This window comes from Cinclus cinclus, chromosome 10 (assembly GCF_963662255.1).
Source record: "Cinclus cinclus chromosome 10, bCinCin1.1, whole genome shotgun sequence".
In the NCBI taxonomy this organism is placed as follows: Eukaryota; Metazoa; Chordata; class Aves; order Passeriformes; family Cinclidae; genus Cinclus; species Cinclus cinclus.
In genome coordinates this window covers 1,090,913-1,160,645 of record NC_085055.1, presented here as the reverse complement: position 1 = coordinate 1,160,645, position 69,733 = coordinate 1,090,913, and the positions used below count along the sequence as shown (strand labels likewise).

Below are 69,733 nucleotides of genomic sequence, written 5' to 3'. Positions count from 1 at the left end.
GAAAAGGAAAACTATTAAACATCCCTTGGAAAGGTGCACGGTGTTCTCTGCCATGTTTCTTGTCAATATTTGAAGGATTGGGCTGGGAGGGAGTTTGGGATCTGCTGCTGCTGTGTGTTTTGGTGGAAAAGTGACCCAATACCACCTCTGGAGTGCCTGGGGGGCTCTCCTTGGCATCAGGAGGAAGAGGACACTATGACCTGTGCTTCTCTGGACACTGCCTCCTGTCCTCTGTCCCCTCCCTCTCCCTTGAGGGACACACCTCCCACTTCCCTTCAAGCACAGCAAAACCCCTGGTAAGTGAAATCACATGGGCTGCACTGCCCAAGCTGAAGTCTTCCGATTTCCCCTCTGCATAAGAACAAAATCGACGCAAAAATATGTCAGATTTAAGGCTGCACCTTTCAGTCCCTGTCCCACCATCTCCACTGAATTAGCTCTGTGAGGCACTTCAGTTCTGTGTCCTCTCTGGAGCCATGGGCTGCTTCTTTTATTGCATCTTGTGCATCCCGGAGGGCTTGCTTTAACTTTTCTGATTATGAGGAAAAATTTCAAGTGCAGAAGCTGAGAAATTAAATTTGCTGTGTATTAGATTTGGGTTTTATTTTTCAATTTTTATTCACTATTTCTAAAGGTGACAGTGAAACTTCTGACTAACAAAGATGGGTTAAGGATTGTTTATCAATAATTAGATTATCTCAACAACATCAAAATTGCACATAAACTCCAAATTGGTAGGAATAGTTCTGTTACCTGAAAAAAGTAACTTGTGTCCTTTTTCAAACTGGTGGAACATGTTATGGATTAGTGCTTTTAATTTAAGTAACTATTTTTTAAGTTGGATTTGTTGCTGCTGTGCCAGCCCCTTAGCAGGCTGCTGAAGAGCGAGCACCCATAAAATTTTGATCTTGCTACTTTTTTTCCTACCAGCTCTGTTTGAAAGCGATTTTGCTTTTTAACATTAGAATTACTGCAGACTTAAACATCTTTAACACAAAAAAAGAAAACAAAAACAAACCCAAAACAACAAGAATAACAAACCAAATTTAAAATGTCAAGAAGAAAGGAGCCTCTTAAGGATCAGAGGACGTGGTGTATAGGTTTGAGGAGCTCAAGGCAGAGTTGAGCCTGGGGAGGAGAAGGCTCCAGGGAGAGCTCAGAGCCCCTTCCAGAGCCTGGAGAGAGGCTGGGGACAAGGCATGGAGGGACAGGACACGGAGTGGCTTCCCACTGCCAGAGGGGAGGGAGGGATGGGATTTTGGGCAGGAATTGGTCCGTGGGAGGGCGGGCAAAGGGCAGGGATGGAATTCCCAGAGGCGCAGCGGCTGTCCGTGTCCCGGGCGGGGTGCTCGGGCCGGTGTCGCTCCGTGGCAGGGCGGTCCCGGGCCGCGTTCCCCGTCGCTCCCCGGGCCCCGCGGGGGCGCTCGGGACGCGGCGATGCCGGAGCAGGGCGGCAGCAGCGGCTCGGATCGCGCTGCGCTGGCCCTGGCCCGGCTCTCCGAGTGGGCGGACGCGCACCTGGGGCTGCTGCGGGTAGCGGGGCTGGACGGGCACCGGGGCTGGGCGGGTACCGGGCCGGGGGTGGCCTCGCTGGGCCCGGCTGAACCCCGTTCTCCTCTGCAGGGCCTGATCGCCGGCGCGGCCGTGGCCGGGGTGCTGCTGCTGGCGCGGAGCCTCCGTGTGGTGAGTGCGGGGCCGGGCCCGGGGGGAGCCTGGCGGGGCTGGTCGGAAGCGGGGAGAGCCCGGTACGGGCCCTCAGAACCGGGGAGAGCTCGGAACGGCCGCTCGGAACCGGGGAATGCAGGGGGAAGCCCGGTGCGGGCCGGGGGGATTTGGGGAGAACCCGGCACGGCCGTTCAGGGCCGGGGAGAGCCCGCTACGGCTGCTCAGGACCGGGGAATACAGGGGCAACCCGGCCCGGCCCCTCGGGACCGCGGCGGAGGCCCGGGCCTGCCGTGCCGTCCCTCGCAGTCCCTCACAGCCCCGCAGTCCCTCACAGCCCCGCAGTCCCTCTCAGTCTCGCAGTCCCTCACAGCCCCGCAGTCCCTCTCAGTCTCGCAGTCCCTCACAGCCCCGCAGTCCCTCTCAGTCTCTCAGTCCCTCTCAGTCCCTCACAGCCCCGCAGTCCCTCTCAGTCCCTCTCAGTCCCTGGCTGTCCCGCCCGTGGCTGCTCCCGGCGGCGCCGCCAAAGCATTCCCGTGTTTTGTCATACTTTGTCCAAAGCAGGAGCTGGTGCTTCCCGTGAAAGGCTCCCCACTCCCCAGTACTTGACAGTATTTATGTATTTTAACATCAGCATTCAGTGCTTGTGAACTCCATGACTTTTCTATCAGTTCTCACTCAGCCCCTCTGTGTTAGCCGCTTTGTGGTTTCTCGTGCTGATCAGTGTGCAGGCCCAGCCCTCCCCTGTCTGAGACCCAAAGGGGTCCGTGGCCTGGCTGGTCAGTGCTCAGCGGTCCCACTGCTGGAATTGCCTTTCCCCAGGGGCTCAGGCCCACTGCCTCATTGCTGGTGGCTCCAGACAGCCCATTCATCTTGGCATTGTCTTCCCTTTGCCTTAAAGCTAAAGATTAGCCAAGCCTTCGAGGTTCACAATGCAATTGCTTAATCATAACGGTCCTGCTGAAGCTACTGATTAACAAGTGAAAAAAACAGCTAAGTTTGATCTAGGTCTTGAGGGGCTGGATATCACTGTCCTGTGACATCTCCACGGGTTCCTGTTGTAACCTGTTCCTGTTCCCCTGGGAGGGGAATGGTCCCACTGTGCAGCACAACCACCCTCCCTTGTCCAAACACAGCTGAAACTGCTGCATGCCTTGAGTAGTCTTTGTCCTTCCACACAAAGAACTGCTTCTGAACGCATTTAACATCCCCCAAATCTTCCCTCACTCCCAGGATGGCCAGGTCACACTGGACTAACACCACGGCTCACTCCTAGAGAAGCTGAACCTCCACGGGCAGGAGCCACTGTGCTCCCACAGCGTTCCAGCTGCTTAAAAAAAATCACAGTTACCTTAATCCTCCCCCTGCACAGTTCCAAACGATGCGAGAGAACATTTGTGTGGAGTTTTTACTTTAAAATCCTACCAGAAAACCAGAACTGCAAATTCTTCTTCTCTGCTTTTTGTGTGGTAGGTTTTGACCCTAGGGCCTGTGAATGCATTAACCTGGCTGGTGGAGCTTCCAGAGCAAATGAGATCAGCTTTGAGCTACTTTTATTCCTTAAAACCTGCAGGCTTCCTTCCCCAAATTCCTGTGTTCTCAGTGGGAGGCCACATTGACCGAGGGGGAGGTTTGCTGAATAAATAACACACAGGAGACACATCTCTAGTTGTGGTGTTTTGGGGGGTTTATTTCCCAGCGCTTGTACATCAGTGCTCAGTGGGTTTCACAGCTCTGTAGAAGTAGGTCAGTGCTCTGCTATGGCCTCTTATAGTGAGAATTTTAGGGGGGATCTTACTATTTTCGGGGTGTCACGTGTCCTTCTCCCTCACCACAAACCTGTGGCTGCTCCATTCCTGTGCCACGGCCCAAGTCTTTGCTGCTGCCCAGCTTGGTTTTGCTGTGTGATCACATAACCAACCCCTTTGGATCCTCCCAGGCTGTAGTATCAAATTTAATCTTGTGATCTTCTCAAAGCCGTTCACCTGCCTTTGTCCCTCTCCTGGTTGCCTCTGGCATCAAAGGCGGGGTCGTTTCTGCCCTCTATGCTCTGCCTTTGTTTTCAGCGTGTCTGTCCTCTGGCTTCCTTTCACCCCTGTCCCAGCCCCATTCAGGCCGCTTCTAAAACATTCTTTTCTCGGGGAATCAAGTGAACTTCAGTAGGCATTGCTGGAAAAATGGCAGTTAATGTTATGCTCTAAACCTGGTTTTTATATCCACTCCGAGGTTGCAAGTCCTGTAAAACAGGGAAGATGGCATAGCTTCTGCAGCTGATCATTACTAAATGTATGTCCCTATTTACTTGTCCATGGTGTCTAATAATAGAGGTCTAATTTCCCCAAACTATTTTAAGAAGTTGGATTTAGTGCAGCTGTAACTGCTCTATATTTTTTCTTAAATTTTGTCTTTCTCTTCCTTCCATCAATAGGCAACAAAGTTCATAAGTCCTTTGGACATACCTGTGGAGTTCGTAGAAAAGAATGTGAAACTGAGAGGGAAATTACATCATGTCACAGAGAAGGGCCTGGAAGTTGAACACATTCCCATCAGCATTCCTTTTATCACAGCCATCCAGAAAAAATGTGAGTTAATGAGGAAAAGAGTGTGAAGACCAAGGACAGAAAATAAATGTGCTGCTCTTAGAGTGGCTGCAAGCTTGAGAGGAAGGGCTGAGGCACATTTCCAGCTCTGCCTTTTGGTCTTTCTTGTGCTTTGCAGGTGGGAAACTGGGGAATAAAAGACGTGAGGAGACCTGTACAGAGTTTGTCACTGCAGTGCTCGTGTTCATCCTTACAGTTACTGTGATGTTTTCCAGCAGCAGAAGTGAGCACTCAGGCAGTGCTTTTGCTTGCACAGCTCATCTCATTCCTGGCAAAAAGCCTCTGTTGGGATTGTGCTTTTATTTGCAGACAACCATTTTTGAGGACAGTTTTGCTGTCAGAAACAAACTGTGCATCAGGTGTGTGACTCTGACACTGGCTGTGCAGATAGCAGCAGGTGCTGATGCTCCTGCCCCTTTGCATGGAGGATAGGGACTGAGAGTGGGAGCAGATCTTTTTCTTTGCATGCAAAATAAACCAAAACTCATTTTGAATTAGGCAGTCTTGATTTTATTTTTTTTTTCTGAAGAAGAGATGAGACCAAATTCCTGTTTGCTTTGAGGAACTAAAAGGAATTATTTTAGTCCAGAGTAACCAATTCATTACCAACAGCTGAGGGTCTGTGCAAGCCTGAGCTTTCCCTCAGCACCAGATTTGTCCCTTTCCATTGCAGGGCAGCCAGAGGGGCTCCTGCTGATCCGCCTGGCCGGGGTGGAGCTGGCTCCTGGTGGCACAGCCTGGCTGCAGAGGGAGCTGCTCCCCAAACAGCCCCTGTGGTTCCAGCTCCTGGGGAGGGACAGCTCAGCCCTGGAATGCCTCGTTCTAGTCCATAAGGTAGAGACACAAAACCTGGCTCTTGTCTGCAGTGTAGATGTGACTGTACAGTTATCTCAGTACATTTAACAAATGTTATTGTTTATGATTTATCCTCCTTGGTGTGAATTTTAAATGTTGCATTTGCAAGTCAGACTGCACGAGCAGTTTTTCAGACTGATTCATGGTAGGAATGTGTTTCTCTGCCAGTGCCAAAAAGGCATCCTGTAGTTCTGATTAGCTTGATGTTTATCCAGTGTTCCCTCACAAATGCCTTGTTTGTAGAATCACAGCATGGTTTGGGTTGGAAGGGACTTAGAGAGCATCCAGTCCCTGCCATGGCAGGGGCACCTCCCACTGTCCCAGGCTGCTCCCAGCCCCGATGTCCAGTGTGGCCTGGGACACTGCCAGGGATCCAGGGCAGCCACAGCTGTGCCAGGGCCTGCCCACCCTCTCACTGGCACTGGGTTTTAAATCACCTGGATTCCTCTTCTGACTTCTGCCAAAGTGTAGACACGGCCACGAGTAAAGCTTGTACCTCTGAGGGAGTTCACACCAAACCCCAAAGAACCCTGTTTCAATGGTGAATGTCTATCTGTTGTGGTTTTTATAGGGTGGATTTCTCAGCACGTGCTTGAATGAAGAGCTCTTGAGCCAAGGGCTGGCCAGAGCAGCCCGGATTGAGGGGTTGCCCCACCACTCCCACCTTTACTGGAAACTGCACAAAAGGCTCCTCCGGGCTGAGTTAAAGGCTGTGAAGAAAAATAAAGGCATATGGAAAGACCAGAGCTACTCTGAAACACTCCAGGAGCGCATAAGCAGCAATAAATTCCTGCAGAGGCTGAGGCAGTTTGTGAGCTGGGTTAGAAGCTCTACTGAGAGGTGAAGAGGTGGGGAGTGCAGTTCCCCAAGTTTTGTTGTGATCACAAACAGTGCTGTGATGTCGAGGGTCCCTGTCTTGAACACAAACCCCACAGTTCATGGGTTACACAGAATATAAACCACCAGTTCATGGTTATTTAGAATATATCCCATATCACAACCCACGTGGGATTGGAGTTCAGTAGCAGCACCACTGAAAATGTTCTGGTGCCAAACTTCTCCACAGTGATGTCCCAGATTAGTTGTGCAGTTTCCCACCTGCTAAACTCCTCCAAGCTGTGCTGGCCTGTGCAGGTTTGAGGGGTAGGGTCCCTTCACACCTCTGTGATGTGCCACTGCTGCTGAGCCCACACTGGACAGAAACCCCATGGCAGGCCTTTACAAAGCTCGTGGGATGGGATTAAACACGCCCTTTGTGTTTGAATCCTGTTCTTATGCTACTTCTTGGTGTAATTTGTGGTTCAAAACTCATTCATCTTGAATAATGGGTTGCATTGTTAGTGATATAAAAGGTGATTTGTTATGGCTGATCTTAAAAAGCTGATAAGGTTGTAATAACTAAAGTTCCTCAGGGGAAAAAAACATCATTTGGTGTATCAAAGAATATAATGTCAGAAATCCAAATTTTTCAAAGACAACTTCCATTTGAAGAGGAAAAACCTGTGTTGCTTCTTTAAGATGGCTCTGTAAGTACCTAAAATTAGATTAATATAAAACTTCAACATGAAATTTGACAAGGAGGCTCAGACTGTGCTAAGAATTTAAATTCTTGCTTTATTTTTTGATACACATGTGAAGTATGAGTGTATTACTATTTATGTTGTAAATATTCTCAGAATAAAGATCAATTTCTTAAGTTTGTTGTTACATCTTTTATATACCAAGCCCTTGACCCTTGTTTAACCTCCCACAATATTTATTTAAAATGCAGTGTTTTACAGATTTTCTTTTTTTCTGTGTGATTGCTTTCCAGTGAAAAACTGGGGAGAAGAGTGTGCTACAAAAAAAAAACCTTAATTGAGCACTGCTTGTCTGGCAGTTAGTAGCTACATCAGCATTTCCTCTGCTGACTTCAGGGCAAAGTTGTGCCTCTTGAGATCCTTAAAAAACCGAGTTTCCTTGGGTAAGAATAGATGTTAGTGGTTCTTTATTCCTTTTGTTCCTGTCCTCCCAGGGTGAGGCTGGCGCTGGGGAGCAGCCAGCCATGAAATACCTGCAGAGGAGGCAGTTCTGGGGCAGCAAACCAGGGATCTGTGCCTGTTTGAAAATGGAAAATGAGGAAGGAGATTCTGGGTTCATGCCTAGGACAGCGAAGACTGAGCCAGCACCGTGGTTCTTGGACAGTCAGGGGTTGGTGTTGGCTGTGGCACCTCCAGAGCAAAACTCAAAACTGAGTTTTAGCCCCAAAGTTATATTCAGGCTCAGCAATAATCCACTTCTGTGGGTTTATAGGTGTTCCTGTTCCTACGTCTGGGGAGTAGGAGGAGCTTTTCCAAGCTGGGCATCATTGTACACTTCTCATTTATTTTCTGTAATAAATATAATTCTGGACTTTGCACTTCTGTTCTGTAGATGAGTCACAATAGGATTTATCACAAAAATCCACGGTAAAGCTGAGAGAAAAGTCTCAGGAAGCCACATGCTGCATTTCTAGCAGAGGTGAGGTGTGGGCGAATGTGAGCTGAGCATGTCGTTCCCTCACATGGATTTGGGGTTGCAGTGACAAATGATTTCTTGAGGGTCAGGTCCTGTAATTGTTTGTTAAAGCTGTTTTCCTTATCACGCAAGGCTTATCTTAGGAAAAAACCAAAAAACAACAACCCACCAGCACACCCTCCCCCTTCGGAAGGAGCCCAGTTCAGTTCAAAGCTGTGCTTTCCATCTGTGCGGGGCTTGAGAGGTTGCAGATCCCGTCTCAGTGGGAGGCCTGCATGTTGGAAAAGCAGGAACAAGGCAGAGACAAATCTCTCTGCAGCACCGGGGTGAGCTGCCTGCGGGACAAGCAGCATTTCCCCCATTCCATAAAACCCCCAGGGCAGCAGAGGATTTCCAACAGCGAAGGCAGTTCTGTGACTGGGAATAAGGAATTAAACTGTTCAGCACTTGTGCCGTCGCCCCTGCAACTCTGAATGTGCCGCGAGCGACGCAACATCTTCAAAGGACCACAGGGAGTGAAAGGAGCCTCCGAACGGCCCAAGAAAATACCTCAGACCCTGCACAGACTTTTTACTGCCGGTGTGGCATGTCAGGCAAAGGGCAATAAACACCCCGGGCCCCTCGGAGCCCACCGGCAGCGCGGGCACGGGGCTGCTGTGTCGGATCTTTGGGAGCAAACTGCGGAGCAGGGCACGGGAGAGAGCGGGGAGAGCCTTCACCGGGAGGGAGACCAGACTGGATTTACAGAAGCACTGTTTTACTCGCAGGGTGCCCAGGGAAGCAGCGGCTGCCCCATCCCTGGGATTGAGCCAGGCCAGGCTGGACACCGGGGTCTGGAGCAGCCGGGGGCAGCGGGAGCTGTCCCTGTGCCCTGGGCAGGGGCCGCTCCCGGCTCTGCTCCCATCGCCTCCGCCCGGCCCGGGCGGCTCGGGAGGGAAAGGACCCTGCGGGCGGGGAGGCCACGTGACTGGAGAGGTGCCATGTGGCCCGGGAGGCGAGGCCACGTGCCCCAGGGAGGAGCGATCACGTGACCAGGGAGGTACCACGTGGCCTGGCAAAAGCACATTCACATGACCGGGGGCGCATCACGGGCCCCCGGGAGGCGAGGCCACATGACCCGGGAAATTAGGCGTCATACATGTGCCACGTGGTCCGGCAGGAGCAGTCACATGACCGAGGGAGGTGTCATGTGCCCCGGGAGGCGAAGCCACGTGATCGGGGCGATATCACGTGATAAGGTATGCGCTCTCACATGACCGGAAAAAAAAGAGGTGTCGCGTGATCCCGAAGGCGTGCAGCCACGTGACAGAGGTGTCGTGTGGTTCAAGAGGCACCGGCACGTGATAGGAAACCTGTCACGTGCCCCCCAGGAGGTGAGGCCACGTGACCGAGGAGGTGTCTCGTCGCCCGGGGGCGAGGCCACGTGACCGGGGAGGGGGGGGGTCCCGGTTTGACGGTGCTGAAGGGGAGCGGGCCGGGGGTGCTCAGCGCTGAAGCGGAGCGGGACAGGGGGCTCAGCGCTGATGGGGGAGCGGGCCGGGGGGCGCTCAGCGCTGAGGGGGAGCGGGCCGGGGGGCGCTCAGCGCTGAGGGGGAGCGGGCCGGGGGGCGCTCAGCGCTGAGGGGGAGCGGGCCGGGGGGCGCTCAGCGCTGAGGGGGAGCGGGCCGGGGGGCGCTCAGCGCTGAGGGGGAGCGGGCCGGGGGGCGCTCAGCGCTGAGGGGGAGCGGGCCGGGGGGCGCTCAGCGCTGAGGGGGAGCGGGCCGGGGGGCGCTCAGCGCTGAGGGGGAGCGGGCCGGGGGGGCTCAGCGCTGAGGGTGAGAGGGCCGGGGGGGCTCAGCGCTGAAAGGGAGCCGGCCGGGGGGCTCAGCGCTGAGGGGAGCGAGTGGCGCTGCCCGCCGCTCACAGCGCACACAATGGAGCAATGGAGCAGGTTGAACGGGCGCGGGGCCGCGGCAACACCGGGGCTGGATCTCGGCTCTGGCCGCCCCAGCCGCTCCCGGGCGGACGGGACGCTGCGCTCCGCTCCGCAGGATCCGCTCCGTGTTTGGGCAGGGCCCGCGGCGGGGGCGGGCCGCGCCGGGCGGCAGCGCTGCCGTTTGAACGGAGCAGGTTGTGCGGCCGCACCGCGCTGGGCTGGGCTGGGCTGGGCTGAGCTGAGCTGAGCTGGGCTGAGCTGAGCGTGCGGCCGTGCCGGCGAGGGACGGCGCTGCGCCGAACCAAACCGGACCGAACCCAGCCCGGCGGCCGCGGTGAGTGGGAGGGGACGGGGGAGCCCCGAGCCCCGTCGCTGTGCGCGGCTCCCGCGGCGGGACGGAGCCGTGTCCCTGCCGGCTTTCCCATGCGGTTGATGCTGATTTCTCCCCGGGTTCGCGGCCCGAAGTCGAGGTGGAGGTTTTCCGAGGTGTAGCTTGTTTTGAGCCAGTTCCGCAAAGGGAGACCCGCTCCGGAGCTGTCCCGGTGCCGCCGCAGCCGCCGGGCACGGAGCGGATCGCCGGGACGAGCTGCAGCCGCTGTGCCCCGTTCGCCGTGTGCCGGGGCAGCACCTGGGCCGCGGGCACCGAAACCGGAGCCAGCTGCAGCCCCAGCCCAGCCCGTGTTCAGTGAGGCTTGGTGGAAAATCCCGACCCCCTGAGGAGCGCAGGACAGCAGCCAGCGGTGAGTGAGAACGTGCCCGTCCCCACCTGGACGGTGCTGAGGAGAGAACAACCTCTAACCTCCTCCCCCAAAATATCTTATTTCTGATTGCCTACTCCATAAACTGTTTTTTAAAAGGAAGTACAACGAGGTAGGAATTAAACTCCGTGCACATTTTGTTGTAATTAATCTACTCTGTGCAATTCTGGGAACTTCAACTCCACCTGGCTGAGAAGTGTTTTAGAAGAAGTGTTATTAAATTCCAGGGAGAAAGATATAAGCCTTATCTGATGGACCAGTCATAGGCTCTTTGTTTAAAGTGTGCTTTAACTCCTGAGTTATAAAACACAATGTTTGCCTGTTTTCAGGGGGCCCTTCTGATTCACTTGTCCTTGAGACTTCTGGCCCACATATTGCAAAACTTAGGAAACAAAAGAAAAGTTAAGGTGTTTGTTCTAAAATGCGAAAGAATAGTTGCAGGTAACAGTGCTGAACAGAGAGGCAGGGCTCAACCCTACAGTGAGGCACCTGAGTTAATGTGGGATATAGAAAGATAATCCATTTTTTCTGGGAGGTGGGAGGCAGCAGAGTGCATGCATGCTGTTAAAAAAGTCTTCCCGGTTCTTTGAGCATCAGCTCCCTGGAATAAGTTTGAGAGTGTTGCTTTTATAAAATTTGGTTTTAACTCTGAAGGATGCTCTTTTCCTACATTTAAAAATGCCCGAGGGCTGTTACAGAAAGAAATGTTAAGTTTTATCAGCCGAGTGAGAAATGATCAGTTCGCGGGTGCTTTCTGGTTCTGTGCTACCTATTGTCTATAAAAATGGGGATCAGCTGGTGGGTTGGGATCAAGTGGTGCACAACTCATTATTTGAACAATAGAGGCTCGGCTTGGGAGGTTGCCTAGGGAATTGATTTAATGCTGCTGTCCTTTCAGCCGTTGAGGCGGGTGTCCCGCCATGACTTTGATCAAAATCACGGGCATTTGAGAAGGAGAATAAAATTTTTCCCTCCATAAAAGCAAAGGAAAGGCCATCCGCTCTTAACAGCTCCCAGTTTTGCATGAGCTGATCTGTAATTTAAAACACTGACAAGAAATTCCCGTGGCAGTAAAACAGTTTCATGAGCATCAAAATACAGAGTGAAAATTAGTCCTCTGTTCAAGATTTGGCTTCCCCTTATTTCTGGGAAAGACTTTAAGCTCTGTGTTTCTGTTGGCTCGACAAAGTAACCTTTCTATAAATGGAGCCGTTTTCCTTTAATGGAATCTGAACGAGCTGAGTTTTTTTTCTAAGGTGTCACCCAAGATCCCATTCAATTAAAATTGATAACGTTGATGGCACAGCCACGTGGGGTACTCTGTGGTGTGAGATTTGCTTTGTTTGCTCTGGGCTTTTTAATAAGTTTAAAAAATCCTAAATGTTAAAAAAACCGAGAACTCTCCAAATTAGGAAGGCAAGTGTCTGTTTCCAGGTTTGCTGGAGACCTGCTGTACTGTCTGCAGCAGGACAGCGTTTTCTGCCTGTGCCTGCAGAGGAGGTGAGAAACTCATGCCTAATTGCCTTGGAGGCTCTTAGAGAAACTCCTCGATGAGAGCTTCAAATGTGCTCGGCTGTGTGGAAGTGAGGGTGCTGTACAAGCAGTTTTGTGGCACGGTGGGATGCACAGCATGCTCTGAGCAGTCCTGGCTCTTGTCCTGGGAGGGTGCTGGAGGCACTGGCCAGCAAAGCGTGGTTCCCTGAGCAGTGATTCATTGGTTTGAAGCTGTGGGTCTGGGCTGTGCCAGGGGCAAGTCTGGCTTTGCTGCCCAGCCTACGAGCAGAAGGTGTTTCTGGTGGTGCCAGACTGATTTAACGGGCAGGAGTGAGCTGTGTGTTCTTGTGTATTCCTTTGGGTTTGTTTTCCTCCTTTCTTGTTTATTTTAGGAAACTGGAATTGTTTCTTAGCAGAGGTGTCTTTCTTGTTTCAGTCTCCATGGTCACGGAGGGCTCTGTTGTTATTCCAGAGATCTGAGCTCACCCTCTGCTCTCCTGACTTCGAAGCCTTTTGCTGCTTTGACACTACAGGACTATCTAGGTGTACCTGGCTGGCTGAGAGTGATGTGGAGCACGGATCTGAGGGATGGGAAGGCAGGCTGGGGATCCACAATGAGAGACACTGCAGATAAAGGTTCCCCCGGGGCAGGGAGAGGTGGGCAGAGTCTGGAGCAGACGCCTCTTGCAGGGCTAGCAGAGGCCAGGCACAGGGTGTTGAGGATGCCACGTGCCCTGGTGGAGGCTCAGTCAAGCACTAAAGGATGTAAAACCACTCCGAGGGCCTTTGGCTGTGTGTGTTACAAGTCTTGGCATGAGGTGCCCATGTGAGTCTCTTCAGGCTGAAGTAACTCCAGGTAATTTCAGGTGGAGGCAGGCTGTGGTGCAGAGTGGTGTGTGCTCTGTTCCAGACAGGATTATTGGAACTGACCTGGAATTCCTGTTCCTCTGCACACTGAGCGTGACCCAGCCTGTGGCTGGAATGGTGTGGGTCACACCAGGCTGTGCTGAGCCTCAACGAGCTTCTCCTTTGTTCGGCTGTTGTTCCACCCACAGGTGGAAAAAAAAGGAAGAATGTTAGCAATTACCAGCTGTGTTAATTGATGTCCAGCACAGAGGATCTTATGGTGTGAAATGCCCGCTCCCTGGGGGAACCACACACACACTGAGCAGTGGCCAAGTACACAAGGTGCAGGTGCCTTGGACATGGCTGCATGGGCACAAGTCCTTTCCAGGTGTCCCGTTTTTATCTCCACAGTTTATCATATTGTGAGTTGTCTCTGTACGTTTTAGATTCTTCTTTACAGAAGGACTCCTGCACTGATTTGCAGTTTGAAACCCTCTGTGCAGCGAACCCAGACCTGACGTGGGTTGGTGAGTGTGTGTACAGAGCTGGCAGAGGCAGCAGAAAGGTGTGCAGAGCACTGGAGATCTGTGTCAGGAAAACATTCATGGAGTCTGTCATATTTACCCATCCCATGTGTGGTGGGATGAGAGTTACTCTAACAGGGTGTGCAAGGAGGTGCCAGCTGAAGCTGTGCCTGCTGAACCTCAGAGGCAGCAGCACGCTGCCCTCCTGCAAATAATTTCTTAAGGAGGAGAAAAATTCCATTTAGGCTTCTCGAGGAATGGGGAGCAAATGCTAATTCCCTTTCAGGGTCCGTTGCCATGGGGAGTCAGTTCAAATCCTTTCTAATGCCTTCCTCGGCAGCAAGTTGTGCTGACACATGCTTTTCATGGCTTCCAGAAGGAGTGGAGAAACATGGGAACAAAAGCTGCATGGGAATGCACAGCCCCGGGAGGAGCAGGGGATGCTGAGGACTGGCTGGGCTGGCACAGGTACAGGTGTGCTTTGCACAGAGAGCTCTGCCCCGGGTCCTGCCTGCCTGCAGCTTGTGTGCCAGACCCTGGTGTGGTGCTGTGCAGGGAGCCCAGCCTGCTCCTCTTGCTCCTGAAGAGCAAATCCTGGGAATTTGTCCTCTAACAGGACCCAAACTGGATGCAGTCAGGGTTGGGCTGAGCCTCTGTCTTCATCTGGTGAGTGATGCAAGGTGTGTTTAGTGTTCTACTGGGGGAAGAGCCAAAATACCAGGTTAAACCCAGTAAAAAAATTTAAAAATCTGCATTTTCAATAAGTCTAATAAATCTATCTAAGATCATGTAAGCGCAGTATCTCCATCCCCAACTGTGTTGTGACCTTCCCCCTTTGATTAGACACCTCCAAATTCTGAGTTTCCAGTGGCTCCCAGGGGAACCCACAGCATTCTTTGCTCCCGTTCTGGCTTGTCCCTTCTGACACCTTTGCTGCCAGCACAGCTGTTCTGGCCCCATGGTTTGACTGGGGAACTCATCTGTCAGGAAAATAAACCAAGCCAAAATCTCTGCTTTTATTCTTCCAGACCAGTTCCTAGAGAAATAAGAAAAGGAACCCCTACTGGATAATTTTGTTTTCTGTTGCCAAGCACTGTTGATGTTTTTTCCATGCTGCTAATATTTATGGTTAAATATTTGCTGTTCAAAAGGGAGTGTAACTTTGAGGGTATTTTTTTAGTGTTTTGTTTTATTTTATGCAATATGTTTTAACTCTGCAAAGTAGCCATACATAAATGATATAGTTAATACCTTAGGTAGGCAAAACTTTGGTTTTTTAAGTATGAAAATGGTATCAGTTTGTTGGAAAAAATGTCTTTTTGTGTCAGCAGTATGGAACTTCCATCTTGTGTGCCTTGCCTATTCTGCCTGGCTCCCATAGGTGTAACTTCAGCAATGTTTATACAAGTTATTTTGAGTGAATGTTGATATTTGATTATTTGATGCTGATTAAAGTGGAGATTTGCACAGATGATGTGTGGAACCCATAGAGCCTGGCTTGTGTGACAATTAAATCTAAATCTGCATGAATTTAGACCAGCTTAAATGCTTAGCAATATTTGGGTGACTGTTAGTGGCTTAGTGGAATAAGAAGCCCAAGACTACAGATGGGTGAATGCCCCATGGAATATTGTTGTATTAGGGTTTTATAATCTCTTCAGATTTGTTTTCCAGGTCCAACTATGGCTAAGCTTTTTACCCAAGAACTTCTTTGGTTTGTGGATACTGTTTTCAAAAAATCCCGCCCATGTTGTGCAGAACTGGTCTCTGGAAGCTTGAGGGTTGTTCCACCAGAGTTGTCACTTTGGTTAGAAATTAGAAACATGGATTGGGAAGTTCCTGTTGATGGCTACTGATTAACTAGGAGAAAGCCTGCGGCACATTTTAATATGGTTCAGGGAAAGCGAGTTGGTGAGGGCATAAGGTTTCCTGGTTGCATGTTGTGGTGTGAACTGAAATGCAAATGACTCCTCTGCCTCTGGTCAGAACCTGTTATGTCTAATACCAGCACAGCAAGGGGCTGAGCCCTGGGCTCTGGAGGAGGTCTGTGTGCTCTGCACAGTGTTTGCCGAGCTGCTGAGTCCTGATGGGAAATGATGTGGATCTTGATGTGGAACATTTCTTTGTTGAGCTAAGAAAGTATAGAGAAGCCCCAGGAATCCTCTCTGGGCAGCCCTTGCTCTGCTCCTTAGGACACCAAGTGAATATCTTGCTTATTCTCAAACTGAACCTAAGGAACTTCACTTCCTCCCTTCCAATGACACTAAAGGTTTGTTGTGAAGCTGAGTTGCTTAGGTTTTCAATACCACTCCAGGATTCTCCAGGGGAAGTTCAAAGTGGTATTTGTCCTTTGGTGTTTATTTTCTGTTTGCAGTGACTGGGAGGTAGCTGCCCACACAAGATTGTGTCATCAGAGATGTTGCATGCATGCCCCCACCACAGTCCCAGCTGCCACACTGAAGCCCAGCCTTTCTCTCTGGACTCTATTCCTGCTGCTTAGTGCCAGCCAGATGGTCTGTCCTCCCTCCCATACTGGGATTTCTAAAGCTCATGAGAGGGCTCTGGCCATAGCTGGGGTCAATGCAGCATTGTCTCCATCTCAGCATTATTTCCACCACACACTTGGGGTGGCCTTTGCGTGACTCTGGATTGCTCTTCTCATTTCTTACCTTAATAATAATAATTATAATAATAATTTTGTTTTACTTTTCCTTTATGTCAGTTGTAGATCCCAGTATCTCTGAACTATTTTTTATGCTAAGATTTGTCATTAATGGGCACAAGCTTCCAAAATCAGTAGCCTGCTCAGTAGTGTTTTCTGGACTCTTCTTTTATTACTAGGAATATGAACTTTATATACCATTTGGGGCTAAGGAAAGGAATCAGTCTTTTATAAGTCATGCTTCCCATGTATGTTCACTGGGTAAGAAACTGCTGAAAGTGAAGCTGTTTGTCTGAGGCAAGTGCCAGTGTCCTGCAGGACCTGCCATGAGGAATGACCCCTGGAGTGTGATGGAGTCACTGCTCTTAGCTGTGGAGGTGCTGCAGGCAGCAGCAGGGGAGCGAGCAGGTGAGAAGGGGCAGGGTCAGCAGTCAGCCCCTGAACTCACACAGTGTGCTGCTCTGGGAGCTGTCACCAGGCTCAAACGCCTTCCTGGCCGTGTGCTTCTTCCCTCTTCACGCTGGGGACCTGCTCAGTGTCCAGGTTAAACGCTGCAGGTAAATATTTGGATTGTGCTGCTGTTTTCCAGGATAGTTCCGTGCTGAGCCTTTCCAACAGCCCGAGCTGAGAATGTGTGAGTGCAGCCCAGGCTACAGCTGCTGGTAGCAGCGTGGTGGTTCCCTGGAACGAGGGAATTCCCTGCACAGTGCACAGGGTTCTCTGTGTGAGAGGGGAAACTGCAGAATGCAGTGAGACATGGGGTGTCAGAGCTTCTCCTTGGTGCTGAGCCTCTTGCTGTGAGAAGCATCTCTCCCAGCCCAGGCAGGTCATAGACATCCTCTGCTGCATCCAGAACACCTTACACATTCATTTCCACAACTCCTGGAATCAAATCACTTCACAAAGCATGTACAGAATGAAACTTTCCCTGTGAGTTTACCCACTTTCTGATAGCAAAGAGAATCATATTTGTTCACCTGTCTATGTCTGCACTGTTCATTCATGCAGGCACATGTGAATATGTAAGTTAACTTATTCCTTGCATCAAGCTTTAAGCCGTATCAGCTTACTTCTGTTAATAACAAGCAATACCAGTTTATTTCCATTAATAACTCAAGCAGTATCAGTTTCCATTAATAACTCTCTTGTAAAGTACAGCTCTGTACAGCTAACCAAAGCTCTTTGGAGAAGTGTCTCTTATGGTACACAGTGCTCAAAGCACTGAAATAATGCAGCTGGCAGGTTTAATGGAAATTAATCAGCAAAAAATAGCAGATACAGTTCTCTCAAGATGCTGTGTTTCTGCACAGCACGTAATGGACTCCTGCTCAACTTCCAGATTAATGCACTTTATCCAGATACAAAGTAGGTGGATTCCTGACATGCTGCAGTAGCATCTCTGCTCTCAGGCAGGTTTTACCTTTTGGAATGAATGTGGCAGGCTCAAGGCTGAACCTTCAGGAATTTTGCTTATTGTGAAAATGATACCCCAGGCTGAGAAGCCTGCAGAGTGGAAAAGTGAGGAGTGTTTTCAACTCTCTCTGAATTGGCTGCTTTATCAAGCTGGTTTTTGAACTCTGATTTATATCTGGTCAGGATTTTGGGAACTTTTTTGCCAAAATAGTTTTGTTGTTACAGTCCTAATTAAACCTAATTAAATGCTTATGGGCACTTTTTACTCTAACAGTTTATTCTGTGTGTATAAAATAAGTGATACAGGTACAGCCAGCATTTCAGTCATTGGCATAGACAGAATATTCTTTCTCTCCTGTATCGAAATGATGCAGATTTGTGTACAGTTAAGTTCCTAAGTGCATGTTCCTTTGAATGATGGTATTTGACCCAAGTGTGGGGTTGGTCGGGATTTTTTTTTTTTTTTTTTTTTTTTTGAAGAGGGTAAGGCATTATCTTGGCTGGGCTGTCCTGGAACCCTGTAAAGCAAATAACTTGGAGGACTATCCAAAAAACTGCTGGTGTTTCTTGGGAAGGTTTTCTTGTGGGATGTTTGTGTCAGCTGATACAACCCCTTCGGGAGTCTCCCTTCATCCCTGATGTGCCGGGGAGAACCTTTGTTCCGAGGGGCCACCGTGGTGTGGGAGAAGCCTTTGTGCAAGAACAAAGGAGGATTGTATCAGTCGGGGCCTTGACAGGGAGGGGAGGGGGCTCAGGGGCTCTTTGAGAGGCACTGCAGGGATGGATCGACAGGCACATTTCCCTGTAAATCTCCCCTGTGATACGGGGATAAGGTCTGCTTTTATTGTGTGCAAATTCTCCGCGGTGAATATTTGATTTGGTTCCCTTAATTAAAACACCACCCCTCTTGTACTGCTGTAGCCTAAAGCAAAAAGCCTGGCAGTAGGCTGGATTGTGGTGTTACTCCTGTGCTTTAAAAGTAACTAACAGCTTGTGTCTTTCTAATTAAGGGTGGAAGAGTGGCCTTAGTGCAGGCTATAGGCAAAGCTCATGGGTGGCCAGGCTGAAAGTGCAGAAAATGTAAAAGGTGAAGCCTGGCAGAGGTGGTGGGTATTGCTGCTTGGGCTCCAAAGTTTGACAAAACATGTCCGTAGTATAAACAGCACACGGGCCATACCCAAAACACACCCCCAGGGGAGTTTGGGGATGGTTTAAGATAGAGCAAAGCACAAACTTTGGGTGTTTGCTGTGCTGCAGGTGAGAACCACATCGAGAGCATCCTTGTTCCTCTCAGGGGCAAATCCCAGCTGTGCAGCCACAGCCCAGGGCAGGAAGAGCACGGCTGTCACACTGGGACTGGCCTGTGCCTCTCTAAGGCAAGTCAACAGAAACATTGACACTGAGGCACGAGTTATGGGGAAAGGGGAAAATTTCCCCAGGTTCTTCTGTTCCCGGGTTAGCTGAGTGCGGTGGCTGCACCCCAGGAAATGATTGTGGCTAAACTGGTCATTAAGGATCAGAGGAGTCCCCTTGGCTGGGATTTCAGATTAGTTTTGTTTTGAATGAAATGGATCTGTGTCCCTCAGCAGAGCTGCAGGCCAAGCACTTTGTGCTGCGGTGCTTCTTTCGGGGGTGGGTTTGTTACTAAGGCCCCCTGGCAGTAGTTTTATGATGAGATTTGGGTAGGCAGTATCCTTACATCCTTCTAGAATTGCTTGGATAAAGACAGTTGGAGTTGTTTGTGCCAAGTGTGGGTGAGCAAGCAGCTGGGTTGACCAGAGTGAGGGTGGGAGGGAGATAAAATGGGAGTCCAAAATGGGCTTGTAACAGGAAGGGGTGTCTCGATTGCTGAAACCAGAACCTGAACTTCATAAAATAGCAAAGGGAGAAGGAGGATCCAGTGAAAGGATTTGGTGTCAGGACGGAGATTAAGAATTCCATGGCTTCAAAGAAGTATGAAATGCTGATGTGTCTGCCTGTCGGCATCAGTGTTAATTTTGGGTGGCTGATGTAAGTGCTCCTCCTCAGGCTCAAGCTGCCTGTCCATGGGCGATTTCATCGAGTGCCAAGGGCAAGGGCACGGGGACCCTGCGTCCTCAGAACTCTGGTCTCCAAATCGGGGTCATTACCTTTAAGTCACCTTTTTAATTACTATAACCTTCACTTGGGGAGGATTTATAGTTTCTGGTGTTGTCAGATGTGCCTGCAGCCTGTTAATTATGGGACAGCATCACAGAATGGATTACATTGATCGTCTCTGCAGGCCCCACATTGGCTGGGAGAGTGATGGTGACAGAGGTGACAATTGCTCCCTGCAGCACCCTGGGAGCCACTGGCTGGTGGCACCGGTGCAGCACAGCTCTGGCTCTGTCCAGGCGGTGTGTCCGTGGAGATGGGCACGTTTGGAGAACCAAGAACTACATTTGTTGTCACCTTTGTGTGAAGCCAATGGACCGTTTCGCAAAAAGGGCTGAAATAACTACAGTGCTTGCAGTAGATGGGGACACTTTTTGTAAATGCAGTCCCAGTTACCCGTTCCCGTTTCCCGTGCAGGGTCCGAGCCTTTGATGGTGAGCAGAAAGCTGCCTCAGGATGAGTTACTGGAGTCTGGATAAGAAGAGCTGCCTGCAGTACTGCCGGCACTTCCTAGCAGACAACGGCGCGTTCCACGGTGAGTTACAGAGTCCTCCTGCATTTGCGGCTGTTGTGGTTCCTGCTCCGGCAGCCCCTGACATTCTGTATCCCCGCCTGCATCTCCTGGGGAGCTGCGGGGCCGAGCCCCGGCCGTGCCCTCTCCGTGCGGGGGCTCTGCGGGGTGTGCGGGACCCCCGGGAGTGCGGGGGGGGCTCGGCGGGGCTGCGGCGGTGCCGCGCGGGGACGCCAGGGGGAGCTCCGGGTCCGACCGATCTCTCCCGGGGCTGCCGGGGCTGGCTCTGACCAATTCCCCCAGTACCTCTAATTTCCTCCAGTGCTACCGGGGCTGGACCCACTGGGGTCAGCCCGTGCCCCGGTGCTCGCCCGTCCCGGTCCAGGCAGGGTGAGATGGGCTCAGGGTTGCAGCAGGTCTCATCTCATCAGACAGCTGGACCTGTCTGCCTGCTGAGTGGCTTCTTAATGCTGTTCTGAGAGGCCCAGGTCTTGTATTCTTTATTCCCTCTGAGGTAAGTAATTAAAAACCATCACTTTAGGGCAGATTTATGGCACTGTTAATAACAAACAGCATGGAATGGCTGTGAATTAAAGATAGAAATACTAGTCTCATTCAAAGCAAAGGTATTTTTTTCCCTAGAGAGCATACAGCTCCATTTTCAGTGCATTTGTGAGGACTGGACAGGTTTGAAGCCCACTGTAAAATAAACTGTATCTGCATTTTTGTCATTGTGGTTATGTCACCATCAATGAAGTTAATGGCTTAGTGAGAGAATTAATCATTTGTCAGTCTGTGAATCTTCCTAATGAAAGCCAGTTCAGCGAGAGCCCTATTTTTTCCTGTATTGCTTTTTTACTTGCCCATGGGCACTTCTAGTTCTATTCGGGACACCAGAAGAATGTTAATAACTTTCTGTAAGCAAGTCTGTCAGTGGTGTTGTCACATTAATTCATGTGTGTGCTGTACTTGGGACTTGCGTTAGAGGGAAAGTGCTGTCATCTCCAGGCAGAACCATTCTGTTCTCCAATGAAATGGATTAATTTCTGGGATTTATCAGACCACTTGTGTGGTCCCAGTGGTTTTGGTGGGATCATGCTCCTTCAGAGTTTCCTCTGACCCTGTGGAAGGGATGTGTTCACCCAGGTGCCCCTGAGCATTGTGGCAGTGTTTTGGGACATGCCTGTTAATCCCTGTTCTCCCCAGGCTGTCCCTGCTCTCCTGCACCAGTGTGTGACCGGAACAGCTACAGGTATGTGTGTTTGCAGCTCTGCTATTCCAGAATAGTGAAAGAGAGTCTGGTCCATGATCTGTGACCTGAGGTGATGGTTCAGCACAGAGCAGCACCATGCCTTTATCCTGCTAATGGTGCAAAGGCTGGATAAGGATCCATCAGCACAGATTCCAGGAATCCATGAACATTGAGAGATTAGTCTGCAAAGTGATAATCATCTACAGCCCAAGGCATAATTAGCAGGAATCCTAGACCAGAAAGACTTCATGGCCTAATTTATTTCTCTTTGATTGATGACCAGATAAGATTAACTATTTTTCCCTGACAGAATCCATCAGGGCTTCCCATTTGTCTCCTTTAACCCAAGCAAGACACTGCAGAGACAGTTCCTTTCCCTCTGAGTGCATGGAGGGGCTGAGTTCCCCCTGAGCAGGGACAGAGGTGACAGTCCCACAGCATGGTGTAAGGATGTGTGCATGTCTCAGGAGTTAGTGTGGTGTTCTGGTGCTCCAGAGAGGCTGGGCTCCTCCAGGGCTGTGCTGGTCATTCAGGCTGTTCACATTACCCAAGTGCACCCTCACTGGGAGCAGTGGGACAGTTCAGTGCCATCAGGACTGTCTGGAGTGAGTGTTTGGAATTGAACCTGTGAGCTGCAGGAACTGCTGCACCCCATCCCACAGGGCCAGCTGGTGTTCTTAAAAAGCATAGGAGTATCTTTAGAAGGACTGGAAGTGTCTGCAGAGGTGCACAAAGGAATTTTGCTGCCCAGATGCGCTCATCTCTCTTTCCTTCACACCTTTGTGGCACCTGCATTGCTTTAAGCATCTGAGATGGTGTTCCATTTATTAACCTATTAAGGAGCTCAAATGCAAGAACTCATGGACTGAATTAATAAAAATGTGGAAGCTCTGTGTTTTATTTGGAGTGGTTTAATTGTTTTGTAAAAAACCTAAAGCTGACCAAAAAATCACTAACAAAACTCCAAACAAAACCAAAGCTCCCCCAAAAAACCAAAAGGAAACCAAGGCTCAGCTTGTAGCAGAAACACCCAGCTGAGTCTGCAGCCCTGTTGCAGTGCAGTGCCCCTGCAGCAGGAGGACAGCACCTGCTCCGTGGGATGCATTAGTGTGGGGTGTCACATCCCTGGAAGTGTTCAAGGCCTGAGGGGACTTGGAGCACCCTGGGAGAGTGGAAGGTGTCCCTGCCCATGCAGGGGGTGGGACAAGGTGAGTTTCAAGGTTCCTCCAACCCAAAGCACTCTGATTCTGTGATCAGTTGAAGGAAGATACAATTTTGAGTGTTCAGGAGGAAGATGAAGATGTTGGTGCCACTAATGCACTTGTGGGCAGCGTTTGAGTAGGGGGGAGCTCAGGGACAGAGAGAAAGGGTGTAGAAGTGGAAATGAGATGAGTCAGATTTGTTTAGCTTGGGAAATCAAAGTTTGAGAGGGGATGTGACTGCTGGCTCTGAGTGCATTGCAAAGGGGAAGCTCAGGGAGGAAAAGGCTTATTTGAACTGATGGGGGAAGTTGGCACAAAAGCAAGTTGAAAATTGTCCATGAGTATATGAAACAGGCCCAGGAATACTAAGGTATTTTGAGTGGGAGATTGACAAGTTTTGGAAAAATTGTTATAGCATTGTATTTGTGCTCTTGCTCTGAAGTTGTAAATGTGATTAGCAGGCAATGTATTGGCTAATGGGAAATGAGGAAACCTATCTGTGGTGCCAGTTCAATTCCTGTGTCCAGTGAACTCTGGATACAAAAGCAGTGCTCCCATTCCATTCAGGAGAAGGCTGCTGTACCTGGACCAGGCTCCTCTCTGCTGGGATTGAGTGGTGCTTTGAGACACTTGCATGTTGTTGGACAAGAAGTATTGATACACAACTGTGGGGCTTTCCACGGGGCTCTGGCGGGTTGTCTTTAAATAATGACTGAGATTTATGTGTGTAATGAAGTACTGTGTGCACCCACATTGCCTAAGGCTCTCTCATCACTTTATAATTTTATTAGGAAAAGCTGCTAATGGCTGTGTTTGCAGGATATTAAAATTCTTATCTGTTTATGTCTGAAATCTTTGGTTACAGAAGTGGAGGTTGCTGCTGTGCCTTGTACTCTGGGGAGTCTTATCTGCCCAGAAGCAAAAATGTCAGTTTTCTTCAGCAGCAGCGAGATACAGCAGTGTGTGTGCACACAGAGAATAACAGACCAGAGACAGGGGCTGGGGTGAGCTGCTTTAGCAGTTTCTGCAGAACAGAGAAGACAAGCAATTAAAATGTTTGGAATAGCCTTGAGGATCTGATGAACCCACTTTCCTTCCTCTTGCAAGCAGTTCCAAAATACAAAGTACAGCATCCCTCAAGGCTTGGAAGAAGAGATTTTTTTTTTTTCCATGGGTTTTAAGCTGTAAATGTGCATCATGTTTTGTTTGTTTGCTGGCAGTAACAATGTAGGAATGGCTGTGCTGTCAGAGCAAACATCCATTTAACTTTGCTGCTAGATGGTTGGGGCTAAATGTACAAAGGGGAAAAACCCCAAAGTGTACAGAACAGCCCTTCCTGTGGCTCCCAGTGCCTCCCAGTCAGCAAGGCAAGCACTTCCCCAGCCAAAACTGCATCTAGATATTTGCAGTTTTTGTCATTGCATCTGATAGTTTTATTTTTTTCCGTGAGATTTTTAGAATTATTCGTGCTTATGTCCATCTGTGGGAATTAACCCCAAAACTTGTGGTGGTTGGTGTGAACGCTCTGGTTGGAGGGAAGCAGGAATTCAGGCTGTCAGGGATGGAGCAGGTTGTGTTGCCCTGTTGCTTCACCTTGGAAAGGGAATTGCCTGGAAGGTGTGAGTGGGTGAGCCTGACAGGTGACACAGGTCTTTAAATCATGTTGGGCACACCCTGGTGGCTTTGGCTGTCCAGCATCCTGCTGAGGAAACCACAGAGAATCTCACCTTGCTTCACTGACCTTGTGCTTCCCTGCCCAGTGAGAACATAAAATGCCTTCTGTTCTTTTTTTGCAGTCAAATGGACTGTTTAGGTTATTGGAGCACAAGAGTTTTGGGGGAGCAGTCATAGAGCTTTGCCAGATTGCCCAAATCCATCAGGCCTGATGTTTGCTGATGGGCAGTGCTGTGTAATTAGCACTGCTGAAGCCTCTTGCAAGGCTGGGGGCACAGCTACAGATGCCAGCTGTGGGCTGCAGGATTCAGCTGGAGTTTCATAATGATGCTGGGAAAGCAGAACAAGTTACTAGTGCAGGAATTAGTGTTTGGGTTCATATTCTGAATTATGTGGTGAAATACCCACAATTCATTCCTTGACACAAACAGATGTAAATGAAAATGTGTTTGCAAGAAGAGCATTAAGGAATGAATGTATTAAAGTCCACTTAGACTTAAAAAGGACCCGAAGTGCCTGAAGAAGCTCTCTCTGTGCTTTGTTCAAGAACTGTATCTGTCTCTGGATCTGTTCATGGAAGGAGCAATCTCATGTGGGATCTGTCTCCAGACAATGTTTCAGGTGTTTCATTGTGTTCTAATGCCAATTATTTTTCCCCTTTAATTTCTGTGTCTTTCTCAGCTTTCCATAGAACTATGTCTTCATTAACGATAAGAGTTGATAAAAGATTTAATCTGATGAAAATAACAAGTTTTCCATGCAGCTGATAGAAAGTTTTATTCATTGCTGGCTGACTTTTCACAAGGAGATTCTCACAGTTCAGATCTAAGATTACACTGGGATGATGATTATGAAGATTCTGTTATCTCCTTATTTCATTATCTATTCCCTGTAAGAGGTGTTAGTTCTCTAATCAGCTTTTCTTGCTCTTTAGCAGAATTAGGCTTTGTACTGGTTTCCAGCTATTTTGACAATGATAAAGGAAAACCCAGTGAGCTAGAAAATGAACGTTGCTCTGATGCTGTAATTTCCAAACTGTTAGTTAAATCATATTCTCATTTACTGGATAATGGATATTTTGCAGTAAAACTTGCAGGGTTGTGTCTCTGTCCAGTAATCTGAGCCTCGTGAGGTGTGGGAAAACCTAAGTGGAAAAGCAGGTGTGAAGGTGAGGCTGTTACCTTTCCTGGCAGACCTTAGCCCAGGACTGTGCAATACCCATGGGACAGCAGTGATGGCTGAAAAGATCTTGTCTTATGGTGATCACTGATGTCAGTCAACTACAGGTAAAGGAAAATGAGTTTTTTGTTCAGAATGCTTGTTTGTCACCATCACCTCTGGGACTGTTAGAACTGTGTGAGCTGTGGCTCTGCAGAGCATTCCCAGCAGGAGCCTGTGACTCCTGGGAGTGAGGGAAAAGCCAAGCAAACTGACAGGGCTGGGATTAAATGCAAAACATGCAAAACCTGGCCTGACACTGAGGAGTTGTCATGGGGATTGAATTGATTTTTTTTTTTTGGAAGTTGAATAAACCTACAGGTCTTATACCATTTGGCATATGTCAACTGAATTACATAACATCTTCATTTGTTTGCTGTAATGTTCTTTTAACCTATATAACATGCTTGAATTTCTAAAGGCATGTAGCATTTAAGCACATCTGGTTTTAAAAGGGAGTTTGTTTTGGAGACGAAATAATGAAGAATGTATTGGTGATTGTGTAAGGTTTCTTACAGAGCAGCTGTGGTGTTGAAGGTGCTTTTGTATAGCTCATCTTATAATTAACAGAACAGTAGGAGTGTGAGTAATTTGCATTTATTTAACACATTATCCAGTGCAATCTGATATATCAAGAATTAAACTGTACAGCAGTGACAGTTTATTTTTTGTTGTTGAACTGCAGCTGTAGCACATCATTTCAGTGTACATGCAGTGGTAGCTGTCTAGAGGCTTCAGAGCGGTGATTCCAGCCGTGAACGTGGTGAGCTGAGCTGGGAGCCAGAGCTGCCCCGTTTCCTTGCGCTGACTGGCAGTGGGTGACACTCCCTCCTCAGGGTGGGACTGGTGCCACCTTCTGCCATCCCAGCCTGGCAGTGCCACCACTAGAGCCACAGCTGAGAGCAGCCAAGAGATCCTGCAGTGCCTCTGGGCTCTTCTTTCATATTCCAGGGTGCTGGGCATAGTCCATGGATACCCCACAGAGTGCTGAGCTCTGTCCTGGGGGCTGTGGGAACGCTCCCTGTGTTAGCAACAGCTAAGAAATAAAGATTTCTCAGGAGGTAAAACATACCAGCTCCACTTTTATCTTGTCTCCCATCCCACTGAAGTTCTACAGGCTTATGGATTTATGAAGGGTGTTTTTTTGAGTGGCTTTTTTGGGGGGTGGTGGTTGTTGGTTTTTGTTTTGGTTTGTTTTCCTACTCTGTTACACTGTCTCTCATGTAACTTTTCCCTGGCCTTTGCTAGACAAACTCAGTCTCTCTTACTGCTGTCACAATGTTTGGGAATACAGCTGGGAATTCCTTTGGTGTGCTAATGTAAATGTCACAGTGGAAGAGCCAGCTGAAGAGGGAAAGAATTAGAAAGTGGAATAAGTGAAAGATGCGAAGCATTGTATGTGGAGCTGACTTCATTCTTGCTGTGCTTTCCAGCCCTGCGAGCCCTTGGGTTCCCTTGAAAGGAAATGCAATTTATGCAAGTCTGAATGCTTCTGCCCATTGTTCCACAGTGCCTGTAAACCCCGATTTCAGGAGCAGTGGGACGCCTTAAACCATCCCGGGATTTGGCCAGGGACACGGGGGGGTTTGTGTAGCTGCACCTGCCGGGGGACTCCTGCTCCTTGGGCACGGCGCTGCTCAGGGATGCACTGCCCGAGCCGAGCTGCAGCTGGCCTGACCCCGCAGGGTAGCGTGGCTGTTCCCCGGGGTCGGGGACAGTGACACAGAGCCAGGGCGAAGACACCCGGTGCTCGGGAGTTCTCCCCTCCCGCTCGCACAGCCCCCGGCTGTTGATTCCGCGGTTAGTCCAGGAGCGGGGCTGGATTTCCCCTCCCGCATCCAGCCTGCGTCACTCGCCGCTCCCGAGCTCCGAGCGTGGCAATCCCTGCCCGTCCGGGATCTGCTGCCCGCGGGATTTCCCTGCGCTTCCCGGCGCCGGGCACGGCCGGGGAGTGCGGGCACGGCCGGGGAGCGCGGGCGCGCTCGGAACCCGCAGCTCTGAGTGCGGGCGCAGGAGCGCCGCTCCGCAGCGGCAGCACAGCAGGGAGGTGCTGCCGCTCCCTGCCAGCCTGCGCTCCTCGGGAGGGAGAGGAGTTCCCTGCTCTCGCCTCTCCGTTTGTGCTATGGGTCACCGACGTGTCCTCGCTCATCCTGAGGAGCTGTACCCGGCTCTACTTCTGAGGATTGCTTCCCAAATGTGTTGGGTCTGAAGGCACGAAGATAAAACGGAGCCTTTCCCAAAGGGAGAATTTCCATTCTGCTTGCCAATAATGCCCGAGTTACATATTTAATGGCAGACCTTGAAGTATATAAAAATTTAAGTCCAGAAAAAGGTAAGGATGTCTGAGTTTGGAATTGCCAAAGGATGACCTCGTAATGTGTCTGGAAATGCTTATAGAAAAATCAGGTAACTTAACCCTTGGGATAGGTAAATTGCAGTGTTTATGTGGCTATTGTTGGTATAACAACTGTTTATCTATTCCTGAATGTTTAACAAGAAAACCTGGTGGGTTTGTATGGGCTTGAAAGTCAAGTCATTCTCTCCATGAAAGCATGTAGTTTGTGTTTGAGATGCTGCTCTTTTGATGAGGACAAATTGCACTTCTGCGTTAGCCTAAATTATTACAAATGTGTTTGCCTTGAATAAAAACATTCTTGAGCTTTTCATCTGTTGAGAATTTTGCTGTGGCTTTCAGTGGAGAAGAATTTTTTGTTTTTTTTCTAGTAGCATTTAGAAATAGTGCAACACATTTGCAAGTGGTATGTAAAATTTGAATGAAAGCACTGGATGAAAGATGTCTTTCCAAGAATTGCAGGAGATGGTGCAAGAAAGGAAGATATATTGAATAACTTTCTTTAGTATCTTCTAGTTTATAACATGTAATTTTGTTTAATTTAAGTCAGTGTTCAACAGAAAGTGGCAATTAGCTAAAGCCCCTAAGTGGATAGATAGTAAATGCTGTAGATAGAAGAAATCATGGTGGATTAAAGTTAATTTTTGTATTTTGCTCATCCTTAAGGACGTTGGATGATGTTCTTTTAAAGAAAACACTTAGAAAATACATTTAGCAGAAGGGCTTTCTTGCCAGAATTATGTAGCTCAGAAGAAATTTTTGTGACAAGATTCTATAATTTAAAATCAAACAAACTCATCTAAAATGAAGCCACCAAAAGTCATGGATCATATTTCAAAATATCATCTTGCCCATTATAAGATGTTAGAAATTTTCAGGGCAGTGTTGGGGGTTGATAGGGTTTTTTTCCTTTGTATCTGTCATGGTTGATTTTAGTGGGCATTTTTTATGTAGTGGAAGTCCCTGGGAATAGACACAGCTATTGTGTAAAAAACAGAGCCTGTTTTAGGCAAAAGTGAGTTATTTGTGGATGCCCTGCAGGGAGGGCTGCCTGTGCTGGGGCTGCTGAGCTGTGGTGCCAAATGTTGCTGTTCTTCTCTTAGGTGCTGGGTAGCCAGAGCTCTCCATGGAGCTTTGGTGGCTGAAGGAGGGCAGGTGTTACTTCATCTGCCCTGCCAGGTGCTGCAGGTAATGGATATGGCTCCATTGAATAATTCACAGCAGCCAGATCTCCTGGAGGGGCTGGGAACAGGCCTGCAAGGAAAGCATCAGGGTCAAGTTTTGAATCTCATGGTGGTGTGTGTGGAGAAGCACATTCTACACTGCAGAACTCAGCTGGGGTGGAGTTCTGCTGCATGTCATTCCTTACCCAGATGGGATAGCAAGGCCAAATTCCAGTTGGTCATCCTTGGTTGTGGCGGTGCCATCTCTGTGTGGGGACACCAGTGAGGGCTGTAGAGCAGTGAGTGGCTGTCCCTGGGTGTGTCTGCTGTCCCTGGGTGTCCCTGGCACTGAGATTTGGCTGCTCACAAGTGGGGTCATGGCCAGGCTCCCCTCTTCACCGGGGACTGTGGCAGTGCCCTGTTTAATGACCTTATTAAACTGCTGTGGGACTCCTGTGCGGCTGAGCAGGCACTGAGTGTAGGTCTGGAATACTGGAATTAGCCTGGAACTGCAAACTGGTCTGTGTGGATATGGAAGGCGTCAGTCTCCTGGGAAGAACTTGGTCATCCACAGGTTTCATTCTAATAACAGCTTAAATCTGTCTCAGCATTAAATGCCCTCACAAGAGGTTAGCACATGCAGATGGCAGCTCTGGCAGGTGGAAAGCCTCGAGGTGGTTTGGCATGTCCTGAGGAGGTTGCCCAGTGTTGCCTGACCTGAGCGTCACAGTGGGGCACCACAAAGTGTCCCTGCCATGGCCCTGCTGAGGGCTCAGAGGGTGCTGGAGCTGGGTGCTGATGGCTCCAGGGGCAGTATCTCATTAGTTCTGCAGAGGATGTGGCTGGCCAGGTACTAACTAGGTTATGTGCTTGCTAACTGCTCATTGTTCATGGGTTTGGTGCTTATGAATGAAATTGCTTTTCAGTAAATCTATAGAACAATGTCATGGTGTTAGGGGAAACGTTGCTGTTTGCTGAAGAAATGTTGTCTTTCCAAAACTCTGGGGCATAGATTGGAAGTGTTAAGGTAACTCCTTCATTGCTTTGCTGGAGACTGAGCTGCCCCAGTGCCACACTGGGGTCAGCGCTGGCACTTGGGGTCACCAGAGGCTGGTGAGCAGAACGTGCTGGCAGAAACCTTCCCAGCTCTGTCCAGCACTGACCCTGCTGCAAGGGCTGTGTGTGCTGGTTTTGCCTCTTGCCTTCAGCAGCTGATGCCTCAGGGAACTTGTGCTGCTCCTTGCATGACTGAAGTGGGAGCTGTGAGGAGCCCCAGGCTGGCTTTTTCTTTCCTGGTAGTGCCAGTAAACCTGGCTATAGGACAGGGAGCTCAAGCCTGTGCTGTGGCAGGTTATTGGTACCAGCACAGCAGAGAATGGGCTCAGAGGTGTTCCTGCATTACCAACAGAAACATTGATCCACCTGGAACTCAGAGGCACGAAACAGCATCATTTTCAGTCATAAAATCACTTCAGTGTTTGAGACTCTCAATTCATTGTTTGCCCACAGGTGACTCACTGTCGGTGACTTGCACTGAGGTAATTTAAAATAGAATAGATAAATATGTTTCTTTAGCAAAATGACAATTTTTGAGGAGGGTGAATAAATTAATTCATATCATCTGTTGCACTGCAGTCTCCATTCATTACTTTTAAAGGTTAATTAACTTCACCTTCCATTCTGTTCTGCTTTTTTCCCCTATTCCAAGTCTCTGGCCAAGCCCCAGCTGTGGCTTTGTTAGGCATCCTGGAGGGAAGCAGTGCTCCCTGCAGCCTGGCTCCAGGCTCTGGGGACTGGGTCCCTCTTCCAGCTGCTCCTGTGCCCTCCCCAGGCCGGGGTGCTGGACAGTGGTGGAGGTGCTGTCATACGTGGCTGTTTGCTGCTCAGTTACAAACATCAGAACTGAGTGTTTGCACTGAGGCTGGGACAGTTCATCCTCCACACGTCTCTGTGTGGGCACAGGAGCAGCTTTAGGAAGGACCTTTTGGTGTTTTTTTTTTTTTTTTTTTTTTTTTTTTTTTGTTAAATTGATGAAGTTAAGTGGGAAGTGTGACATATAAAGGGCAGTGTGGTGAATAAGGGGCTCTGCCCCGGCTCAGTATATTGTGATGGGAATTGTATCTGTTGTGTCATACAACACAGGCAGGCTGACAACAAGGTCTGGTTCACCGATGTATGATCCCTATTTATGCACTTACTGATTTACTGATTTTTGTAGAGGGCAGATACGGGATTCTGGCAGAGAAGCAGCTCGTGGTTTACTGTTGTCCACCTCTGCATCCAGGGGCACGGCTCCTGGGATGCTCAGTCTGCTCTCTGCCAGCTGGGAGGCCTGGAAGGAGGAATCCCTGCCTTGGCACTGCAGAGGTGACTCGGCTGCAGTGAGGAAGGGGTTGTCCTCTGCCCTGAGCAGAGCTTCCCTGGCCTGGGAGCCCTGGGCTTTCCTCTGGGGACATGGGCACAGCCCCTGGCGGTGGTGCCTGGTGCTCCATGTCTGGTCACACAGGGGGAGGGTGCTGCTTGTCCTGAAAGCCACCCTGGTGTCCTGGCACAGTGACACCACACACCTGTGTGCTCGTCCTCCCCTTGGCAGGGGCAGTGGAATTTCCCCTGCTCCTTCCCCCCTCCTGTTTTTTCCTGCTCTGTAGTGTCATAATCAAGGGCTGTGCCCTCCCTGCTGAGGGATCCTCGAGGAAGAAAGAGGATTAGGATGTGCAAACTTAACTGTGTTTGCTTAATAAATCTGTGTTCCTTGTTCACCCCATTGATGTGACAAAGTGTTTTGGCACTTGGCCATGGTTGTGCTTAACCGATTGTGCTTTTCAGTGTTGACAAAGGACTAATTCCATAGTCCTAATGGAAAACTTACAGTCCTCAGCAACTGTGCTGCAGTGGCACCAGGGCTCTCACAATGGACAGCTCTGGTGGAGTTGTTTCTGAAGAAAGGATGAAACCTGGGCTAATTGCTTGAAGATAATAAGAGGAATTTTGCTGAGCTGGCAGAAGGAGGGGTCCTGGGGTAGGGGTGGAAAACATGAATTATTTATGGTGTCCAGCTGGGGCACTGGACAGGCAGGACACTGCACAGTGCCCTGTGAAGTCTCAGTGAGGGAACAAAGCTTGTCATTAAGGATCATTCATGCTCTTTTCTGATTATACTATAGTACCAAGCTTTTGTTTGGATGCTTCTGGTTCCTTTCTGATCTCTAAGAGCAAGAGAGGAGGGGGCCTCAGTTGGGGAAGATCTCTGGGTTCTGCCATGGCAAGAATAACTAAGGGTTGTCAAGGATCAGCTTGAGAAGGTGAAGAGCAGAAACCTTTGACTTGTAATGTGAAAATAAGATGAGTTACTGGTCATTCTGGAAGCATTGAGCCCACGGTGTCAATAGGGGAGGCTGAAAGAGCAAGTTCTGTGAAACTCTTGTTACTCAAGTGTGACTTCTGGGAGCTGCTGCTCCCAAATTCTTCCATTTGTTTTGGGGTTTTTTTGAAAGAAAAAACAGTGGACTCCCAGAGAGCTCCCAGACTTATAAAGAGCTGAAATATGCTGGTAGATTTTGGTTGTGCTTGGGGTTTCTCCATTCTGGGTAGTGAATGATTTTGTTCTTCAGCTTCACCCCTTTTTTGTTTGCATATTATTTAGTGACTTTACAAGCACGAGCTGCTTCCCAGAGCTAGAGATTTCGTTTGATTAGACACCATTCACAGTTTCTTGAGTTTGGTTACTTGTTTCTATGCTCTGCATCTCCAGGGCTGAGATGAATTACCCCTACCCTTTTCAGCCTCTGGTGTCTCTGCTGGTGCTGTGTGGCTTCCTCGAGGGTTTCTTGAGAAATGCAGAAGTGTAAGAGGTTGATTGTCCATCTCATGTCCATGGACTTCCCAGAGATTACCATTAAATCCACTATAAGAAGCTTAGTGTGAGATTCCGTGAGGCTGGAAGAGCTGCTGCGAAGCAAATCAAACTCTGGCATAAAATCTGAGCTGTGAATATTTAAACCAAAACCCAATCCTGCCTGGGGCCAGGGAGGGCCCCAGAGCTGCACCTGCCCTCTCTGCCCCCCGGGCTCTCTGGCTGTTATGTAACCCCCCAACAATCAGCACCCTGATGGCATTAGCGCTGCTCTGTGGGATTTAGATAAAATGTGCTCTCTGGGGGCAGAAAATGGTGTTTAATGGCATTGCTGGAAGGGCAAACGTAGTGCTCAGGATGAGTGAATGATGCAGGACAGGGGGATGAGGAGAGTGCAGACAGCTGAGAACACCGGGGGGTTCTGGGATTGCTTTGGGGTTTGGTTGGATCTGGAGTATTTTCACTGCTGGGGCTGGGACAGTTCAGTTGTGTGATGGTCTCGAGTGCAGTGGGGGCTTTTTTGGAAAGGACCTTTCAGATCATGGGCATCAGCCCAGCCCCACCGCAGTGTTCACCACTGAACTGGGTCCTCAAGAGCCATATCCACTCATTTTTGAAATGCTTCCAGGGACAGTGACCCCACCACTGCCCTGGGCAGCTGTGCCAGGGCTCCACAGCCCTTCACAAAATACGGAGTAAACCCCAAAACACAGAGTGCAGGGAAGAAGAGCTGCTGCTGCAGGTATAAAAGCAACTCCTGCATTTTATGGGTTCCTTTTATCTCTTCAAGCTTAATGTTGGCTTAGTGCAGTTGATGCCTCTCATTTAGAAACCCAGTTTATATCCTCTTTCATAATTATACTTCTCAGTGTTTGGTAATGCTCTTTATACCTTATTTAATCTTTTTGTTTTGTCAGATGGCTATAACAGTAAGTCCATAAAAGCAAGATGAGACCAGACCTTTTGTCATTTGGTTGCACTTTGAAATATTAATTTCTTAACATACAGGAAAATAAAAAAACTGCTTGTGGACAGCAATAAGAAATGTGTTTTGATCTTTGATTTAAAAGTAAAATGATCTGTCTCACAATGGTGCAACCTTTAGCTGTGGACTCTTGGCAGTAGAGTTTTGCTGCTAATGCAAAGGTAATAGTCTTTTCTTGAATGACTAAACCTCAAAACAAAGTCGCAAAAAATGGCCAGGATATTTATTTAACCTTAGAGAACATGTTTTATGGGAGGGGGTGTTTATTTTACTGCAAGGATGTGCCCTGTATAGCAAAATGCTCTTCTGTTTGCCTGGAAATGCTGTTCACTGTAATGTTGTAATTCCCTAAATAATTTCCTTCTGGTATGGATTGCAGGGTCCTGGAGTCTTTGTGGTGAGGCACGAGAGCAGGCAGATGTGCACTCACCACTATGACTTAATGCTGGGAATTAGATTAAATTAAACCTTGGGAATTGCAGCTCCGGGGACGCGGGGAGGTTTTGCGGGGATCGGGGGCGGGTGCCGAGCCACTCCCTGGCTATTAAAGGCCGAGGGCACGGGGATGGATTAGCGGCGAGGGGATGGAGGGCAGCACGGGCTGATGGGGATGGATCAGCGCTGCTGGAGCTGCCACCGGCCTCGCGGGACAGCTGGGACCCACAGTGTCTGCCTGGCACCCCGGGGCTGGGCACATCCCGGGGCTGGGCACATCTCGGGACATCCCGGGGCTGGGCACATCTCGGGACATCCCGGGGCTGGGCACATCCCGGGGCTGGGGACATCTCGGGACATCCCGGGGCTGGGCACATCCCGGGGCTGGGGGCATCTCGGGACGTCCCGGGGCTGGGGGCATCTCGGGACGTCCCGGGGCTGGGGGCATCTCGGGACGTCCCGGGGCTGGGGACATCTCGGGACATCCCGGGGCTGGGCACATCTCAGGGACATCCCAGGGCTGGGCACATCCCGGGGCTGGGCACATCCCGGGACGTCCTGGGGCTGGGGACATCTCAGGGACATCCCGGGGCTGGGCACATCCCGGGGCTGGGCACATCTCAGGGACATCCCGGGGCTGGGCACATCCCGGGGCTGGGCACATCTCAGGGACATCCTGCGACTCGGGGACATCTCGGGACATCCCAAGGCCTGGGGGACACCCCGGGTCTCCCGGACATCTCGGGGACACCCCAGGGCTCAGGGACACCCGGGGCTCCATGGCTCTCCTCCTGGCCTCAGAGGTTTCCCACATGCTGGGCAGCGTGGCCACCCCAGAGAAGGTCGAGCTGGCACAGATGGGTTTGTATTTGCTTTATTCTTGGGTACAGAAGCAGCTCCTCTCCCTAAGCAGAGGTTTGTGTTAGGAGTGGTTCTCATGGCTGAACTAAATCAAAAAGTGCTGTTTGAATTCAGGTCTGTATTGCTTTAAAGGGTTGTTTTGGGAGGAAATAAAGTAGACTTGTCTCTCTTTATTAAATCCCATTAAACTCCAGGGTGTCTGTTGGGATGTTTTTAGACTGTCAAGTTTGCATAACTCTGGAAACAGAAGTGAGTTTAATTTTCAGGGTTTTTAATTTTAAATTAAAGCATCAAATATCATGGAAGAGGAATAAACATGGAACATTTGGGTTGGAAGGGACCTTAAAGACCACCCAGTTCCAACCCTCTGCCATGGGCAGGGACACCTTCCTTATACAATGCATAAGTGTATTTTTTAATCAAACTTCCAGATTAATTTTCTTTAATCTTGTAACATAAACTACATCGTGTTCTAGTTTAGTGTAATTAATCTGCAGACTTCGAGCAATAAATGCACAACTAGTCTTTGTGTTGAAGAATATATTTTAATGGGAATCATGTCTTGCTTTCTCAAATTTGAATCTATGTCTGCATTGAGGAGCTGCTTCATTTACTCTGTATTCTTAGTTTATCTATAGGATTAGATGTTTTTCTGGAACCAGCTTCCCAATTCCTTAGTGAAATCCTTCCTGAACTGCTCTTCTGGACCTTTATTCTGCCCTGCACTGCTCAATACCTTCCCTGATTCAGATGCTAATGTGTGGTGTCTGGCAAGGGACCGGCATTAGCATACTGAGAATAGATTTGAAAAAGACCTTTTTTATTTGCATGCTTATATTTTATAAATAGCCTGAAGGGGAGGATGGGGTGTTTTGTAAATGGTTTGCAGAGCTGAAATCCAGTGAGCCCGTGATTGCTGTGGCATTTCCATTACCCCAGTCCCTTCTTGAACGTGGAGCCTTTGTTATTAACACCCACACAGCAGGAATGATGCCATGAACTTTCTTACACGTTTACTATTCCTTAAATGTTTGAATTCTTATGGTATTTCCTTGGAATTGGGAAAGTGCAGGCAGCAAAGATGATGCTCCCTGGGGCACTGGACCTAATGCAGGTGGGGTTTGGGAGGTGGTGGAGGCTGCTGAGATATTGGGCAGGAACTGGGTTTCTTCCACTTTGTGGAAGAAAGTGTTTTAAAATCTATTCCCTATAACTGAAGTCTGCCTGAAGCGTGAATGTGACTGCACCTATAACAATTCCAAATGTGATGTAGAAATGTTTAGGCAATTGAAACGGTGAAGAAGGAACTGGATTGCCTTTCATGGTTTTTATTTTCCCCACAGTTTTGTTGGCTGCAGTTACCTGATTGTAACATTCTCTGCTTCATTCATTCATTGCCCATTCTCTGCTTTTCTTATATTGAATAAATGCAGTCTTCTCCCTTCTGCCTTTTGCTGGCTGTCCTCAACAGCATCTTAGTGAAACTGGGCTGGGATTTTTTCAATGACAGCTGAGCTGGTGGTAATAGAGAGACTTATTTGAGAATTAGTTCTTTCTGTAAGACTTTCACCAGTCACTGCTAGCCTTAGGTGCAAAGAGGCAGATTTTCTGTGTTGAGTAGCTTGTTGCTAAACCTCTTACTGAGCTCAAGCTCTGCTGAAGTGATCTCTATTAGTGAAATCAAAAGGTGCTTGTGGTGTGTGTGCCAGGCTGATGGAGCAGGGCACGTTAGGGTGTCCACACTCACAGGAGGACCTCATTCCTGTGCTGGGACAAGTCTTGTTTGTCTTGGGAGGAATCCAAGGCAAGCCTGTTCTAAACTCAGTTCCACAGGGAAAGGCTGAGTCTGCCAACAAAAAGCATTCCTGAGTGGATGTACACAGGGAGTTTTAGAGACTATTTTTTGCTTCAGTTCATCTTTCTTCTCTCAGGCTCTGAGTTTTCCATCCCTCATGTTGTAAATATTTGTCTTCCTGGTACTTCGTGCATCTTCAGATAGATCCAAGTTAATGCTGCCCCCACCAATATGTGGATATGATCCATCCTTCTGACTTGGTTTATGTCACATTTGTGGTTTATCTTAAAAGCACTTCCAAACTCACCTTCATTCAGTGTGTGTGCTGATCCAGGGGGTGCCATTATTTATGGACATAATCAAGGATATACTTATTGTGTGGACAAACTCATTGCACTCACATGATGCTTTCAGAAGAGTTTGGTTCTGTTCAGCTCAGCCTCAGTCCCCTCCTTCCTCCAAGAAAGAGAACTCAGGAAAAAGCCTCCTTCTGATGGGGTTTGTTCCATGTGGGCTTTGCCTTGCCTGCTCCTGGTGAGTGAGGGAGTGGGGGGAGCTTATTCCAGTGCCAAGAGCTGCTCATCCCTGCTTTGTCCAATGTTTAGGTGCTGCTCTGACTGCCTGTGAGTGTGTCAGAGCTGTTGGGAGCTGGGAGAATGAATAAATCCCAGCTCTGGCAGAGAGGAGTGGGAGCATGGGTTAGTCTTTACTGTGACACTGAGGAGCACTGGAGGGAGAAGTGCTGGAGAGAGGAAGGGTGATAAGAAATAAAGACAGACCCAGAGAGTTTATTTGGGAGCTAGCCAGAGTGTAAACAAATTACCCAGGGAGATGAATTTGGAGTGATACCAAGTGAGGCGAGCCTGTGAATGGATAAAACCAGAAGGTAATTTAAGAACATGATATATACTGAGATCAAGAGGAAATGTTATCTTGATCCTTGTGTTTGGAAGGCTGCAGAAGGGAGGATGTGAGATGAAATGGAAGAAATGGGTTTATTTTAGTCAAAACACAGAGGAGGAAAAAAGCCTTATCATCCGGATGGGATGGGTGGATAAAAGGAAATCATCCCAGTGTGTGTTCAAAGGTTGGTGGCAGCATGGAGAGGTGTGAATTGTCTGTGTCATTCTGAGAGCAGCTCTGCCGCTGCCGCAGCATGAGGGACAAACTCCTGGGCTACGGAGCCCAAAGGACTGTGAGGTTTGAATGAGGATCTCAGCAGTCCAAATACATGGAGTGCTGGGGTTTAAAATTACAGCCCTGTGTGTAGTAATAGAAAAAAAATGTAAATGAGGTGAGCACGAAACAACTATAAAATGTTTTCCTTCAAATACAGATTGAAGTTTTCTTTGCCTCCTTTTTTGTGAGGGTGTTCAGAGAGATGAGCTGTTCCATTTTCCTGTGTGGAGAAGGTGGCAGTGAAGGAGGAATAGTCACCCAGCACTGCCCACTTGCTGTCCTTTGAGGTTCAAGTCAGAACTGGTGTGTGCCTGGCAGGTGCCGGGCAGCCCGTTAGTCATGTCATTAGTGGATGAGGTGGTTAATCAGTTGAATTTATTCTGCTCTGCCTCACAGTTGAAAGATGCATGAGTGTGATGCAGTCTGGGACGCAGATGGTGAAGCTGAAGAGTGGAACCAAGGGGCTGGTCCGTCTCTTCTACCTGGACGAGCACAGGACCTGCATCCGGTGGAGGCCCTCCCGGAAGAGCGAGAAGGCAAAAAGTAAACTCCGCGTGTTTCTTCTAGTAATGGGGCAGTTCAGTATTGCAGTGTGAATTACAGAGCTAGGGAGCTCATGGGCTGATGGGAGACATTGGTGTCTGTCCCCCCCTGCTCCCTTTCTGTTTCATCTCAACCCTGTGATGTTCTGGGGAGAGCTGGGAGCCTCTGGGGCAGCCGGCACGTGGCACAGCCTTGGTGAGGAAGCCTTCAGTCCGACAGGGCTTTGGGATGTGAAGATGTAACATTAATAAAGTTTAATGCCTCTGGGCCTGAATAACTCAGAATTGTGAGAAGCTGGAAGAGGCTGGCTGGCTGTCCCAGCGTGTCCCTTGGTTTCCCTTTGCCCCAGTTGTCATCGACTCCATTTACAAAGTCAGCGAGGGCCGGCAGTCGGAGATCTTCCACCGCCACGCCGAGGGCAGCTTCGACCCCAGCTGCTGCTTCACCATTTACCATGGTAACCACCTGGAGAGCCTGGACCTGATCACATCCAACCCCGAGGAGGCTCGCACCTGGATCACGGGGCTCAAGTACCTGCTGGCCGGGATCAGCGACGAGGACTCGCTGGCCAAGCGCCAGAGAACGCACGAGCAGTATCCTTTGAGGAGCCAGGCCTTCCTCCTGATTCGTATTCCTGCCTTGGTGCTCAGTCACTTCAGCACAGGGTGTCCTTTCTCCTCCTATTAGATGACCAAAACCCTTCCACTGACTGCAGTGGAAACCTGAGCAATGGGTTTGACATGGACACTTACGTGTGTATAAACCATGGGCTGTGCCTTGGGGACTGGATCAAACTGCATGGCAGTCAGGGGATAAGCTTGCACTTTTTAATGAATTCCTTTTTGAAGGGGCAGACCAGTTATTTCTAGTTATCTCAATAGCTCAGTAACTCCTGGCCACCTCTTTTGCTCTTGTGTAAGTCAGGTGCCTGTGTCCTTCCCAGTCTCCATTGTTTGTCGGAAGCACCAGTCCCTGAAGCTCCTTAAATGCTTGTTGTAGCCCAGTAGCCAAAGTGAAACCTCACGTCCTCTGAATATTTTTTTCATGTGCTTTTTTTTCACAGCAGTGATGACTAAAATGTTACACACGAAGAACACTCTTCCCCCAGAAACCAAACCCCAAGGCCATCTTAATTAAAGTTGTAACATGCTTTTCTGCCTCATGGAACTCTCCAGTGGTACTCTTGGAGCATATACATATTTCAGTTTTTTTTAATTTATATCTCCCGTGTTTGATTCTGATCCACAGCAGGCACAGGTCCATTGGGGTTATATTGCATGCTCTGTTGCACCTGTCCTCAGCTTGCTGTATTTAACCATGACTTTTCTGAGCTGCTCCTGTCTGCTGTATCTTCTCTCCTGGTAAAATATCTCTGTGAGTCCTGTTTGCTTTATCCAGTGTGGCAGCTGGGAGACTGCACACAGAATGGCCCTGTCCCACCCCCAGCTACTGCTAGAATTTAGCAGGAGGTGCTGAGAGATACTTGTGCAAGGAGGGGGGGAAAGGAGCTGGTTGGGAAGTGAAGTTCAGGTAGAATGGACAGGTGGAAGAAGATCCCAGAGTAAGCCCAGCAGTATTTGAAAACTTTAGAGCACGTTCCCAGAGGAGGAACCAGCATCAGAAATGGGAGTGCAGAGGGGCTGGCGGTGTGAGCTGAGCTGTGAATAATTGCCACAAACCAGTTGTGGTTTTAAGCATTTGACTGAGCTGTAGTAAGGGCAGGGGCAGAAAGGATCCTTTCCTGAGCTGCCCTGCCTCCCTTCTCCACGAGGAGGTCCCTGTGTGCCTGTCCTTGACACGCTAGCAGCTGGGTGAAGCAGACCTTCGAGGAGGCTGACAAGAATGGGGATGGGCTGCTGAACATCGAGGAGATCCAGCAGCTGCTGCACAAGCTGAACGTGAGCCTGCCCCGCAGGAAGGTCCGCCAGATGTTCCAGGTGTGTGCCTGGGGAGGAGGGGCCACTCATTGCTGGGCAGATCCAGAGCAGCAGCTGCAGCTTGGGACTAAAACCCCAGCACCTCACAGACTTTTCCACAAAGTCTTACCTTTTTGTAGCCAAAGAGGCATCAGAACATTGTTTAAATGGCATGGAGCACACAGAGAAGTTAGCAGTGTTACTGTTTCTGCTGCATTGCTGGTTTCGGCTCTGTGAACTGATTTGTTCAATGCTGCCATTGATGGACAGTGAAGTTACTCTGTTGCTACTGAAATGTTTTTTCATTTCCTTCATGGAACATTATTTAATAGAAACTGGCTTTATGCAAGCAATTAGGTTTTCTTTAACAACTTCCTCAATATTTAGCCATTCAGATTCGATTGATTTAGAATCAATTTTTTACTTCTGTTGTCTGAAAACAGCTCCCATATTCTACCAGTCCTTGTGTTTACTGTAGGAAAGGAAAGGTGAGCCAAGGACATAATGGCGAGCAAAAAAAATCATCTTCAGTTTTCTAAACCAGTACTAGCTGAAAGCTGGTTTGCTGTAAAACATGGGAGAGCTGAAGAATCTTCTATGGTCAAAAGTTTGTCTGGCATAAAATCCCCTTTAGAGATACATCTTTGGAGTCTGGAGTTACTCCCAAAGACCTGGAAACTGGTGGGGTGGTGTTGCAGAGATTAATTTGGGTTGTACTTGTTCCCACAAATTATAAATATCATTTAAGGTATGTAATAGATATAAAGTGATTAAAAATCCTATGCAACATCATTTAGCTGAGAATTCTTTTCCTCTCAGCTGCCTTGCTGTGATAGGAGCTTACAGGTCTTTTTTGCATGGAGACCCACACAGTGCCTGCCAGCCATTCTCCAGAATATATTCTTTGTTTTGAAAATCCAAAGCAATCCTCTTAGGCAGATGTTCACAGGAAAAAGCTTGTATTAGTGTGTGCTAAGTACTGTTTTCTTCTCTTCCTACCTCTGAGGAGAAACAGGAAATCTAGACTGAAGGTTCTGGGTGGATGTTTTGGTGATGAGTTTCAGTGCTGCTGCAGAGCTGTCCCCTCTGCAGAGTGCTACTGGGGCAGAGTGCTGCAGATTAAAAAATGTGCATTTAAGACTCTGATATTGTCTTGAGTGTTTTAAGATACCAGACTGTTGTTGGGGAAGCCTTGGGTGATATTGTTATGCCTTTTTTTGAGGTTTTGATCTGTTTTGATCCAGGATAACTGCAGGGCATACAGGAGGGCAAGAGACCAGAATAAAGCCCAGGGTGAGCCTCCTTCTGGGGGAAATAAACTTGAAATTAAAGATGGAAATTAGATTTTCATAGAGAATCTGTGACTTTAGTTTGGTAACTGTTTTCACCAAAAACCTCAGAGATGGTGATATAATTTTGCAGTTATTTTAGCCTGTTAGAATTTGTGTCTGAACAGTCATGCAGACTGGAATTTACTAAATTTCTGTTGATGTACACAAGTCCTTCTCTGTTTTATTCCCTGATTTCTCCTGTGCTGAGCCTGTTTACCTGAGTGTTGTTACCCCTTAGGAGGCAGACACAGATGAGAACCAAGGAACGCTGAACTTTGAAGAATTCTCAGTGTTTTACAAGATGATGTCCTTGCGTCGAGATCTCTACTTGCTACTCCTGAGCTACAGTGACAAGAAGGATCATCTCACTGTTGAAGAGCTGGCTCAGTTTCTGAGGGTGGAACAGAAGGTATGGCAATATCTGCATCCATGCCTAGGTCCATGTACTTGCATTCAAATGTAGGGAAAGGCTTTTACAGAAAATATGGACTTGGGACAGAGGGCAAAGTGTAGATGTGACAGATATTGTTTTTTGAAATGCTTCTAGAAAGACTGAGTTGCTTTGGATGATTTTTGAAGGATAGTGATGTCTGAGGATGGTCAGGGATCCAGAGCAGGAAGAGGACCACCTGGCAGAGGTGGGGGAGCTGTCTTTGGGGGTGCACAAGGACATTATGGACCTGCTGATGCAGCAGAACTTGGAGCTGACTGTCAGCTCTGGCATTCTGCATCCTCCTTGTGCTCTGTGTGCCCTCCTGAGAGCACTGCAGGGCTGTCTGGGGAGCTGCTCTGCTGAGCAGTGCTCCAGCAGCAATCCAGAAAGAAGAGTGAAACCAGCAGCTCCTGGAGTGAAGCTGTTGGCTGGGCAGGTTGGAGGCACCTTGCACTCCTGTGCCCCTTCCCATGCCCAGTGTTGGGAGGTCAGGGAGATCCCCCCAAATGTTCCCAGTGCCAGCAGCACTCTCGGGCAGGGCAGCGTTGCCCCAAAAGATGATCTGCTCCCAGCCAGGAGGCAGCCTCCCAGTGCCCTCACCCAAACAACATTTTGGTTTTGCTGTTGTCTGGATGCTTGGAAATCTGTGGACAATCTGTTCTGCTCCATCTGCTACTCATTTGGCAAGATGTGAAATATTCTGCAGCCTGAGGACAGAACAAAAGAGGGTTGGGGTTTTTGTTAGCTTGTTAAACTGGCTTCTTTTTTAGGAGAGCTCCCTGTTGAGGAGAACACCCCATATTATTTTTAGTGGAGTACTTTAAAGCCTAACAAAAAAATGAGTGGCCAAAGTCATCACTTCTCAAGCTACAATTAAAAAAGCACAAATGAATGGACTTTTCCCCAGCTGATGCAGCTTTGGACTAGATTAGACATTTCCATTCCTAGAGCACATGAGAACTCCACACTGGGCCAGCAAGGAGCCAGGGGAGATAATGGAAAAGTTAATTTGAGCCAGCTTGTACCAGAACAGGGCCTACTCTGAGCAGTGTTTGCAATCAAGCACCAATCTGAGCAAGGATAATCAGTTATTTTTTCTACTGAATTGTTCTTTTTTCTATTATCCTGTGTAATTCCTGCAGAACCTTAGGATGGTGGCTTAGCTGGGACAGTACAAACAGTGACCAGGACGATGGCACAAGTGCCAGAGGTTTGAGTGCCAGTGCTGTCTTCCTGTGATGTGGAGGAATGAAATCCACCCAGTCCTCGTTATCCTTTAGTTCTCTGCAGCTCAAGGCAGTGAGGAAAGATGAGATGAGTGATGGGAGCTGCTTCTTTCCTTTAGTTCTGAAGGAAATATAAGTGTCCACTTGCAAGTGCCCCACAAATCAGTTAGAACCTCAGCTGTGGGCTAGCTGAAGCTGTTGACAAAATTCCTATTTGTTTCAGAAAAGCTGCTGTTTTTCATTTCAGAATTTAATTCTTTCTCTCCTAGCCTGTGTATTATAGTGAACTCCCTTGGAAGTAATGAAATCATAGGAGTGGAAAACGCATGAAAATTAAATCCAAGCCTGCCAAATCTTTTTGCATGTCTAAGAAGATTATATTAAAGAATATAATGTCATAGTTCTCATTTCAGCAGTATTGGCCAGTACAACTACGAAAGCTGCTAAACAGTTAATTTTGAGACTAAAATTACATAGGTTTTAATTGATGGCTACCTCTCTCTCCTATTTGTCTCCCCCCACTTAAGCAGATTTTCACATGCTGGTGACATTTAAAATAAGTGAACTCCAGTGTTGTTTTTGTGCAGATGAATAACGTGACACCAGAATATTGTCTGGACATCATACAGAAGTTTGAAGTATCAGAAGAAAACAAGAAGCAAAATGTTCTTGGGATTGAAGGTAAACGTTTTGATTTCAGAGTGGGTTTTGTCTTGCTGTGCTGCAGTGGAGTAAAAGTGCTTTGATGGTGTTGTGGTGAGGCTTTTGCTGTTTGCCTGTGACACAAAGTGCCCTGGATCAGCACTGGGCAGCGTGGGTACATTTTGTGAGCCAGGGGGGAGATGTGAGTAGGTGTGGTGAGGCAGCAGCTCTCCAGCCATCCTCAGCATCCATCCATCCTCCATCCCAGCCATCCTCAGCAGTGGGGATGGATGCCTGAGGCTGTGGGCATTTATTGCTCACTGTGTGAGTAAGACAGACACCGACTGTCCTGTACCATGCAGTTTATCTAGAGCCTGCTCCCAGTGAGGCAATGAAAGCCAAGTGTTCATTCTGCCTTGGCTCTGGAGATCTGGGATCCTGCACGAGCCATTCATTTATGCTTCTGTCAAATAAAGCATGGATAGCTGCATTTTCATTGGGTTTTAATACCTGATTCCCATTGCTTGTGAAAGCAACTGTAAATGGTATGTTTATTCATCCAGCTTAGTATCAAACCAGCCTCAGAGCTGGGATGAAATAGATTAAATGCCATGGTGTGTTCCTTTGCCCAGAAGGAAGCTTCCTTGGAGCAGCATAATGTTGATTTGGGGAGGAGGGAAGTAGGAATCTTCCTTCACGTGGTATTTAAATCCTGGGTATGGCCTCCCTTCGACAAGCTTCTGCTGTGACCCAGGGCACTGCACTGAAACTGAAATAAGGAAGGTAAAACAAACAAGCTGTGACACTTCAACAAGATTTCTGCAAGCATTTCTGCTCCCCTTAACCTGCTGCTGCAGCTGCTTTTATCTCTGAGCTGCTTTCAGGGCTGGTATTATTTGCACTGTCCTTTGCAAATATTTTACATGTTTCATTCTTAAAGGAGGTATTTTTAAAGCTTTCTCTGTTCAGTGCTGGTCTCATTTAGAGGGTTATAAATTAAGTACCATCTTCTTGAATTAACTTGCAGAAAAAAGAAAATTGTGAAGTGAAGATGGCTGGGTCAGTGACTTGGCTGCTGATCCACAGTTCTGCTTTGGGTGGCTGCTGCCTTGTGTGCCCCATCCGTGCTCAGGGCACTGCCATCTGTTTTTAAATTTTAAACCTGCCTTGCTTTTACTCCTAATCCTATCTCACAACAAAAAATAAATATATTGAAATTTTAAAAATCTAAGCTTTTATACTAATTCGTGTTTCTGACCAGTTTCGAATTAAAACTGAAACATTATTTAATAAAAAATACAAACAATTAATATAAGTTGTGAGATAGGATCAATTAAAAGGAGTAAAACGGAGGCATGTATTAAATCTTAAAATTAAAATTAATTAATAGTGAAAAGTTTATATTATAATCATAGTAAAAGACCTAAAAATAATTTCAAGTGTAAAATTTTCTTTTTCTGTTTAATATAGTAAGTTAAATATCAATAATTTTAACAATAAGTTTTAAATGTGTATTCACAGAGGTGAAAAAGAAATTGTACTAGTTTGACATTAATCAGCATTAAAAACAAAACAAAAACCAAAAAAAGAAAAAAAACCCACACATCAAGAAATTTTCTCCTTAAGGAGTGCCAGCAAGGAGCTCTGTTAAAAAAAATCCATTTGTTTCTGAGTCCGTGCGGCCTCTGCTCTGCCCTGGAGTCACAGAATCACAGAATCACTGGGGTGGGAGAGACCTTCCAGATCACGGAGTCCCAGCCAGCCCTAACACCCCAACTAGACCACGGCACCCAGAGCCACGTCCAGACTTTTGTTAAACACCTCCGGGGATGGTGACTCCACCACCTCGCTGGGCACGCCATTCCAGTACTTCATCGCTCTTTCCGGGCACATTTTGTCCTAACATCCGGTGTCAAGTTCCCCGGCCGCAGCCCGAGCCGCGTGCTCCGGTTCTGCGGGGTCGCCGCCCGAGCCGCGGTCGGTGGCGAGCGGCGCCAGGAGGCCGGGGGCTGTCCTGGCTCACGCGTCCCCGTGTCCCCAGGCTTCACCGGCTTCATGCGCAGCCCGGCGTGCGAGGTGTGCAACCCCCTGCACCGCGAGGTGCACCAGGACATGGAGCAGCCCCTGTGCCACTACTTCATTGCCTCGTCCCACAACACCTACCTGAGCGGGGACCAGCTGCTCTCCCAGTCACGGGCCGACATGTACGCACGGGTGCTGCAGGCCGGCTGCCGCTGCGTCGAAGGTGGGCTGTGCTGGGATGTGCTGGCATGTGCTGGCATGTGCTGGGCTGAGCTGGCATGTGCTGGGATGTGCTGGGATGTGCTGCGTTGGGGCCGCACTGGGACTGCGTTGGGGCCGCACTGGGACTGCACTGGGGCCGCACTGGGACTGCGTTGGGGCCGCACTGGGACTGCGTTGGGGCCGCACTGGGACTGCGTTGGGGCCGCACTGGGACTGCGTTGGGGCCGCACTGGGACTGCGTTGGGGCCGCACTGGGGATATACTGGGCTGTACGGGGCAGTACTGGGCTGCTCTGGGACTGCATGGGGCTGCGCTGGGACTGCATGGGGCTGCACTGGAGCTCTACTGGGCTGCACCAGGGCTGCAGGGCCACACTCCCAGCAGCAATGCTGGGCTGGCTCAGTCACTGCATTACTTTGTGACCACTCCAGAGTGGATTTTTCTGTTGGGAATGATCTCCTCGAGGCACCGGAGAATCACAGAATGGCTGGGGTTGGAAGGGGTTCTAAAGATCATCCCGTTCCACCCCCCTGCATGGGGGAACATGGAGATCACACCGGATTCTTGTTTAAGCTCTGCATGATTCAAATAATAACAAAACATTAGTGTTTTTATATTAGTGTTAATATTTTTCTTTCCCAGAAATAAAGTCTTTTGACAAAATTACTCAGTATTAATTTCTATCACTAGTATTACAAAAGGTCATCTGAAAAAAATATTGTTAATCTCTCTTTAGAAATTAATTAGAGAAAATGAAACTGGGAAAACTGGGTGATTGTCTTCTGCAGAACAGCTCCCAAGAACACTCAGCAGTGTTATTTTGCTTGACCTCAGAGCTATTGCAGCTACTTCAAAGCCCAGGGAATAGCTCTGCAACTTTCTCCTTGGGAAGTGTGACTGCCTGTAGAGGCAGCAGCAGTGACAAGTTTGGTGCAAACTCAGGGTACAGACATTCATTAGCAAAGGCATTCTTATGCTGGTCCATTCCACCTGTACTGGATTTGATGCTACTTTTCATACAGTCAGTTATGAAACTGCAAGTTAAATTAGGAGTGGGAAAAGATAAATTATTTTTAAATAGTTTGTCTTCAGGAGCAAAAATTGCTTTCCCTAGGTAGCTGTAAACATGATTTGAGCTATTACACCTCTGTAGTTTTATATATGAGAAAAAAACTCAAATTAATACAAGGATAAAAATGAGTTGTAGGATGCAGAATTCTCACCTGACCTAGGGAAAGACTGTCCTGTTAGTCTGAGCTCAGCTGGCAGGTGATGGAATGAGAGGGGGCCAGAGGTGGAGTGAATCTGGTTGGTCCCTGCATGGTTGAACTGGTGAGCTCTGTTTGCAGCAGGAGCACAGGAATGGATGAGTCTGGGGACATCTCTTAATGTGAGGCTTTTCTGGTCTTCACAGTGGATTGCTGGGATGGCCCAGATGGGGAACCAGTGGTGCACCATGGCTACACCCTGACCTCCAAAATCCTCTTCAGGGACGTGGCAGAAACCATCAATAAATATGCTTTCATCAAAAACAAGTAAGTGTGGAGCCAGGTTTGAAAAACACCTGTTTTCTGTAGTTAGTCCCACACTGAAAGCAACCAGCAAGCCCAGGAAGTGCAAATACTCCTTTAAACACATTAGGGTTGATTTTACTCCCCTGTTTGTTGCCTGTGTTGTGTTTATTGTTCAGCAGCACGAGCTCTTCCCATCAGTTGAGGCAGAGAGTTCTGCCTAAGTTGAACCTTTTGTGCTCTTAAACTCAGTCAGGCTTTGGACAGTCTGGCACTGCTGATTATCTTCAATAGAACTTCCCACTCACATCCACAGGGAAATTCTCCGGAAAAATCAATACCGTGATGTTCTCTACCTGCTGAAAATACTTTATTTCAGCAGAAAAATTGAAAAGCTGTCAGCTGTCATGTGTAGTGTGAGGAAATACTGATGCGTGGGATAGTGTTCTGAATCCGTTTCATTTGCAATGGTGCTTTTTAAGAGTATCATGAAAACTGTGGACTTTACCATATATATGTATACACACACACAGAGAGTAGTCTCAAATAATGAGTGGGTGTAGAGGATTTTGAGTAGTTTAAAGAGAATAAAAGAAAATACTTCCTTTTCTTAATTAAAAAAAAGAACACCCAACAATGGATGTGTGGGGAAAAAAACAACCAAGCCCAAAAAGTTGGTGTTATTGATGAGAAATACAGGGTGGTACTTTCAAAACTAAAGAAGGTGGTTTTCAAGAGTTTAGAAAACAGTGGCACAAATTTGTGAAAGAACTCAGCTGATCATTCATGGGTGGAGTGGTAAGAGTGCAGGTGTTGTCTCTCCACACACAGCTGTGACGGTGTCTGGGGCTTTTTTTCCAGGTTTCCAGTGATTCTGTCCATTGAAAACCACTGCAGTATTCAACAGCAAAAGAAGATTGCCCAGTACCTGAAGGAGATATTTGGTGACAAACTGGACTTGTCATCTGTGAACACTGGAGATCCCAGACAGCTTCCTAGCCCTCAGGATTTAAAAGGGAAAATCCTAGTGAAGGTAACTTGCTGCTGGGCATGTTCAGAATGCAACCAAAGTCAGCTTGTGGTATTTATTGTGGATTTTCTTTGGAGGACCAGTTCATATCCCTCTAGCATCTAAACATTATCTGACAGTCCTTCCTTGGACAAAGTACTTCGGAGTGATAGAAAAGGGAAGATTTCCTGCCTTTCCCCTCACCCAGCTCACAGGATGGAATTCTGTTCATGGTTCATCTGTGTTTATGGGAGAAGAGCAGCTCAGGAGGAGCTGGGGGAGGCCCCAGAGCCCTGGAGTTGGTGCTCTGTGCAGGATTAATTGTGTGAGCCTCTGACCCCAAAGAGACTTGCTCTGAAAGGAATTCCAAAGGCCAGGATGGATAGAACAGGGAAGAAGCACAAGGCAGACCTTTGGGAGGGTGATTAATGGAGTTCTGCCCTATTAGATTGTCTAATTTACCTGGACACAGGGGGCAATTACTTCTGTGTGGAGTCACAGGATACTTTGGCTTTCCCTGTGTCCTTGGTATCAGGCTCGCTGCAGGCATTCACAGTTTCAGTTTGATGTTAGTTTGAACATGCTGCAGTGCACAGTACAGAGCTGACCCTAAATTAGGAGCCCTTTGAGTGCTCAGCCATGATTCTGTATTTCACTGCATCAGTTTTCTGCTGGTTAATGAACTGTGCAAACATGTGGGGCTGGTGTTTGAGGGATCCACATGAAATCGTGTGAAACATCACTGCTGTGAGAAATCCCATGGCACTGCACTACAGGCAGGAGAGGCTGGGTGCTCTGGCTTCTTACCTGGGTTCTGACCTGGCTTTTCAGCACATCTAAGGTTGTAATTGCAGTGTGATCCTCCAGCTCTCACTGCTGGAGCCCTGTGGGTGCAGACTGCTGTGGAGCTGAGCTGTTTTCAGAATGAGAAATTCTATCTCGAGCATCACAGGGTCCCTGCACAAAGCCCTGTCTCCCATCCCCTGCTCAATTTAGGCAGCTCTGTTGGAAAAGATAAAATCAGATTTAGGAATCAGTCCCTTGATGAGAAGTAAGCCAGCCTCTCATCTTTTTGCTACTGTTTTCACTCTTTTAATACATTTTTCCTTTGAAAGGCAGTATTGATTCACTAGCCAAACAATTTCAAATAATGGCATAATTTTCATCCTATAAGTGTACATAAAGAGTCATTCTAATAACACTCAGGGATTTAAGCCAGTGTAAAGGTACCAGCCCAAAGTGAATTTCACCCAATCATTAGCAGCAGCGTTATTAATTTCAAAATGCAGCCTAAAAATCAATCCTCTGCACTTCTACAGAAATCTGAGTGTCATTCCTGTCTCCCACTGATGAAGCAGGTAGGCTGAGAACATTCCTGTGCACAGAAGTAGTATCACAGAAGTTTAGAAGGTGATTTATTTAGGAGGAGATGGCAAAGCAAGCAGAGCAGACTGGGTGCACTAACACTGACCACATTTATTGGGGGTGTTTTTTCCTCATTTTAGGGTAAGAAGTTGCCCTGCAGCCTTGGAGCAGATGCTGAGGAAGGAGAAGTTTCAGAAGAGGACAGTGCTGATGAAATTGAGGATGACTGCAAGTTAAAGCCCTGCTTTGTATGTGCACACAGTCAGTTCCCAGAGTGTGACAGTTCTGCATTTCTTACATGCACACTCCATGTCCTACTTAGAGTTGTTAGCAGAGTTTTTCATTCCTAAATTTTTAATTCCTGTGTCAGGTTCATGCTGTTCTATAGGGTTCATTTTTATTTTAAGTGCCTTATGTAAGAGACTGGTTTGAGTCTGTGTAGTCTGGATGGCTGTCAACAGGAATTGCTTCCTTTTTTAACTGTTTAGAGCAGGAATCTAATGCTTAGGGTGTCTGTAAGTGCATTAGTTGGGAATTCATGCTCTTCTGAAAGAGAAGGTGGGGCTTGTGACAGCTGTGAGGCAGAGAGAGCCCATGGGCAGGTCCTGGGGGATCTGTGAGGGGACTGGGAGCTGAGCAGGGAGGACTGAGGGGAAAAGGAGAAGGGAAATGTGAGAGTCAGTGAAAGCCACAGGCAGAAAGGCAGGATTATGCAAGGAGCCTTTTCTTGCAGAGGGAAGGAAATGTAGCACTGTGTGACTCTCAGTGAGAGCTGGGAGCACCTACTTGAACTGGGTGTCCTGGTTTCTTTCAGAGCAATGGAGCAACTCAGCACCAGGTGGAATCTTTCATACGAACCAAACTGGAATCTCTGCTGAAAGAATCCCAAATCAGGGACAAAGAGGATCCTGACAGCTTCACTGTGAGAGCCCTGCTGAAGGCAACTCACCAGAGTTTCAGTGTGAACCTGAGGCAGGTGTGTGGGCTCTCCCTTCACGGCCCTGGGAGGGCTGCACAGTGCAATGTGTCACAGACTGACTCACATGAGAGAGCCAGGAACTGTGAAATGGATGCAAACTCCAGGGACGTTACATACAGAGTGAATTTTCTGTGGAGATGTGCCTGCTCTGGAGCCAGTGTCACAGAGCTCTTTTCTGGGAGTTGCTGTGTAATTCATGGACCAGAAAGGGAGCAGTTGGGATCTCTTCCTTTTTTTTTTAACTGGTCATTTATTTTCCTTCATTACTGATCTGCCTTTGATTTTTCCCAAATAATTGCTATTAAAAGAAGTAAAAATCTGCTAAAGATTCTCTCTATATGTTACAGAGACTTCCGGCCTGAGCTCTGAGCAAATTTCTGAACACAGGTTATTGATTTTGCTGGGCCCCCAGTGCCCTCATCACCATGAAAGCCCAAAGTGATTCCAGCTCAGCACTGAACAGGGAATAGCTGGAGTTCACTGAAATACTCACCCAGCTGAAACGCTGGGGGAATATTCTTCAGTTTTGTTTTGCTCTTCAGAAGATGAAGGGCTGTGTGTTCCTGACAGAAGGAGCGAGATGCTGCCAGGAGTTATCCAGCTGATGTCTGGAGGCATGGCTGGGAATGTGGAACTCAGCCTGCAGGCTGCCTATGAAAAGTCCACATTTATCTGCTGGGAGATTCTTTTTGCTCTCCCCTTTCCCTTTGTAGCTGCTTTCAAGAACATTCAGATGTCTTGGTTTGTTGTTTCTTGCCTGGTTTTGTAGACTGCTTTTTCTGCATGGTTTGTTGTCTTGAGTGCTAATGTTATTATTTTTCTTTTCAGTTAGGGGATTCTAAACGATCAAGTGCACAAAGAAATCCTGTAATGAGATTTTGGATTTCAATTTGTTCACAGATCAGGATTTAACTCACTTGGTTTCATTTGCAAAATTTTTACTTTCCTAATAGGGAACCAGGGTGACATACAAGAGCTTGTATGAGGTTGAGATGCTGCATTTTGGAGACTGAAGCAGAATCTTTAAAGACATTTCTGAAGGTATTCAGTTACACTTTTTCTTGTGCTTTTTCTGCACAGAACCTGGACACAAAAGAAGGTGGAAAAAAGTCTCATGGTCGATCATTAATGGGCAACTTTGGCAAACACAAGGTGAGTAAAATAAATGAGAGCTGAGGTTGCTGTTCTAGGACTGGCAGCATTCCAGAGCCCCTGGCAGTGTTTTACTGCTCCAGACAAGTGTGGTGGGCATGGGGGCAGCGAGGAGGGAGCCTGTGTGATTACACATGGTGTCTTAATTCTGTTCAGAAGACTGAGAACCTTTAAGATGAATCAAAACTTCTCAGATGGCTAAAAGATCATCTTTACTCATGCTGTGGAATTGATTTTCTGATCAAACTTGCAGCAGAAGAGCAGCATAGACAAATGTCTTGGCATATATTGTTTGCCACAGAGCTGACAATGCCTGGTTCAGTCAGGGCCCAGTTTTGCTGTGTCCCACCCTGGGCAGGGCCATGCTGGGACTGTCCCTGCTCCCAGGGGCTGGCTCTGGGCTTCTGCTCTGTGCAGATATGCTCTTCCTGATCTCCTCCTGCTTTTCATGTCCTGGCTATGTTTGTGCCTGCTCTGCTGCTCCTCAGTGGAGTTTCCACTGGCCCAGGCAGGAGCTGAGAGCTCTCATTTCACAGCTGGGCACAGAGCAGCCCCCACAAGGGACAGTGCCCGCGTTTCCTCCCATTCCCATATCCTGACAAATGTGCTCCTGTCATCTACCTCCCCTGTTCCCACATCCCACGGTACCCTGAGCCTTGGATTTACAGCCTCAAAGAGCTGCTGCAGGTGCCAGCTTCCTTCTGCTGAGCCACTGAGAGCTGCAGTGGGTGACTGAGCAGAGGGGCAGGTCCACAGCCCAGTCCCAGTGCCACCAGCAAGCCCCTCTGCCCCCGCCTGCCAGCCTGCTGTTCCTGCTATGTGCTATCCATGGTGAGGGCTGCACCAAGCTTTAGGACCGATAATCTGAGCAGTTTTTTATGATTAAGAGGCATTTCAAAGAACTTAATCAGCCACCAGTCCATCTGCTCTGAAGCCAGCTAGAAGCCATCAAACATTCCCTAAGCAGACAGTCCCAGGACTCATATTTACACTTCAGGTCCAAGCTTACATCAGTTTAAAGTGCTCGTGTTTCCTTCAGCACCTTTAGCTCAGTGCACACTGCCCCCTCAGGCCTTAAGAGCTCCTGTGGTCCCTGGGAGTGGGCACTGCCCATGGCACCCTGTGCTTGCTGCTGGCCACACAAATCCTGGGAATGAGATGTCACAGGCAAATGTCAGCCACTGGAATCTGCTGATTATGCTGAGGGCTAGAAAGTGTGTCAATAATTTAATTACTTCAGCTAGTTATCTTAATGGATGTAGCAGGTTGGAAAGCCCATTCATTTCATCTCTGCTGAAAAAAATAAGGGTATATATAGATTTATTTTTTTTTAAATAGTGATTGTATTGTAGACTGAGGCAACAGAGACACCCTGTAACTGCTCCCTGATGCCTTTCCAGCTGAAGGGATGCCTGGGAAGTCTGGTTACTATTGATATTTTTGCAGATACAGAATTATCCACCCAACAATATTGACACAAGACATTTTCAGCCAGCTCTCATGCCAAATGAATAAACTTTTTAAACCAGGGCAGGTACAAGGACACTAAAGCTGGCTGTTTCTGAAAGTTAACTGCATGGAACATGCTCAGTGCAGACCTTCAGACTGCAAAGTGAACCGTGCAAATGATTTCCAATATAGTCAACTTCATGTCAGCACCAAACACTGCAAACTAAATTATGTCCAATACAGTGTATGACAAGAGGAGGAAAGAAATCTGTGCTCAGTGAGCCATATGCAAAAGGATAAGGAGCTCTCAGTTATATTAATTACCTCTTGATGAGAAGGGAATTAAATAACTCTCACCTGAAGCTGTGTTTAGTGTTACAAAACATGCAGTATTGTGATTGGAAACTGTTAGATTACAGGTGCCTATGAATAAAAGAGATTTTGAAGTTTTAATCTTTTTTTAATCATAGCTGTTTTCTTTGTAGTGTAATAATTTAGAATCACTTGAATATTTGTATGTGGCTCAGAATGGAGCAGGAAGATGATGTTTGAACATTCACTAGTGAATAGATTTGATTTTCTAAACTGGGGGAAGCACAAGTGGGCAGAAGCAGAAGCAGTGCTCTGTATATTTAGACCCTGTTGTGTGTCGCTGTTTGTTAAATATGACACAATCCACTGGGATTTCAGCAGGAACAGTGCCCTGCTGCCATGGGAGGAGTGTTGGCCTCTGGTGTTGGGAGGGAGCAGGGCAGATGCAGAGCACAGAGTGACCTGTGCTGGACAGACCCATGGCAGAAATAACGCCCTGAGTGCTGGCTGGGCTGGCAGCACACAGAAATAACACCCTGAGACCTGGCCAGCACAGAAATAACACCCTGAGACCTGGCCAGCACAGAAATAACAGCCTGAGGGCTGGCTGGGCTGGCAGCACAGAGCTGCTCATGGCCACAGCTGGAATCCCTGCCATGGGGTGCAGTGTGCTCTGTGCTGGCTTTCCTGCCCAACACCAAGCCCAGCAGCAGGTGTCTGGAGCCCCACCTGACTGACCCTGCTTGGCTCTTTCCCCACAGAAAGCTGCAAAGGCAGCAGCCAAAGCCCCCAGTGCCTCGGACGACGAGGACAGCCAGCAGCACCCTCCTGGCAGGGAGCTGGGACAGCCCCACAGGTGAGCTGGGAACCCCTCAGGTAAAGGTAGGGCTGCTCAGTGCCACCAGCTGTGAGGCTGTGCCCAGAGCAGGTGACGTGTGTGTCACATGTGATGTGTCTGTCACACCTGACAGCTGTGGGTTTGCTGTGTTTTGGCCGTGTCACCTGTCACAGGCTGCAAGCAGCAATTACCCTGAAACTGCACAGAAGTGTGACAGCTCCACTGCTCATGGGAAGATGCCAGGCCCTACTTCACCTGCTGCAAACAGTGCTCAGAGCATACTGTGCAGGTTCAAGGTGCATCACAGCCCAGGCAACTTTATTGCATCTGAGAACAGAAAGAAAAAGCAATCAAAAAAGTGCCACTGAGAATGTGTCTGCTGTCACTGAAATGCCCCTTGGTTTTGTCTAGAACAGCCATGGTGCATCTATGTCATTATGTTTTAAATGAAAAATTTTGTTTGTGTGGCTGGGCTGTGGAGGTAGAGGGGAGCAATCATCCCAGAGCCTTCTCCAAGGAGGTTTGCCACCCACGGTTCCCTGCTCAATTCTTCATTTCCTTGCTGTTGGAAAGAACAGAAACATTGAAATACACCTTCAGTAGTGCAAGTGCCCCTTGTTGTTTGCTTTGCCCAGCAGGCTTGCCCGCCGCAGGAAGACGGTGAAGCTGTGCCGGGCCCTGTCTGACCTGGTGGTGTACACCAACTCCGTGGCTGCCCAGGACATCGTGGATGATGGTACAGGGCTGGCACGTCCCTTGTCACTCCTGGGAGGAGGGAGCTGAGTGCTGCTCTTAGTGTGGCACAGGGCAAGGCCACAGCCCATCAGGGCACTTCCCTCCCTGGCACTGACCCCTCTGCCCCTGCTGCCAGCAGAGGATTTCTCTGTAGGTTCCCCAGAGCTGCCACATCTGGGGGTCTGCAGGAGAAAAGACTCCAGCAGGAGCTCCTGAGCTTGGGCTCTCTAGCTGGAACTCTTGCTTGGCTTTCAAGTCTGCAGACTTGAGGAGAGAACAACAGACCCTTCTAGAAGGGAGAGCTGGTGCCCTTCAGTTACCCAGGGTGCGCAATTTGTGTAAGACAAGATAATCTATCCTGTAACACTGGACTAAATCTCACGTTGCCCTTGATTAATAGGCAGGTAATGAGGTCTGGGCTCAGGCCCTGTGCCCTAGGACTGTTTGTCACCTGTGTGTTGGTTGTACTGTGGCACACAGGCTCCACAGGGAACGTGCTGTCGTTCAGTGAGACCAGAGCCCACCAGGCAGTGCAGCAGAAGGCTGAGCAGTTCATGCTTTACAACCAGAGGCAGCTGACCAGGGTCTATCCCTCAGCCTATCGGATCGACTCCAGCAACTTCAACCCTGTTCCTTACTGGAATGTGGGCTGCCAGCTAGGTAGGAGCTGCATGGAACACTTCCTTCCCTTTTGGTGTGTACATGCCAAGTAATGTTATCTCTATTAATGACACCAAACTTCTCTCTCTCAGTGGCCCTCAACTACCAGTCTGAGGGACGTGTGATGCAGTTAAATGAAGCGAAATTCAGGGTAAATGGTAACTGTGGTTATGTCCTCAAACCTCAGCAGATGTGCAAAGGTAAGGTTCCAGTGTAGTTATCACTGTAGCTGCCAGGCCTTTCACAGAGTGTCCTTTACAGTGAAGGCACAGGAAGGGAAAGTGCAGACAAATATAAAATCTTTCATATTTCCATGCACTCATAGCTCTTAGACTTGTACCAGTGTGCAATCTGTTACTGTGATCATTTTTATATATATACATATATATATGAACAAGCCCTGCAGTGGCCCACAAGCAAGTATACAGGGCTTGATCCAGCTCTGCCTTGGAATCATATCAAAGGCTGCTCCACTCAGAAGAGGTTGTAAGAAGGAGGAGGAGAATTTTAAAATTACTAAGCAGCTGCTCCATACTCCTAGTTTCTCATTTCTGACTGAACTTGTCTGTCTCTGTGTGTCTTGGGGGTGATATTTATTATATGTTTGTTTTTCCTTACACTCCCATTCTTGCCATCTTTCAGGCACATTCAACCCCTACTCTGCTGATCCACTTCCTGCCAGTCCTAAGAAGCAGCTCATTCTGAAGATCATCAGTGGGCAGCAGCTGCCCAAGCCTCCTGACTCCATGCTGGGGGACAGAGGAGAGGTGAGATGCTCTGCTCCCAGCAGCTGCCAGGGGAGCTCCTGCAGTGACGTGGCAGTGTGGGACTCAAACCTTCTCATTCAGATACAACAGTACATTTCAGATACTGCCAAGCTTTTGGTCACTAAGCACTACACTTCCCCCAGCCTGTATCCTACTCATGATGTGTAAGAACTGATTTGTTTTGTATTTTAAAGGGTGACTTTTATGAAAGTTAGTGTCACAGCTGTCCATAGCTTTTGATGCAAACCATGCATCAACATGGATTTAATGGAAACAATTCCCATGATAGTGCTGCTTGAAAATTCATGTTAATCAAAGGGGTTTGAATTCTCCTATGAATTTAAATCAACTCTCTCCATTATTTTTTTAAAAATTCACCTTCATTTGTAGGCTTGCTTTTAAAATACTGTGTTTTAAAATACCATGTTTTTGAAAAACAGATAATAGATCCCTTTGTTGAGGTGGAGATTATTGGATTACCTGTTGACTGCTGTAAAGATCAGACCAGGGTGGTGGATGACAATGGTAAGATAATCTAAGTGATTTCTTAATTTTAGAGTAAAATATTAAATAATTATAAATGAATCAGTGTCTGTTATTGCTTTCTAAATTACAAAGCATTTTATCTGATGAAATGAAATCAAATTATTTTATTTTAACAAATTATTTCTGCTTCCCAGACAGAATTTCTGGCCTGGAGACAAGTGAGTTTGAGGTGAAGGGCAAGAGTAGTTGTTCCCCACATTGTCTTTTAACAGAATTGTTCTTAAATCTCCTTTATGCAGAAGTTGCAAATCTGTCTGTATCTCTATCTGTAGCTATCTCAGTGCTTGCCTGGGTGTCCCTGCCAGCTCCCAGCCAGACCTATTTTGTTTTTAAAGCAATCCTAGAGGCAGATCTGTCACATGTAATGACTGACACGATGGAACTGTCATTGCTGCTGCTGCTTGTGTCCGGTGCCTCTTGGGAACTGAGACAAGCACTCTGTCTCCCCAAGTGTGTCCTGTTTGTTGCAGGGTTCAATCCTGTGTGGGAGGAGACCCTCACCTTCACCATCCACATGCCCGAGATGGCCCTGGTGCGGTTCCTGGTCTGGGACCACGACCCCATTGGCAGAGACTTTGTGGGGCAGAGAACTGTGGCCTTCAGCAGCCTCGTGCCTGGTGAGTCCCCTGTTCTCCTGGTCATGGGAACCCACCTCAAACCCAAGGAGGGTGTTACCAGCATGAGATGATAGATTTTATACATGTTTATCCCTGTGACTTCACGTGAAGCTTGGACAACTCTTCTGTTCTCTTAGGGTGCTTCATGCAGCATTCCTCAAAGGAGTTTGCTTGTCTGTGCTTTTGGAAATGACTGCTGGTGTTTTTTATAACTTGGATGCAATTTGTCCTGGGGCTCAGAAAACCTGTGAGGACACCACAGAAGTTTACCAAAGGCACCAGGTGGCTTCCTGTGTATACATCACTTTGATAGACAGTTATTGCTAGCTGGGCACAAAATGCAGACTGATGGTTCTTGGTGGTTTGTGGGCAAATATTTCTATTTCTGTTTCCCCAGGCTATCGTCACGTGTATTTAGAAGGACTGACAGAAGCTTCCATATTTGTTCATATAATCATTAATGAGACCTATGGAAAGGTAGGTAAAGCTGGAAATTTATATTTTCCTTCTGACAAAAATGGATTTAAATGTACCCCAGAACCACCCAGGATTTGTGCTGGAGTGCCCAGGAGGCTCAGATTGTGTGGGGGTTTCCTTGCAGGAGATCAGCAAGGAAACTCCACCATACTGTGACTCCACTCTTGCTGTGCACATACTTGCAGATGTTCTTACAATAATAATTGTTAGCACCTAACAATTATATTGTCTAGCTACAGGAGGTACATTTCTTCAGTGTGCTAAACTGATCTTATTTTGGAAGTAGATCTTGAGAACTGTAGCTGCACCAGAACATGGTATTTGACAAGCTATTTTTTAATTTAAATTAACCTAATTTAATTTTAGGTTTTAGTGCATAGATTTTTGCTTTTGTGCAAGTGTGCTAATTTTAGAATGTTTTTAAAGTGAAAGTGAAAACACAGTGCTTTTTCAGCTGCCTTCCTTAGCTGTGTCCATGTGGAGATATGCAGCACCAAGAAATTAAGGCCATGTTCAGCAGGATGCTAAAGTAAAATAGCACCTCTGCAGTGATTTAAGAAATGAAGATAAATTAAAAAAAAACCTGACCTTTGTGAGGTTTGAGGCTGCAGAGGACACTCTGCCCTCAGTCTTTGTGCCTTCTGAGAGGATACAGAGAATGTCCTGACAAACCTGAACCCAAAGTTGTGCAGCACCCACAGAAAGCTCAGGGGAACAGAGAGAGAACAGCAGAGAGAAGAGCCCAGGGCTGAGGTTTACTCTTGTCCAGATCCTCCCAGCTCCACTTCCTTTCTGCTCCCTGATCCCATCAGACCACAGGATGGGATCAGTGTATTGGTATGTGCATATCTGGGCACATCTGTGAAATCACATCCCTGGGGGATGGTGTGCAGGGGCCTGTTTGGCTAAGAACAGATATGCTCAAGAAAAGCAGCAGAGTGTAATTGCAGAGGGGAAGCAAGAGGAGCAGGATTCAATCCCTGTCCCTGGGTGTGCTCACCTGATGTTGCTCTGAATGAATGATGGGCTGCATTGCTGTTTCTCATAGGCTGGGTTTGTGCCTGTGAGTGAGCAGATCTGCTCACTTCCTGGGGGACACGTTAAACCAAGAAATAATTTTAAATGTTTTGCTGTGGAGTGGTTCTATTTACAGTCAGTGTACTGTTACCTTATTTGCTTGTGTGGCAGTCTTGAAAACATTAGCCAAATGGATTTGCATTTCTTTTTGCCTTTCAGTGGAGCCCTTTAATCCTCAATCCCAGTTACACAATAATGCACTTTCTAGGAGCCACAAAGGTAGAGCTCATGAGCATGCACTTTGCACTTGCTGGGCACAGACTTTCCAGTGGTTCCCAGTCGCATGATCTGCACCTGCCAAACTGGAACCATTCTCCATGCAGCCTCTGAAACATCTGAATATTGCTTTGATGCAGCCCATGCATAGCAAAACTCCACGTTAATGTGCAGCCTGACACTGCTGAGCCTTGTCAGCTCCCATTAGGAGACTGAGCAAAGTCTGGTAACTGTGGCAGGCTGCCCTCCTAATGAGGAGAAAGGCAGGCATGCATGAATCCATGGAGACCTGTGCTGGGAGCTCCTTGCTCAGAGTAGCTGTGAGTGGCTTGGTGTGAATTTTTGCTTTGCTGCGTTTTGAACCTTGTCATCATCACTCATAAGCACTGTGAGAGCAGCTCCGTGCCTTGTGAGCGAGCGTGAGCTCAGGCCAGGCTGTGGTGTTGCTGTCCCTGCAGAGCAAGCAGCTGATGGGGCTCCGAGGGCTGTTCTCCAAGGCTCCCAAGGCGGGCACCGCCGAGCCCAGCGGGCAGCACGCGCGCAAACGCTCCATCGGCGAGCGCATCCTGCGGCGCACGGCCAGCGCCCCGGCCAAGGGCAGGAAGAAGAGCAAGATGGGCTTCCTGGAGGCTGCTGACATCCGGGACAGTGCCTCTGAGCCAGCTGACCTGAAGGACAAGGAAGGGGTGGTCCGGCGGCCGAACCGGACCTTGCAGGCGCGTCCTGCCTCCGTGCCCGTGGACAGATTCCTCATGGTAGAGCTGCCCTGCCCGCCAGAGGACGCTGCCCAGGAGGCCAAGGAAGAGGAAGACACGTCTGGTAAGATGCTTCCAAAATTACTTTTGGTGAATGGTCAGGGCTCCCCTTGCTTCTTCCAAGAGTATCTGATTTCTAGCAAGTGTTAAAACCGCTGTTATGCCAAGTTTACTTCTATAGTCCCTGCTTCATTAAATCTCCAAAGAAGTGAGTCACAGAGCTCAGATTTGGCATAGAAAGATGAGAGGATTTAGTGCAGAAAATATCCAATATGTGTTTTTGAGGAATTCAGACCCTTGCCCTTGTGAATGCTGCTTGCTGGTAGAAGATCCAAAAGAAATCCTTGTACTGTTAACACTTTGCAGTAACCACATGTATAAACCGGTCTGGAGTCCATCTACTCAATGCTTTTGACTCAGCTTGAAGCATGCATCTTGTTTTCAGGTGTTGTGTGTTTTAACAGAGCTGTTTTGTTCTGTCTTTATTGCCACGCTTCTTTATAGTACAAATGTGACTAGGAACACAGCTGAAGGTAATGCCACGTGCAAGCTATGATGTGGTACCTCATTAACATTACTTACAACAAATATTACATCACCTGCTTGATGTAATAGACATTCCAAGGAAATTTCAATGAAGTGCCTGCAGTTGTATTTTTCCATTTATTCATGTCACTCAGATAATTTGTACTAAACCTGCACAACCCCATGGTTAAGTTATGTCACAACTGTACCTAGTTTTGCGTTCTCCATTTGTCTGTCAAAGGACAAAATAGCTGTTGATAGACAGGGCAGAGTCTTCTGTGCCACTAATATGTTTCTCATTTAATTTAGCCAACAGTGATGACAATACAAATGAGAAGGAAACAAGCTTGAAAGAATTGTCTTTTCCACGTTCCGAGCAAAAGGCAAATGTTTCAAATTTAGTTTCTCAGTTCAAGAAGGAGAATGACCAGAGGGATTCCACAGCTGACTCTTTAGTATCACCTCTGCAGGAGCAACCTGAACATTTGGTTTTTGCAAATGGTGTCACTCAAGCAAATCACCTTGTGGATTACCAGGAGAATAATCTTTCTGATGGAATTGTTCCCCTCATGCAAGACTCTGACTCTGCACTTCCCACAGAAAAATCACACCACAAAACCTGTGCAGACAGTAAAAAGGAAGATGACACAAAAGGATCTAAGGAAGGAAAAATCAGTCTCATGGGGACTTCTCTTTCCCAGAAAGCACAGGTGGAGAATCACAAATACGACACGAAGAAAAGCACCGCAGCACCTCTTCCCCTTTCTTCTGCCGTGTGCTCTGAGGGCCCTGACCATCGCTCCACGGGGGCCCTGCAGGACAGTGACATTTCTCACCTCATTGATGAAGTGTCTCTCTCGACTGAGAGCGAGCTGGACAGCGCTGTGTCCGCTCTCATCGGGCAGCTCGATGGCACAGATGACCAAACTGCCCTTGCCCCTGTCTCCAGCCCCCATGGCAGCAGCAGCCAGACCTCCAGGGTGGGGGCTGCACTCCCACATCTGTTTGCTGCAGACCTGAGCAGCTCCTGTAGGCACAACATTACTCCCACAAAATCCAGCAAATGCCTTTCATCCTCCACTCCGGACACAGCTACGTTCTCCAGCCTGGAGGATGCAGAGTACTCCACGTACACGATTATCCACGAGGCATCTCCAGCTTCTGAATGTAAGAGCCACAGGGCATTAGTCTGTGAGAAAAGATTAAATAGTCTGGAAAGTAACTTGCTTGGCTCTTCTTGTTCTTCGTCCCTCTCTTTGCTAAATGCAAATCCCAAAAGGAATTGCATTACAAAATCTGGACCAAGCTGGGAAGCCCCCGAGTCTGCCAGTTCTTTCAGTTCCAACAGCCTCATCTTTGAGGAGGTGCTGGCCCCTGTCCCTGGGGAGCACTCTGACAGCAGCAGCCTGCTGGAGGTGGATGGGGACAGCCAGGACCTCCTGGTTACCACCCGTGAGTACAGACGGGAGGACCTCAGCCAGCTGGCTTCTCCCCGGAGCCTGAGGCAGCAGCAGGACCCTGGGCACGCTGGGGACAGGACCTCTGGGAGCAGCTGCACTGCTGCCCGGCACTGCACCGAGAGCTGCAGGGCTGCAGGGGGACAGCTCCCCGTCCCCACGTGTGACAGCACCCGGGGTTTGCGGCAGCAGCACTGGGCTGCGGGCTGCGTCCCCCAGCTCGGCACAGCCTGCCCCCTGCTCCCGTTTCCCCCACACCCGGCCGTCCAGCACAGCAGCCCCTGCAAGTCCAAGAGTCTGGGAGACCTGACCTCGGAGGACATTTCCTGCAACTTCGAGAGTAAGTATCAGTACATCAGCAGGAGCTTCATCTCCTCGGGCCTGAGGGACGGGAAGGCGGCCGCCGTGCAGGGCGTGAGGCCGCACTCGACGGACGCGCTGACGGAGCAGCTGCGGCGGCTGCTGTCCCTGGAGCAGGAGGACAGCCGGGAGCCGCTGTGCCCCAGGCAGACGGAGCAGGACTGCCCCCGGGCCCTGGTGAGGAAGCTGTCGTCCCGCAGCCAGAGCCGGGTGCGGAACATCGCCAGCCGCGCCCGGGAGCGGCAGGAGGCGGCGGGCAAGCCCCGGCCGTGCCAGGGCGGCGGCGTGCCCGGGGTGGTGCTGCGGAACAGGGCCGGGGGGCGCGGCGCGAACCGCCACTCCACCGGCTCCTACATCGGCCGCTACCTGCACGGCTGTCCCGGGGAGAGCCGGGGCGTGCCCGAGGGCTCCTGCTCCGCGCTGCAGCACGGCTGTGGGGAGCTGCCGCTGCAGCTGCCGCCCGGAGCCCCGGAGCAGCCCGAGATCTATTTCCTGCTCCGCCTGTGAATCCCGGAGGCTGCTGCCCTGCAGGGACGGGTCAGCCCGGAGTTCAATAAGTTATTTCAGAATGCGGCCTCGTGCCGAGGATCGGGCTGGTCGAGCCGCCCGTTCCCGTGGGAGCCGAGGGAGGGGAGCCCTCAGGGCGATTCCTGTGGGTCCCAGCTGCCCTGTGTGCATTTGCAGCGTTCCGTGGCTGTAATGCCACGCTCCAAAGCCTGACGTTGCACTGAAGGCAATACTGCTTACCTTTGTGTCTTGTCCTCCTGCTTGGAAAAACACTTCTGGTGATCGCTTTTTGCCTTTCGTGAGGATTCTCCAAAGCACTGTGGTGTCTGGAATGCTGGACTGGGGCTTGTTCTGCCCAGCAGGCAGCGAGCGACCTTTCATTAGCATCACTCGTTGTGGATTGTTATTATCAATTTTACACGTTTTCATGTATGAACTGTGATTCTACAGCAAATGGTTTGTAGAATTAGGCTTAGTCCAGATTTGTGAGTCCTGTGTAGATTCGTCTTCTGCCCTCTCCACAAAATATGACAACAGTTGTCTTCCTTTTTTGGTTACTGTGTGGATTTGGGACTGAGTGGAATGTGGGAGTAATTCTGCTTTTATGAATGAAAACACTTACTTTCTGCTTATTTTGTTATGTGTTTTTGCTGTTGGTTGTGTGAGTAGCTTTGGTACAGCAGATCCGTTTTCTGTATGTTTGTAATTTTATTGCTGAATTGTCGACAGTCAGTGGAATATTTAAACTGACAGAGTAGAGTGAATATTTTGGCTGTTCACCTTTTTCTGTGAAGGCTGAAAGTGAATTGTGTGAAGGAATCTCAGACACCTAAAGCTTCCCTGTAGGGAACAACATAGCTTTATTTTGGTTGGAAGATACTCTTTGCCTTTGCTGTAAGTTTTTCTGATATGTCAAAGACGTACCTTTTACCTCTTTCTTTTGTAATGCAGAGTATTATTATTCTTGAAAATGTCATTAAAATAGATTTTTAAGCACTTGGTTACATGTTTTCTGAAAAAAACGATCTATCCAAACAGATTGGTGCTGAGTCCAGCAGCAGTTAGTGACTGCACACATCTGTCTTGACAGGAGATGCGAGGAGGGAAGAATCTTCATTTCACAGGATGGTTCTTGACTGGAGGTGACAGCTGAGCTCTGGTCTCCCTTCTGGATCAGGAGCCACATTTGAGTTTGTCTGACTGTTCCACTCAGGCTCTGACACACGAGAGTGGCTGTGTTATCACTTGGGAGAGAACGGGGGATTTTCTAAACAAAAAAGCATTTTCCTCATGGAGGAACAGAACCAGACAATGGATCAATCCCTTAAGCTTTGGAGCTGGATTTCTGTCTCACAGCCAGGATGCAGTTTGGGAGGTGTGACTGAGGCCTAGGAAGAGTGCCTTGTGAGGAAGCAAATGAGAAGATCTCCATTGTGGGAGCTGAAAAAACTTCCTTTAATTGGAATGAATTTAGAAAAATTGTATGGAGCTTGCAGGAGGTCAGGATAGATTATTGCAGCAGTGTTTTATCACATAATCTCTTATAGCCTTCTCTTAATTTTAGAATTTTAGAAGTTAATCCAGATGGGGACAGTTCTTTGTGTGACAGTGACATTTGGCTAACGGAGCAGGGCAGGGTTTCTGTAGTGCAGCTGAAGCCAAATACACATCAGCCATTTTATATATAACTATATATATATATATATATATATATATATATATATATATATAATTCTTCAGCTTTTAGTTTAAATGAACAAGCTTCATTTTCTTTTATGGAGTGGAAGCAATCCACACAAATGTACCTGTGCCCATCCAGCTGCTCCCGTGGGGATGTTCCTGCCTTGGAGTGTCCTGGGATACCTGAACCACCACTCTGCTATCCTCCCTGCCCAGGTGATGTGGTGCTACTGGTGAGTACTGGTGATGCCAGCCCCGAGCTGCTGTGGGACAGTCTGGGTCACAAATGTTTGTGTCACTGTGAATTGGGGTTCCAGAAAATCCAACCTGGGGTTGACACGCTCTGTGCAGCAACTCCAAACTCTGTGGGAATGGGACACTTTGGGAAACCTGCAAATGCCTCCTTCTGCAGCTTTGTGCCCTGGATCATGAACTGAAGGGACGCTGAGTTCAGAAATTCAGCACTTCCAGAATTCAGCCTTTAAACTCTGGGAACATCTGGTGTGTGGATCCCAAGCAGCATTGTACAGAGCCAGGGGTTTTAGACATCTGGGTGGGACAGACCAATCTGCAGTTCAGACATCTAGAAGGCCATTCAATTCATTCAGCTCTCCCAAAGTTAATTAGCCTGTCTGAACAAGGCTGCAGCTTGCTGAAAATCCATCTAGTGAAGACTGTTTTTAGTGCAGAATCTGCACCACCACAGAATGAACAATCACTTTAGCCTAGTAAAGGCTAGTGGCTCACATCCTGGGTTAGCAGGATTAAATTGCTTAGCTAATTCATGAAAGAAGGCATAAATTAAGCTGTTTAAGAATCTGCAGAGAACAGATGGGTTTGGAATACTACTTTTGAGAAATTATATGTTTTCTAATTCAAAGCAGAAAGTGTCTCTAGTTCCATTTATATGATTGTTTACTGGAATATCAACTGCCCCTGCTTTAAACAGTCGTACAGAATGTTCCAGGTGTTAGGGAGGATGCTTTAGTAGGTGGGCTTTCATCCTGAGTTTCCCATTCACATCTTAAATAAAATTAAGGTATGTAAGAATAAAACATTCTGTGAAAGAACAGCCCCATTTTCACCCAGGAGCACATTGGGTCAGTTTTGTTCTTGGACTGATGCTCATTTGGATTTGATTTGATAAGATTTTAGTGCTGTTCCTTTTTGGAGCAGGGAAAATCACGTGCAGGACTCTCAGTCACACAGGAGACAGTGGCACAGTGTTTACTCTGATTACAGATCTGCTTAGACATGCAGGAGGAGAAATAAATTGAATTCCTACTAGAGATTATCTTTTAAAGTCCTCTGTTGGTTGAGACAGAAAGAAATTAAAATGAGCAGTGCCTGGCTGGCCTAGTTGAGGTAGAATTTTGTGTGTGTAGAAAGCCATGGAAGTGGAAATATCTTCTTTTTGAACATGACTTTAGTCTAGTTATGGGCCAAGACAGAAGAGTTTGCAGTCTGGGTGCAGCTGAGTTACCTGACCTTGCCTTGTCTGTGCTGCCAGTGCTGGCCTGGCAGGTGGACAGGGCTGTGTTTGTGTGTGAGGGGAGGCATGAGGGAGGGAGAGCAGCTGCAGCTGGTGCTGTGTTAGTCCTTGCTTTGGGAACTGTTGGGGTTTTAATGGGCTCTGCAGCAGAGTCGTGTCGTTCCCTGTCACTGCTGCAGTCCTAGCAGGGTCTGGAGTGTCCAGCTCCAGCCTGAGGAGCTTGGCAGCCTCTGCAGGTAGAGCCACGTGGATTTGCTGCTCTGGTTCTGTGTGTGTGTGAGTGCAGTGAAAACACAGGAAAGGGAGGCTGAAAAGGGACTTTGAGTCTCTGAACAGCCTGAATTTCACTGGCTGCTTGGCTGGGCACTAAAAAGATAAATATATGGCAAATGAAGATAAATCCCATTCCTCCTGGTGGGTGCATTTAAAAGAAATATGAACTTCCATGTCAGACTTCATAATGACATGGAAATAGTTCCTTTATATTCAGACAAGTGAGGTCTTTTCCAAACCCCACTATTCTCTGATCTAATCCCAGCACAGGGAATGCAGAGTGTAAAGAGAGACACCAGGGGTGGGAACTCGGCCCAAAACTTTGGGTGTGACACAGCCCTGGAGCTGTGAGGGAGGGCTGTGACCTCTTTCCTTGGGGATTTGGGAGCAGAGTCCCCTTCAGGAGCAGCCCTGGGCTGGGACACTGAGCTCTCCGAGGCCTGGGGGGGGCAGTGATTCCCTGGAGCTCTGCTGCTCCACTCCAGCCCGTTCTGAGGCTTTACTTGGATGGGTAACTGAAGTACAGCTGGGGGGAGACTGCAGTTCACCAGTGCAGTCAGACAGCATTTATGTGATCCCATTTCAAGGAGTAATAGACTTAAGGGAGCACATTTTTAAGGGAAACAGATGTCTGGAAGCAGATGATTAATTTGTGCTGAGTTTTCAAGCACTCATTTGACTTACAAGCTCTTTAAAGTGATTAATTTAGTGTTTCACATCTTCAACATTTATAGTCAAAATTTTACTTCAGTTGAAGATGTGTTTTTCTAAAGTGATACTTTTAAATTCAGTGGAGTTCTGCAAATGAACACTGCTCAGAGAACAGAATATGGAGAGTTGCAGAGTGCTGCAAGTCATGTTAATTTGACTTTATTTCCAGGGCTGGTAACATTTTGTTAGTAATATGAAAATTCAGCTGCCTCCAAGAGGATCCTCTTGCAGTGCAGAGTGCAGCAGGATGAGGGAAAACAACTGGGTGCTAAATGTTGGTGCTTTGGACAGTGTGAGCCCAGTGTAAGTGGTGCAGTGGGTGGAGTTTCCCCAGGTGTGTACTGGGGAGGGGTCTGTGTTGTGTCTGCTTGTCCACACTTGGTCCATCTAAAGCTGTTCCAAAGGCACCAGAGGTGGAAGTTTGGTTTCAAGCATGTGTCAGGTTTCTTGTGCTACTTCATATCTGATTGCCAAACAGAGGTGATGCTGAGTAAGCAAGATGGTAACTAATATTCATGTATTTATTTTGTCTTGGGACTGTGCTGTTAAATATTTAGAATGTGCCTGACCTTCTAAAGGGCGAGGGTGCATGTGCAGTTTGAATTAATTTAAATAAGCAGTAGTGACATGGGCCTGAACCCCACTTTTCTGCTATGGCTTAAGCCCCCTGGAAGGATTTGGCCTCTGGAGGAGCAGTTCTGGGCTCTGGCTTTGTGCACAGGGTGTGGAAGGGACTGTTCTTAATCAGGTACTCATTAGCTCTCTAAAGCTAATTGGGAGTTGGAGCTGCAGCGTGGAGCTGTGGGAACACAGGCCATGCAGCCCTGGTTGTAGTGGGATCCTTCCCCACCCAAACTGAGAGAGAAAACTACAGAGGATTCCATCTTTTGGCATTTCCTGAAGCCAACTTGTGCTTCCATGAGAGAAACCAAGATTTAGCAATCAGTGCAGTTTGTAATTGGGAAGATAAATCCTCAGCAGCTCCTCTGGTCTCTCTGCAGGCACAGAGCTGAGCCAGCCTTGCAGCAGAAGAGCTGCTGGACTGAGAGCAGGACTGAGGGAAGGGGGCTGATGCACACACGTCCAGGAGCTGTCCTTTTGACTTCCTTGCAGAAAAGCCTTTGTTTTGACTCAGAGGAGGTGTCTCTCTGGCCAGGAACTCAGGCTCATCCATCAGCAGGCCCTGCTCTGCTGTAGGTCTGTGCTGGGAATGGTGCAGAGAGATTCAGTCCAGAGCCAGAAGAAATGGTTCCTCTCTCTGGGATGGTTCTGGCAGCACCTCCTGCTGCACATGATGGAGATGCTGAAAGCTCAGCAGGAAGAATTGACACAGCAAGGCCCTGTGCTGCTCTGATGGGAAGCTTTACAGAGTAACTCCATGTGTTTTGTGTGAGGTATATAATCTGAATGAGACCAAAATTCTGAGTTGTTGGTCATACACATCCCATATGTTTTCATTTGTTACCAAGTGAAAGAACTGTGGGAAATGATCCAGTCCTGCAGTGCTGATCCACCAAAACCTTCCCAGGCTCTACAGTCCAGAGGCTGCAGTTGCTGAATGTATTTCTGTTCATTTTTTATTGAAATGGTTTTAGAGCTAGTCAAACCATTATTGATTGATTGGTGAGAACTGGAATATGATATCCATGTTTCCACCAGCTGTTCTCTTGTCCAGCAGCTTTCCTTCAACCTCTTAGATGGAACAGAATAAACAATAATGGAATGTTATTAGGAATAGATATTTGTCCCTTGACATTTCTCTAGCATTTGTTAGTTTTTGCATTTCATTTCCACTTCTTCAAAGAAAGTTACTCCTACTACACCAGCTGCAATTTTTGTGAGAAGTGATAAGGTTAATTTGTTAATTAAAAAAAAATTAAATTGTAAATTGTTACCTTCTTAGAGGTTTTCCTTCCATGGATTTTCCCAGTCATGCTCTTGTGCCTCCTGTCCCTATGACTTTGTGGTGATCCAAGCTGTGGATAACATTTCATCTGTGCAGGCTGCAACAGATCCTGTTTGTGTGGGGCCAGAGAGAATTTTCACCCCCTCACCAGAACAAGCCCTGGCTCCTCTCAGATGGTCA

At 48.1% G+C, this 69,733-nt stretch overlaps 2 protein-coding genes across 2 annotated transcripts; both read left to right on the top strand.

Moving 5' to 3' along the window:
- Positions 1–1,437: 1,437 nt before the first annotated feature.
- Positions 1,438–6,707, top strand: C10H3orf33 (chromosome 10 C3orf33 homolog). Its single transcript, XM_062499383.1, has 5 exons — positions 1,438–1,533; positions 1,624–1,683; positions 4,091–4,244; positions 4,936–5,096; positions 5,689–6,707. Exons 1-5 carry the CDS (start codon positions 1,438–1,440, stop codon positions 5,959–5,961), a joined length of 744 nt encoding a protein of 247 aa, XP_062355367.1. The 3' UTR covers positions 5,962–6,707.
- Positions 6,708–19,817: 13,110 nt separating this feature from the next.
- Positions 19,818–63,491, top strand: PLCH1 (phospholipase C eta 1). Its single transcript, XM_062499382.1, has 23 exons — positions 19,818–19,896; positions 38,239–38,385; positions 38,735–38,978; positions 40,193–40,322; positions 41,871–42,041; positions 43,879–43,972; positions 45,975–46,178; positions 47,592–47,712; positions 48,550–48,721; positions 50,203–50,310; positions 50,877–51,038; positions 52,122–52,193; positions 54,716–54,810; positions 55,431–55,528; positions 56,008–56,187; positions 56,280–56,387; positions 56,830–56,954; positions 57,395–57,479; positions 57,971–58,117; positions 58,515–58,594; positions 59,831–59,890; positions 60,346–60,739; positions 61,477–63,491. Exons 1-23 carry the CDS (start codon positions 19,818–19,820, stop codon positions 63,489–63,491), a joined length of 5,091 nt encoding a protein of 1,696 aa, XP_062355366.1.
- The last annotated feature ends 6,242 nt before the right edge of the window (positions 63,492–69,733 follow it).

Bases quoted from the DNA above. Each gene is read 5' to 3' on its own strand.
- C10H3orf33 (XM_062499383.1), top strand. From the start codon at position 1,438: ATGCCGGAGCAGGGCGGCAGCAGCGGCTCGGATCGCGCTGCGCTGGCC. The intron at 4,245-4,935 runs GTGAGTTAATGA...TTTCCATTGCAG, and splicing joins CACAGCCATCCAGAAAAAAT to GGCAGCCAGAGGGGCTCCTG. The intron at 5,097-5,688 runs GTAGAGACACAA...TGGTTTTTATAG, and splicing joins GCCTCGTTCTAGTCCATAAG to GGTGGATTTCTCAGCACGTG.
- PLCH1 (XM_062499382.1), top strand. From the start codon at position 19,818: ATGAGTTACTGGAGTCTGGATAAGAAGAGCTGCCTGCAGTACTGCCGG. The intron at 43,973-45,974 runs GTAAACGTTTTG...CCGTGTCCCCAG, and splicing joins AAATGTTCTTGGGATTGAAG to GCTTCACCGGCTTCATGCGC. The intron at 52,194-54,715 runs GTGAGTAAAATA...CTTTCCCCACAG, and splicing joins GCAACTTTGGCAAACACAAG to AAAGCTGCAAAGGCAGCAGC.